Source organism: Melospiza georgiana, chromosome 19 (assembly GCF_028018845.1).
Source record: "Melospiza georgiana isolate bMelGeo1 chromosome 19, bMelGeo1.pri, whole genome shotgun sequence".
In the NCBI taxonomy this organism is placed as follows: domain Eukaryota; kingdom Metazoa; phylum Chordata; class Aves; order Passeriformes; family Passerellidae; genus Melospiza; species Melospiza georgiana.
Genome location: NC_080448.1, coordinates 2,629,446 through 2,690,587, shown reverse-complemented (window position 1 = coordinate 2,690,587; position 61,142 = coordinate 2,629,446). Strand labels below are relative to the sequence as shown.

Genomic DNA, 61,142 nt, shown 5'->3' with positions numbered 1-61,142 from the left:
CAGAGAGAATCAGGAGCCACAGAGCTATGGGGGACTTTGTGATGTCTACAAATGTGCTTTGATGGTCAGTACATGAGGGTTCCGTGCCTCTGTCTGCAGAGGGTGTTTGCAATTTTTTAGGGACTGACTGCACTGGGCAGCCCCTCTTGAAGCAGAGGAAAAACTCGGTCCCTGGAAAGTGACAGGGAGGGAAGGTCACAGGTACAGCAGGGTGGCACACCTGTGCCCCCGCAGGAATATGTCAGTGCTGAAAGCCCCCACGAGATAAAGGGGTTAAGAGGTCGTGGAAAATCCTTTAGAGGACCAGCAGGACAAGGATTCAGAGAGCAACATCTGTCGTGTGAAATGCAACTGCTTTTCTCGCAGCAGTGGCGCAAGGGCTGGAAATAAACAGCTCCTCCTTGGAGCCCCGGCAGATCCCCTGAGGTGCCAGGGCTGGCACTGAGCTCCAGCGGCTGTCCTTGGGGCACAGTCCCCTGCGGAGCAGCGGCCACCCAGCACCCATCCCTGGGGCAGGGACACACCCGAGTGCCGCCGTCGCCTCCCCGGAGAGCGACCGGGACCGAGCCGGGTGCCCCTGGGCAGCGGTGAGCGCTCCCGGAGGTGCCGCGGGGATTAGCAGCGCATTCCAGCCCGGAGCGAGGCCAGGTCAGCCCGGCGGGGATCAGCGAGGCTTTGCCGGCTGCCCCTCGGGGATTATCGGGCTCGGGGACACGCTGGCAGCAATCAGGATTGCCCCGGCAGGAGCAGCGGGCCGGGCCGGGCCGTGCCCCGGAGCGCCGGTCGGGCAGGGTCCGGAGGGATGTGCAGCTCCCTGGCAGGGGAAAGCCCCCTCGGGGACATGCAGAGCCATGGTGGCACTGTCCCCGCCGCTGGTGGCACTGTCCCGGGGTGGCCGGAGGGATGTGCAGCTCCCTGGCAGGGGAAAGCCCCCTCGGGGACAGGCAGAGCCATGGTGGCACTGTCCCGGGGTGGCCGGAGGGATGTGCAGCTCCCTGGCAGGGAAAGCCCCCTCGGGGACAGGCAGAGCCATGGTGGCACTGTCCCGGGGTGGCCGGAGGGATGTGCAGCTCCCTGGCAGGGAAAGCCCCCCGGGGACATGCAGAGCCATGGTGGCACTGTCCCCGCGGCTCCTCGGGGTGGCCGGAGGGATGTGCAGCTCCCTGAGCAGGGAAAGCCCCCTCGGGGACATGCAGAGCCATGGTGGCACTGTCCTCGCCGCTCCCCGGGGTGGCCGCGCTGCCAGCGGGAAGCAGACGTGCGTGTGCGGGGAGGAATGCTGAATGTTTGCTCGGGCAGGTCCAGCCCCGGCGCTATTTCTGGTCCCAAGAGGCCCCGAGGGAGGGCTGTTTATCAAGGATAGACTGTACCAGATGGGCTTGGCATCTCTTAAAAAAAAACAAAGCTCGTTTTGGGGGTTGGGGGGGGAGGTTGGACAAGGCAGCTGCGAGGAAGACTGAAGGAGAAGGAGGTGACACGGGACCATTTGGGCTGTAAGGACAGGACAGGGGGTGCTGGAGGGCCAGCATTGCAGGACTCCCTGAAACACATTTTTGAAGCCAGGTCATCAGCATCCCTAAAGAACAAGAGGCACAACAAGGAATACAGTGGATCAAGAGGCCACAGGGGAGCCAGGCATGGGTGACACAGAGAGCTGGAGTCAGGAAACAGGCCCAGTGTGATGCTGCAACAAAAAGATTTTGCACTTAAAGAGGCCCATGGGGCTGTGCAGGAAGAGGGGACTTTGGTAGAAGCCTCTGAGGCAAAGACAGGCTGCAGGTGTCACCCTGAAGCCAGCAATGAGATATGGCTCTGTCAGAGGGTCAAGAGGAGGCTGGGGTGACCAGGGCTAGGCTCCTGGATCCTGGAGAATGGGATTTGCCACCTCTGTGCTGCTGCTTGTCCACCATGCGCCTTTGTCCTCTCCCTCTCCTGGGAAGCACAGGGTGGAGATGTCCACAGGCCTCCATGAAATCCCTCGAGGTCCTGGAGGCTGCCCACTGTCTCATCCTCTGTCCAGCTATGCACTGGAGTGGCTGCTGATGTTGGGTGGGAGGATCTGGAGCGCTCAGAGGAGGGGACAGAAGTTCTTGGATCGCTAGAGGGACTCGATGATGGGGATTTATCACAGTTTCCAAAGGAACAAGACTTTGGCCGCTGCCATGGGAGGTCTCAGGTGGGGAGTAGGTGCCTTTTAAGTGCCCTTGTGGAACTGGGGATGTCTCTGGCCCATGGGATGGGTTCCTGGAGGATTCACACTGGGCATCCCAAGCATGTGGCATGGCTGAGACGAGCTGGACTGCTCCCAAGTCATGGGGAGGCTGAAACAGGAGAGACCTACTTTTATCCCACTGGGAAGGAAGGGTGTGAGACCCCACCTTGCTGCTGCAAGGCCAGGAGGTCACAGGGCATGAGAAGGAGCTACAGGGCTCCAAGCTATGTGAATTATCAGCCGTGGGATGTCCTGGCTGGCAGGTACCCGAGCCTGCGCCTGGGACGGGCTCCCAGGCAGGGAACGGGGCCAGAGAGGCACTGGGACAGTGATAAGGGAGGTTCTGGGCCACACATCTGCAATAGCAAAGCCTGGGCGAGAGCTGGGTCTCCTCTGGGAGCTGAGCTCGTGGCAGGGATCATGGGAGCAAGCAGGGGACGTGCAGGGACAGCAGCCACCCCAGGACAGCCCATGGCAGGGCAAGAGCTGGCACAAGGCGGCTCCTTTCAGGAAGGTTCACCCGTGCAGCTCTCCAAGACTTGTTCTCTGGCACCCGGAGCCAACTTCCAGGAACTCCTGGCTGCCTGCATGTCCAGCCTTTTAAGGATTTTGTCCTCCCCAGCTGAACTCCCTCTGCCCTCCCCAAGCACCCTGGATGGTGAGGGCACAGCCAGCAGTGCTCCAGCACAGCTCGGGCACAGGCTGCCTGCTCTGCTGGCACTGCTGGCACTGCTGGCACTGCTGGCACAGGCAGGGTGAGCCTTCGGCACCTGGGCATCGGAGGGAGCAGAGGGGAAGGGTTTGGGCAGGGATTTCCTGCTTTTCAGGCTCCCAGTCCTGAGCACACAGAGCAGGAGTTGAGGTGCAGTGAGGTGACACTTAGAACACCATGGAGAGCTGGGGCTCACATCAGGAGGCACCTGTGCATGTGTGTGACCACCTTCTCTGCATACCTGGGTGGACCTGGTCCCTCTGGTGCATGTCTGGGTGCTGCCATGCCCAGCCCTGGGCTGTGTCTGTGTCCTGAAGCAGGGCAGCACTCACACCTGCCCTAACCTTGTGCCTCTGGGCCTTTGTGTGCTGCCTGGCAGCCAGTGCTGGGCAGGTGTGTGTGAGCAGGGACATGCTGCTCCCCTCCCTCGTGGGGCTCTGCCATGGTCACACTCCTGTGGGATGCTGGCCAGGGTCACCTGCACTCTGCAGTGTGCCCAGCTCCCTACCATACCTGAACCCTCCAGTAGCAGCTGGGTTGGATGCAGAGGGCACAGACCTCTTGTGCTGCCTGAGACCCTACCAGTCCCCATGTGTGGCCTCATCCCTGCCAGCCCTCCCAGCAGCTGTCACTTCCAGCAGAAATCTCAGGGTTTGCTGTGGGACACGGCTTCCTCCAATTGTTCCCGAGCCACAGGGCTGGGCACGGGGCAGCCTTGGCACCGGGCACACCAGAGCCAGCACTGAGCGAGGTGGGGCAGAGAGATAAGGGGCCCAGACACAAAAACCAGCAAAGCCAAGGCTGCCAAGGCACACAGGAGCATTCAAGACATGCACCTTCCAAAGGGACGCTTTGTCCTCACAGGGAGGTCAGGGCCAGAGAAGATCCTCGCCGTGCCCTGGTGCTGTTGAAGACAAAGGGACAGTGGCCCCGTGCCCTGCTGGGCTGTAGGGCTGCACAGCGGGGTTGGGGTGGCACAAGATGGGGGAGCTGAGAAGGAGGGAGAAGCCATTCATGGAATCACAGGATCACTGAGGTAGGAACTGCCCTTTAGGACCATTAAATCCATCTTTCCCCAGCACTGCCAAGGCCACCACTATGCCAAGTGCCCAAGTGCCACGTTACACAGGGCTGTTAAATCACTCCAGGGATGGTGACTGCACCACTGCCCTGGGCAGCTGTGTCAGGGCCTGACCACCTTTTCATGAAGAAATTTTCTCTAATACTCAACCTAAACTTCCCCTGGCACAACTTGAAGTTTTTTTCCTTTTACTTCTTTTTCCCTGGGAGCAGAGGCAGACTCCCCTAGCTGTCCTCTCCTGTCAGGAGCTGTGCAGAGCCACAAGGTCCCCCCTGAGCCTCCTCTGCTCCAGGCTGAGCCCCTGCCCAGCCCCCTCAGCTGCTCCTGGGGCTCCAGACCCTTCCTCAGCTTCATTCCTTTACCTAGACACCTCCAGCCCCTTAATATCCTTTCTGCAGTGGGGGGACCAAAACTGCCTCTGCAGTGCCAGCACAGGGGACAGTCACTGCCCTGGGCCTGCTGGTCTCTGGCTCCCAGCTTGTGGTTCAGATCCCAAGGATTGGCCACCTCTCCTGGCTCCTTGTAGAAATGACCTGGAGTCGTCTGGCATTTGAGCAGCTGGATGGGAGGATCCTGTGCCATGAGGCTGCCTGGACCTCAGACCCTGGCAGGAGTCACCACCCCATCCCAGGGGGAGGAGGACACCAGGTGAAAGGCTGTAGGGCAGCCCCAGCACCACTGGATGGGCTGAGACCCCTCCAGCCATGGAGGACCAGAGCCATGGGCACAACACAGGCGCAGCCAGCAGAGACCACATCCCCTGTGTTCAGAGGTACAGCTCATGGGAAAAGTGACCTGGGGGCTTCAGGTTTGTTTTCTCATTGCATCTTGTGCATTTTCTGATGTTACGTTGGATTTTGCTCAGCAATTATGGAAAAAAAAGTTACAAAAACCATTTCATTGAAAACTGCTTATTTTGCATGACTCGTTATAACTGAGCATGTGGGTCCTCAGCCCGTGTGTGACTCGATCCGTGTGACAAGATTTCAGTAGAAGTCACTCTGGGTCTCCCACTGGGATTTTCTCTGACCTTGAGCAGAAACCCAAGGTCAGCAGCAGCTCTCCAGCTTCCCAAAGGGCTTTCCAGCCCTGGCTCAGCCTCCCAGGGTGGTGGTGGAGTCACCATCCCTGGAGGGGATTAACAGCCCTGTGGATGTGGCCCTTGGGGACATGGGTCAGTGGTGGCCTTGGTTCCAGTGCTGGGGATGGTTGGGCTCAATGATCTTAGAGGGCTTTTCCAAACTAAATGATTTTGTGACTCTGCTGCCCCACAAAACAAATTTGGCATTGAATCCAGACTCTCTGAGAGATCCAAACCCTGTGGTGCCCCATCCCCAGAGAGCTGGGACCAGACACTTCCCCCAGAGCCTTCCCCAAATATTTTCTGGCATTCCCATCTACTCCTTCCCCTCATTCCTGTTCAGCATCAGGATGTGTCCTTTAGCACCTGCTCTTGTCTCAGCCCAACCTTTCCATGCTGCCAGAAGCTTCTTAGAGGGTGGAGATGGCCCAGCAGTGCTTGGTCCTTCTGGCACAATTTGGACATCCCATCCCATCCCATCCCATCCCATCCCATCCCATCCCATCCCATCCCATCCCATCCCATCCCATCCCATCCCATCCCATCCCATCATCTTCCCTTCCTCTGAACACTGCCCATCCTGTCCCATCCACTGCTGGACAGTTTCTCATCCACAAGCAGCTCCTGATAGCTGAGGTGACTCCTGGGCAGAGAGAGCTTCCTGCAGAGCCAGCCATGGGCCACAGGGAGGTGGGAAGTCTGAAAAGCTCTGTCCTCTTCCAGGCAGTTGTGTTTCCAAGGCTGCTGGGCCTGAAGGTCCCCTCGTGCAGGTAGTGGCCTCCTCACCCTATGTCCCAACCCTGCTGCCCCAAAAGGCCCAGAAGCTTGTTGGGAGGGTTGGGGTCCTGATGCTGCGTGTCAGAGCTCTCCAGGAGCAGCCCGGGTGTCCCCAGGGTGGGATCAGCCCCCAGAACCTGCAGCGCCTCCATCCCGGCCCCAGCTGGCAGAGAGCCCGGGCAGGCAGGGGGGAAGGCTGCAGGAACTCGATAACGATGGGTGGGGACACGGGGCTGGCCCTGGCAGCCCGAGGACAGCCCTGCTCACATCGGGGTCCCAGGGCTGGCAGCAGCTGAGGGTGCTGGGCTGGGGGGTGAAGGCTGGGAATGGGCACAGGCCTGGCTCTGGCACAGAGGGACCATGGTGCCCTTGCCAAGCAGAGAGAGGGTCCCTGCAGCCTGGGCTGGCTCAGGTGCCCCTGCACCACTGCCCAGCGAGCAGCCCGTGCTCCAGAGACGGGGAAGAGCCAGAGCAGGGGGCACCACCTGCAGGTTTCCATGTCCTGCTCACAGGACCCCACAGCTGGAAGCTATGAGGGACTTTCACTGGAGCCTGAGGGTCCCTGAGCTGTCTCAGACACCAGAGCTTCTTCCTGAGCCCCTCAGAATGTGTCCCCAAGATTATCCCCACCCTGGTGCCACACTGCCCACGGGCAATAGTTGGCCAAGCCGTCCAGCAGCAGCTGGGAGTGCTTAGCCCTTCACGGATGAGGGGATGGACTGACACCAGAGAATTGTGGAATCATGATATGGTTTGTGTTAGAGCAGAACTCATCCAGTTCTGTGTCCTGCCATGGCAGGGACGCCTCCCACTGTCCCAGGCTGCTCCAAGGCCCATCCAGCCCAGCCTTGGACACTTCCAGGGATCCAGGGGCAGCCCCAGCTGCTCTGGGCACCCTGTGCCAGGGCCTCAGCACCCTCACAGGATTTCTTCCCGACATCCAATCCCAACCTCTCCTCTTTGTCCTGTTTCTCTCTACCTGTGTTCAAGTCCCCCTCCCTCTATTGCGCTCTCCAGGCTCCACCCCCGCTCGGGCAGGTGTGTTCCCGCCGCTCCCCAGCACATCCCGGAGCGATGCCCGGTCCCTGGGGCCGGCAGCGGCCGCCTGGCACCGCCGGGCAGCGTCCGTGGCTGCACTCACCGCCTCTCACCCGCTTCTGCAGCCGCCACAGCCGCAGCTTCAGAGCCTGCCCGCTCCTTCTGTGACCCAGACAGGCCCTGCTGCGAGGGAACAGGGGGTCAGGGGCCACGGCAACATCTGCAGGGAGGCGCAGCCCGTCCCGCACCCGAGGGGCTCCCCGCAGACCAGCAGCGCTTGGGGGTCAGGGGTGCCAGGGCCGTGCCCCGGCCCCACGCCGAGCCGGCCCCGAGCGCTCCCGGCAGCAGCGCGCAGCTGGACACCGGCACCGGCACATCTGGAGCCGCTCCGGGGGGTCCAGGAGCTGCCCCCGCAGCGCACGGCAGCACAGGCAGGGCTGTCACTCTGCCAGGACAGGCTGGAGGCAGTGCGGGTGTCACTGCACCCCGCTAGAGCCACCCCAGGACATGCTGTGCCCACCCACTCCCTCAGAGAGAAGGCACACGAGGAGTGCCTGAGGTCACTTGGAATGTTCAGCTGGAGAAGAGGAGATTGAAGTCAGACCTCACCGGGTGCTGGAGCTTCCTCCCAGGGTGCAGCTCCAACCCCTGCTCCCTGTGAGCAGTGACAGCACCCAGAGAATGGCTGGAGCTGTGTCAGGGCTGGGTATCAGGTAAAAGTTCTTCCCCCAGAGGGTGCTGGCACTGTCCAGGCTCCCCAGGGAATGGGCACGGCCCCGAGGCTGGCAGAGCTCCAGGAGTGTTTGGACAGCGCTCCCAGGGATGCCTAGGGTGAGATTGTTGGGGTGTCAGTGCAGGACCAGGAGCTGGACTGGATGATCCTTGGGGGTCCTTTCCCACTCGGGATAGTCTGTGATTCTCTGAAGCTTTGGTTCTATGACTCTTGCTCCAGACCCACAGGATCTCATCCCTTTTCCCCAGGGCTGCAGAGCCTGGCTGAGCAGCAGAGCAGGGCAGGGTGCCACAGGGATGTCATGGCAGCCCCCCAGGACAGAGGGAACAGGCTGCCAGCACCCCCTCAGTGCCCACAGGTGTCCTGGAGGAACAGATGGAAAGGGTGGGCAGGAACAAGGGGCACAGGCAGAATGAGCAGGGAGGAAGCAAGGCATGGGCACAGCTGGCTGGGAAAGGTCAGCCTGAGCAGCCCAGCTCTTGCTGGACCTCAGTGTTTGTTTCAGCCATCCCTCTGGACCTCAGGATGCTCCTCTCCTGCAGCCAGTGCACTTTTCATGAGATTCCTGCATAGTCCAAAGCAAGAAGCCAGGAAGATCCCAGGCAGGCTTTGGAGCATCTCCTGGAGATGGTGACCACAGGATGAGGGGCACCAGAGGAAGGAAGACAAGCCCCAGCCCCACTCCTGCCCAACAAATCCACCAGCAGCCCAGTGGAGAGTCTCAGCACAGCCCTTGTCTCCACCACCCCTCTTCAGGCACCCTGGCCTTTCCCCTTGCCAAGACCCCCGGCCAGGCAGGGTCTGCCCACTGCAGTCTCCACCAGAGGATGGAGCAGGTGGCACCTGGATGCTCTCCTGGAGCCTGGAGGGTCCGTCAGCAGCTGTTGTCAGTGCCACATGCAGCACTTCTGTGTTAGACAGGCAAAGGCACCAGGTACACTGGAACAGGGCACAGACCCCAAGGTGAAACCAGCCCCTCCCCTGCCCCTGAATTTTTCTCTCCAAGGAATGTCTGTCTGCTTTAAAGCAAAGGTTCTCCATCCAGGTGCTTTCCCCACGCCACTTTGGGCAATTTCCATCCAGCTCCAGCCCAGGGAGGCTCCTGCCTGTGCACGTGTTGGAGTTTGTGCTGTTCACAGCTGGAGCATCTCCAGAGCATCTGCTGAGCACCAACCCCTCCCCAGCCAGGGGCGACCACCACTGCCCACCAACACTCTGGAGAGGGAAGGGGACAGAGGGAGTGGTGTCCCAGGGCTGGAGTCAAAAACATCACTAATGAAGCATCAGTAGCTCATCAGGGGAAAACGAGGCTGTTCCCAATTAGTTCAGATCTAGATTAGGCAAGAGAGGTGAGTAACAGCGTGGGCTGGACCCATGTAAAGTTGTTGGCTCAACTAAACTAAAAAATAAACTGGAAAAAGGAAGAAAAAAAAAAAAGAAAGAGAAGAAATACCACATTCAGGTCTGGTTTGTTTATTCAGAAATAGAGAAAATTAAAACATAAGTACTAGGACAAAATACGCCAGCTCTAAATTCTGCCTGAGATGATGATTTTATTAGCAAAGAATCTGGATCTCAAGTTATGTCTCAAAACAACACAAAACCAGATGCAGAGGTCAATACTCTCCTGCCTAATAACAATGCTTTCTGTGACATCCTTAAGAAAGAGATGGACTCATCAGCATTGTAAGAGACTTGTAAAACAAATTTGGAGAGCAAAACAACAGGATTTCACTCTTAGAATCTGCAGTTCCAGTTGAGACAGATCATAATGGAAGCTCCATTCCAAACACAATCCCATGACATCACGAAGACTCAACAATTAACATCAGCTCCTTCCCAAGCAGTTTGAAAAACGGAGGTGAAGTCATAACTCATCAGCTAAAGCCATCCCCTAAAGAAACCAGCAGTATTCTGAAAAAAGGGGGCTTGAAATCTCAAACTAAAGCCATTTCCAAGGGGAATAATAGCAAAACTAGTAGGAAATAAAGTAGGTAGAGATAAGAGAAATGTCAAAAAAAATAAAACTCTTGCAACAAAATCAAGTCCTGCGGAGAAAACACTCTTGCTACCCACCAAGGAAAAGATATCCCAAAGGTCAGCAGGAGCAGAGCTCAACTTTCCAGGTCTGGAAGAGATTACCCAGCTCCAGAGAATAATGTGCACATGGCAATATGACAACAGCAACTGACAAAACCCTGGGAAAGTGGTGGAGTTACCATCCCCGGAAATGTTCCAAAAACCATGGGGATGTGGCACTGGGAGTGGTTAGTGGTGGCTTTGTCAGTGCTGGGGGAAAGGTTGGACTCAGTGATCTCAGAGAGCTTTCCCAACCTTAGCAACTCTATGATTGTATGATTAAAAGGAGACACTCAAACAATAAAGCACAAAGACTGTCACAGAAAAGGTTAAGAAATCCTGCAAAATACCCCAAGTCTGGGAGCACTGGGACCAGCTGGCATCTGTTATTTGTCTGAAAGTCTTCACTGCCCTCGTTTGTGCGCAAATCTCGAGTGTTTTGCATTTAATTGCAAAACATTCCAGGAAATCGTACAAGGGGGTTGCAAAGTAACACCCAGGAATAAAAAATGGGGACAGGGACGTGAGACTGTGTGTCCATGGAGAGCAGTGGCTCTGTACAGGATGTACAACTGGACAACTCCATCAGGGACCTGACGGGTGCGAGCGGCCCGTGAGCACTGTCAGCGGTGCTGCAGCTTGCTTTAACCCAAAACAGCAATTCCAACCCAAAACCACACTCAGGACACAGCTCATGGCCGACAGAACATCTCCCAGGAGGACTCCTTGGCTTTGTGAGCTGTTGTCTGTCCTGGAGGAAAAGTTGATGAGATTCCACCACAAAAAAATGCCATTATCAGTTCCTGGCATTTGAGATCCCAGAGCAACACGCCACATACCAAGATACCAAGACCTTTTGGAGTTTGGAACAGACAAATATGGCACTAAAACCATGATAAAGGCTCCCAGAGGGAGTGGGAACAGAGTATCCAATGCCATGGGAAACCCTCTCTTATCTTTAAAGAAAGCTACAAGTACATGGCATTTGGCATTTTGGAGAGTGTTTATCAGCAATGCTGATGGCAGATAGAAGTTCTTTTAATTACTGAAAGACAAAAGTTAAAAAAATCCCTGATTTGGACACTTTGTACTTCCAGTCATGTTTTGCATGCTCAGCTCTTCCACTCCAGCCCCTGTCCCAGGGGCCTGGCTTTGACAATGTCCTCTCTAATAGGAACACAAAACCCACAGAAACCTTTTCCCACCTTAAAAATCCCCCCACTTTGCCTGGGGAGGGAAGGAGAGCCCAGAAGATGGGAGGTGACCCCTGTTCTGGAGGTACCAGGCAGCTGCAGGGCACTGATCCGTGCTTGGCACCTTTCAGATGCACCAAATTCAGGCCATGAGACCTGAACATGACTTGGACATCAGGGCCTGAGAGTGCTGTCCTTTGACCATCGAGCCAGGAATGATCTCTTGGCATAAGCCCCTCTGTGCAAAGGCAGCCAGGCTTCCTACGGAGCAGAATCCAACCTCTGCTCTCTGCAATTAGTTCCAGTCATGGTCAGTGTTGAAATATGTGCTAATCCACACTTGAGCAGGCCTTGCTTTAACTCCCAGCCTGTGGGTCTCGTTATTTTAATTCCTCTGCTAAATAAAAGAGCTCCCAAGTACTTACTTGGTGTTTGGATTTTGCGAGGCTGATGCAATCTCGTGTCTGTCCCTCATCCATTCCTGATGTGTGAAGCAGGGAAATTTGAATGACAGCTAGTGGCTTTCTGAGGGAGCTTGTAAGGATTTGGGACAGGTCAGAAAGGGCTTGGAGCAATCTGGGCTAGTGGAAGGCGTCCCTGCCCATGGCAGGGGGTTGTAACAAGTTCATCTTGTTCAGGCACCAGCTGTGGGTGAGGGTCCATAGTGACACAAAGGGGTTTCATTGCAAAAACAGGCTTTTTATCAGTTAGCTGGTTATCAGTTACATAGCTTTAAATCATAACAAATGTAATTCAACCAACCACCATACACCACAATGTGAACATGTAATGGTTATATAACTTGTTTTTCTACCCCTAATTCAATTTGCTCCTTCCCATAGTCCTTTTCTACTTAGCCAAAGTAACAAGCCTGAGTCAGGATTTTACAAGGGCTTCCCTTGGTAAGGTTGTACCTATATGCAATACATCTTTAAGGTTCCTTCCAACCCAAACCATTCTGTGCTTCTGTAGTTTTTAATTTTTTTTAATTGGGCAAATATGTGTCAGGAAATAAGCTCTACTTGTTTCTCTTCCTATCCATAAAATTACTTCAGGGAAGGATGCGAAAAAAGCTTTCATTGGTGCCCACAGCTTTATAGAAGAGATGATCCTGGAGGGAATCCATTACTCAGACCTGCATTATCCCAGTTAAAATACTGACCCAGCAGGAGACATCCCCTTGGAGCTTTGTGCATGGAACAGGACAGCCCTGTGAGTTCCCTATCACCTCTGATGCACCATCCTGCTTCTTCCACCCAGCCCAGCCTCCTGGATCCAGCTGCTGCCTCCTGCTCCTCCGTGCGTGGTCCCTCGTGCCTTTTCCATCACAGGAGCCACTTGTACCCCGGGGATGGTCACAGCTCTCGGGGCCAGGCTCTCTCTCTTCCCAGGACTCTGGTGCCAGTCTCCACTCCAGATCTGTGCATGCATCACTGCTTTTGCAGAGGGGGTTTCCAGGATAAACAGTTGGGATGAGCTCATGGAAATCTGGGGCTTGTTCACCCTGGTTAACGAGCCCTGGCACGAGCCGGGCACTGGGACCCCCTCAGGGACAGGGTGGGCTGGGGGAGGCTGGGGGGCACAGGGGCTGTGCAGGTGACCGGGCAGAGGGGCTGGCAGGGCTGCACGTCCTGTTCTCCAGCCCAATTAACAGCACCTCGGAGAATGAGGTCATTGGAGTGGCCAGACAGTCTGGGAAAACACTTTCACAGCTCCAGGAGGATTTCCTTTTTCCTCTTTTCAATTGTTCCTCTGTGCTGCCTCCCTCTGCTCCCCCCTCTCCATCCATGTCCTCAGGCCTCCTTTGCACTCGGGCAGAGGCGGCTGCTGGATGCTGCTCCCGCTGCTGCCCTGGGCAGGCAGGAGGGGAAGGGCCCTGCACAAGGGCCACCAGGCTGCTGGGGGACCCTGGCTGCTGCAGGGGGCTCTGCTCTGCCTTTGCTGGCACGTGGCTGTGGGAAGGAGGGGGCCACAGAGCTGCTCCTGGAAGCCTCTGGCCAGCCCCAAGCCTGTCCCACCCCATGGTGGGTGACAGGGATTGCAGCTCTGTCCTTTCCCTCCTCTTGGTCACCTTTGGGACAGTGAAGTCTGCTCAGCATGGCAGGCAGGAGAACCTCTATTTTTGTCACCAAAAATATGGAAGTCTTTGAAGATGGAAGTCTTCAGAGTAAGTCTTTATCCAGAAACATCTCTTGCACCAGCTTTTGCCAGGACTGCAATGAGGTTCCCTTTGCTTCCCCACTGTAGCTCTAGATTTGTCTCTGCAGGTCCACCCGTGGGTCCCTCCTGAAGTCACCTCAGGAATCCTGTGACCACAGTTGCTGTTGTCCCCTCGGAGCACACTCATCCTCCAGGCTCTCCACACACAGTGATGCTCCCACTCCTCTGCCATCTCCCCAGCCCCAGCCCAGCCCTGAGTCCTCCCTGCTTCACCAAAAGCTCCTGGCAGAGTTACTGTCCCGTGTGACAGTGGCCACCACGTCCCCCATCACACAGGGCACATCCCTGCCCCGGGCAGGCGATGGGCAATGCAGGACCAGCCGGGAAGGGAAGTCCCTGGAGGACGTAAATTTATCTCCCTCCCAGGAGAGAAATGGGCTGCTGGGAAGGAGGGAGGAAGGGTCAGGGTGTGAGAGATGGACTGGGTTGCAGAGCAGTACAGCAAGGCTGCCCACATCCCAAAGAAAGTTCCCTTTGCCCCAGCAGACCTGGACTGGGCACTTGGAAAGAAACCCTACCTGATCCATCACAAACTTGTCCCTCAGGTTTGGGGCATGACACAGCACCCACAAAGAGTGGGCTGGCTGGTTTTGGGCACGGGAAGGACAATGTTTGCAGAGGCTGTGTGCCTGTGGCTTTCTCATGGATCAGTCTGGCTTTGGGGCACATCTTCCTTCAGACATTTAAGGGGAACATTGGTTGAGCAAGACACCAAATGAGAGGCAAGCTCAGGACTTGGTGTCTGACCCTGACCCTGGGCAGAGAATGCTCTGACGCTCCTGGGCCAGGCTGCCCCTGGAGGGGGTTTGGGCCTGCAGGAAAATCCACTCCCCACAGTCACCAACTGATGCTCCACGAGCCATCCAGGGCAGCAAGGTCTCCAAGTACACTTTTCCAGAGGAGCTGCCAGACTCGTCCGTGGCTCCACCATGGCCCCAGGCTGTTGCACTCCCCAGCCACCGCTGCCTTATCCTTTCAGTGCTGCAGTGTTTATTCCTGTCAGCACCCACCATCCCTCCTGGCTTTGCAAACTGCTCCCATGTGCAGCATCACCCTCCCTGGCCTTCTCCACGCTCAGAGCAAGAATTCCAGAGGGACTTTGCCAGGCTGCCGTAGACATGACCTCAGGCCAATGTGCAACTTGCTCCAGAGGTGCCTGTTTTCCTCTGTGGGGAATCCACAGACCAGGGATACACAAACCCATCTGATATGTTCAAAGAATTACTGAGCATCTGCAAGGAGAGGGAAAGAAAAACAAACACATGGATAAAAGGATTCCTAGCACATGACAAAGAGGAAAGAAAAGGAGACAGGGATGAATAAGGCCACCCAGACAGGTCCCAGGCATTTCTGGGAGCCCACCATTTCCTTGATGAGAGGGACCTCAGCTCAAACCGTCCCTGCCTGCTTGTCCCCTCTGTTCCTCCTGCTGGGAACATGCAGTCAGATGGGACACATGGTGCAACTTCACAGAATCATGGAATGGTTTTGGTTGGAAGAACCACAAAGGTCAACCTATTTTACCCCCTGCCATGGGCAGGGACACTTTCTACTCTCCCAGGTTGCTCCAAGCCCTGTTAAACCTGGCCTTGGATGCTTCCAGGGATGAGGCATCACCAGTGAAGAGCTCCTTTCTGGAAAGCATGGACATGGCTCCTTAACTCCCAACCTCTGCCCTGACCACTTGGAGCAGCTCATGGATCTGCAGTTCTAAAATGTGCCCCTTCTGCATCCACCCTGAGCAATTCCACTTTGTTTTCTTTGCATGAAACACGGCCCAGGGCAGGCTTTTCCTGCTCTCCTTGGCATCAATTACATCAGTCCTCCAGGGCTCACTCCAGAATTCAGACATTCAGAAGTCTTCTACATCATGTTAGTCAGCTCCTTTTCCCTGCCCCAATATCAAGCACATGGTTTCATCCATCAAAAAACCAATGTGGGCAACCTGTGATCTTCCAGAATAACCAGAGGAGCTGCAGCTTTCACTCTGCCCAAGGGGAGGATGCTGAGACCAGCTCAGATCCCGCAGGAGATGTTCAGAGCTGGTTACACACTCCACGCTGCAATGCTGAGTGGCCAGGCAGGGATGACACCCAGTTCCTGGGCTGTGGTCCCCAGGAAGAAGCAGGGAAGGGCCTGCTGGTCTCCAGGAAAGCCGTGTTTGGCAGCCTGAGGTGCTGCTTGCCCTGGTGGATCTCCCGCTGCAGCTCTGTCTTTCCAGGGAGCACAAACCCTGCTGAGGGAGGGATGGCTTGAGGGGCATCACCTGCCCTCAGGTGTCCTTATCCCTGGGGTCTGAAGCCACTGCAGTTTGCTGCTGTGAGGTCAGGCCAGCAGAGAGATGTCTGGCTCACAGGAGAGAGGGATGAGGGAGGATGATCTGCTCGGGGCCCAAGACTGAGCCAGCAGGAAGCTCTCAGGACTGGTTTTCACTCTGGGTGTGATGAGACAAGGAGGTGCAGTTGGGATGGATGGGAAGCAGCAGGGAAATGGAGCTCTCCAGGGAAGAGAGAGCAGACCTTTCCATGGCTTCAGCCTCTGGACAAACCACAACAGGCCTGAGAAGTGTCTGCTTGGGATCCTGCTTGGACAGATGGGATTACAGGACCAGCACAGGAATTAAATTAGGAATTAAATTACAGGACCAGTGCAGGCATTAAAACAGGAAGGGAGCAGCACCAGAGACTCTGGGACATGTGGAGAGCTCAGATGCCCATGTGCCATCCCAGGCTAATGCCCTGATCCAGATCCAGGCTCATGTCCATGCAAAGTTCCCCACACCCAGTTCCCTAGGTCCAGGTCTCTGCCCAGGTCCAGATCCGTGCCCAGTTCCCTATGTCCAGATCTGTGCCCATGTCCAGATCCATGCCCAGATCCATGACCAGTTCCCTATGCCCAGGTCCATGCCCATGTCCAGCTACTTCGACCTCACAAAGGTGAGGCCACCCAGGGCCCTCTCCTGGGAGGGAGAGCAGGAGGAGGAATCCTGCCCTGAAGTGCCAGCACAGGGCGCCCCAAGCACCCAGCCCTGGCTGGAATCAGGGCACAGCTGGCACAGGACAGGGAGTGAAGCTCAGGGGCTCTTGCTGGGCTCCACAAACATTCTTGCTGCTGAGTCCCAGGCTGAGCTCTGGGGTCAGCAAGTGCCAGGACCATTAATAGTGCAGTGACAGTGTTTAAATTGGAGCTGCCACCAGTGCAGACACAATAACTCCTGGTGCCTGAGGAACTGATTAGCAACGGCCCCGGGCTGCATTTTCCATCACCCTCTGCAGAGTTGGGGGGAGAAAGGGTGACAAGTGGACCCCTGGGACTTTGGTCCACACTGCCATCACCAGGCTCTTCCCTGAGGCTGTGCCCTGTCCCATCTCCCTCATGTCCAGCTGCTGGAGCCCCTTGTGCAGAGCTCCAGGGCTGCACTGACACTTATTGTCGAGTGTTTACTGTCATTGCCGGGGAGACATTAGTTCAGATTATGTCAAAACAAAGTTATTCCAAGCTCAATCCTAGAGAAAAATATTATTGTAAGCACTGATTGGCGAGGGGCAGCATGTCCACCGCCAGCAGTCCCAAAGCCCAGGGGGTGGGGGGAGATAGGATCTTTGTTTTCCAGCCAGGCTCCCAGCCAAGAGCAGCCAAAGCCGAGGTAGAAGAGAGATGTTGTGAGGCAGCCAGGAATTCAGGTCAAAGCTTCATTTTCTCCAGAAAAAAAAATAAAAAAATCCTTTAAACTGTAAGGAGAAAGTCTTGTTCCAGCCCCAGCCTTGGCCAGAGAGTGTATGTGCCATATTGTCCAGGAATTGAATGTAAGGAATCCAGATATGCCATGTTATCCAAGAATCACATGTAGGAAATCCAGGAGTGACTTGTTATCTAGGAATCACATGCTGGGAAGCCAGACACAGCCTGTTAGACAGTGATTGTATGCAAGGAATCCAGATGTGGCACATCAGCTGGGGCTGGATGCAAGGAATCCAGATGTGCTGTGTTATCCCAGAGCTGCAGGGAGGGGTGAGAAACAGGCAAACACACAGAGGCTGCACCCACTTTGGGAGTGCAGGTACCCAGCAGAGCCTGGCTTTAGCTCAGGAACAGAAGAAAACCCAAAAGCAGGCTCAAAACCAAGGGCTGCAGTTGGGGACAGGTCAGGGACAAGCCCACAAGGTGGGGGACCTGGTGGCCAGCGAGGAGCAGGGCAGGGAGGACCTGGCTGGAGGTGGAGGTGGGCCAGGGATCAGCTCTGGGGACAGGGGTCAGCAGGGACAGGGTCATGGCGTGGGTGGCCTTTGTCACCCGTGCTGGACAATGGCCCCAGGGCCACCAAGAGAGGGCCAGGAGGCACCCTGAGCACAGCTGGCAGAGGGAAGGGGATGCACCAAGGGGAAGAGGAGAAGATGTAAGGGTATAAATGAGCCCAAAGAGGTGCAAATAAGGACAGCAAAATGCAAACAAAGTCTCAGGAGAAATTCCCAGACCGTGAGATAGAGTGGGCAGTGGACGCCTCTCCCGAGGCTGGAAGGGGATGGATGGGATCTGTGGAGCAGCTCCCTGGGGAGCTGCAGGGGACGGAGCTGGGAGCCCCAGCTGGGCAGGGGCCCAGGGCTGCAGCCTGAACCCCGGGGAGCTCAGCCTCAGAGGATGTCACCGAGGCCACCCGGGGGCCTGAACCAAGCACAGCTCCCTCATCCAGGGACAAGGGCAGGTGGGAAGCTGCCTCCATGGGTGAGCCAGCACGGGTGCCACCACCCCCAGGAACCCTTCACAAACCTGGGACGTGCTGGGAGGAAAGGAATCTTCCCCAACACTTGTCCCCTGGGATGCTCCTGCTTTGGAACTCTTCAGAGACACAGTCCCTTCCAATGCCACCAGGACATCTCCCCACGAGCTGGGCAGAGCTCAGGGCAGCTGCTACCATCTCCTGGCACTTGAGGCTCCTCTGGTCCCATCCCCAAGGGATAGAGGGAATGGGGAATGGGGAATGGGGAATGGGGAATGGGGAATGGGTCCATGACCCAACGCTGGGGCGATTCAGTGCCAGCCTGAGATCCAGTGCTGTAGATCCAATGCCCATGATCCAAAGCTTCCCATAAAGTGTGCCCTGGGGCTCAGGTGCACTGTTCTGACACATCTCCTCCCCTCCAGGATGTGGTTTCTCATCTGGTCTCCTCTCAGGGTCTATTTTCATCCTGCCCATTGAAGGAGTGCCACGGAAACAAAGCTCTGGAGGGTTCTGGGGACCGGCCAAAGCATGAGCTGTGCAAATGGCACCAGGCAGAATGCCCGGCATTATTCCAGCATGGAAATGGCCTCTTCAGAGCCCCCACCACGTCCCCAGAGCCCCTGCAGGAAGAGGCACCCAGAGGGTGGCAGTGGGACATGCCCCAGCCACAGGGGTGTACAGAATCAGCGTGTCCTCCCTTGGGTTTGGAGAGGATGGAGCAGAGGAGCAGGGAGTGGGCAGTGGTGGGACTGCAAGGGTGCCCCCAGGCAGAAGGGCAGCAAACATCCAACTTCATCCTGGATGTCCTGGGAAAAGATCCTGATCCTGCCCATGCCATCCCCTGGGTGACTCCGGGCAGGTGGGAGAACATTTCTCACACACAAAGTGAGCTCCTTCTGCAGACACACAGGCGGTGTCAGTGCCACCAGCTCTACCCTCATCCCCTGCATCGTCCACCCCCCGTCTGCATGGTCACCCTTGGTGGCTGAGATCGCTATCCCAACCTCCATCCCCCTGCATCACCTTGTCCATCTCCTGCACCATATCCAGTGCTCACCCCCGTGCTGGTTTCATGGTCCTCTGTGGGTGACCTGTGGTCTGAGCAGCTCTTTGCTGCTGGACAGGGAACTGGACCCACTTTCCTGTGAGGACTCTGCTCTTTCCTCAGTTTGGTGCCCCCAAACTACCAAAGGGGAAAGCCCTGACAGAAGGGGGCAGTCCAGGGGTGGGGATCAGGCTCTGCTCACAGGGAACAGGGACAGGAAAAGAGGAAATGGCCTCAGGCTGTGCCGGGTGAGGGTCAGGCTGGATGCTGGGGAAAACTTCTTCACAGAAACAGTGATTGAACATTGGAACTGCCCAGGGCAGTGGGGGAGTCACCACCCCTGAACGGGTTTGACAGATGTGTCAGTGTGACACTTGGGGACATGGGTTATGGTGGCCTTAGCAGCGCTTGGGGAATGATTGGACTTGTGATCTCAGAAGGCTTTTCCAACCTGAGTGATTCAGTGATTCTGAGATTTTAAGCAGCCATACACGCACCTGCTGGTTCTCCACAAGGACCACAAAGGAATGGGAAGAACACTTTGATTTGGTCTTTGCCAGCAAAGCTTACCTGGGGAATTTCTCCTACAAACTTGGCCCAGAGCCTGACTCACAGAAAAACCTTGTGCAGCAGAGCTCCAGGCAGTGGTGAATCCTCCGAGGATCCAGAATCTCCTCCAGTGCCTGGTGACCCTCAAAGAATGGGGAACTGCAGCTTGTTTCGAGGCTGAGTCTGTCTAAATTAGATTTGCAGCCAGTGGGCCGTGTGTGCATTTGTCAACACTCCCCAAAGTGTCCCACACCAGGAAATATCTTTATGTGCAAGTACCTATAAAAACAGTGACATCACCACCTCAGAGCAATGGGGACCAACCACGCCCTGCATGCTGCAGCCCATTGCCAGCCCCTGGGAGCAGGGTCTGGGATGAGTGGCCAGCCCTGTCCGGCTGCACAGCCCCCTGGGCCACCCCTGCCCCTCCTGGGCCATCGAGCCCTGGCTCATGGCAGGTGTCCCAGCCCTCAGCACTGTCCTGTCTTTCCAGGACTTGTTCAATGTCAGCATGTCAGGGACTCTTCCAGCAGCTCATTCCCAGCTCCAGGGTATCAGTGAACCGGGCCTGTTGGTCTGTGGTTGCACAGCCTCCCTTGTTACAGATGTAATTGCTTTACCCTGGTCTCCCTCATTACAGATTTAATTACTTTACCCTGCCAGGATTGAACGTGTCTGCTTTGACCCAGCACAGGGTGGAGTCGTTTGTTGAACACTGCTAGGATTAGGCCCCATTTGTTTTACGCAAAACTGGGATTTGGGGTTGGCTTCACTTGGGTGTCCTAAATGTATGTTCTCAAAGGCCATCAGCCAGTGACGGCTCACTGATTTCTCTCCCCTCCTACCACCAGCAGTTCTGTACATTGCTGGAGGCCTCCCTGTTCCTCATGTTCCTCATCTCCCTGGCGTGCTCCTCCTTCTCCAGCCCATGCTCAGGACCCTTGGGTTTTGACACCTACCAGGCTTCAGCAGAAACCTTCTCTCTGTTGGAGTTGTCTCCTCCAGGACAGATGGAAGTGTCCCATGGGCCAGATGGACTCTGCTTGACTTGCCAGCCCTGGGTTTTCCATCACCACTCCTGCAGCCTTTTCCTGCCTCTGTCCACAATCTGCTGCAGCCGCTCCCAGCTGGACAGAGCAGCCCAGCCAGGGCTCTGGGGGCTCTGCTGGGTCTGAGGCAGATCCCTCCCCAGGCCTTCACCAGCTGCCATCGTCCTGCTGTCCCAGGATATGCCACCAACATCTCCATCCGATGGCCGCTGAGCTCCACACCACATCCTCCTCACCATGTGACACTGCCTGTCAGCATGAGTCACCCTCCAGAAATCGTGGCAGAGGCAGAAGGATGAGGAAGAGGGGAAGGCACGCTGCCCTCTCCAAGGCAGCAAAACAAAGCCAACACTTTGGCCTTCGTTCAGTTCCTTGCTTCTTCCCCAGATGCTGGCCAGGCCCCCGCCTGGTTCCCACCTGCTGCAGCCCTTGGGCAGCCTGGTCCTCCCGCTGCAGCTGCAGCCACCACACTGACATGTCCAAACCGCCTCTGACAGCTTCCTCTCTGGGAAAATTATTTTGGACTATGAAATCATGGCTTTTGGGGCACTGTTGAGATGTCCTTGAACGAGTCCCAGTGTTTGCTAACACCTCCCACTCTAAATTTACAGTCCCAGTCAGTCACGCCAGCAATTGTTTCGAATTTTAGCAAATTGACCTTTCAGATGTCCAAATAAACACTCTGTTCATTGATGGCCGAGACGGGCACAGCCGTGGTGCTCCCTGGTGCCTACAGATTCCCCCATCCTGAGCCCAGGAATTCACGTGTCACCAGCAGAGCCCCTCACTCCCTACCCTGACACTGCCCAGAGCTCTGTGCAAGGCCAGTTCTTGTCTGATTTGTAGAGACTTTGGGGAAGTTGTGTTGCTGACTGCACATCACAGCCCTAAAAGCCTCTACCCAGCATCTCAAGGGAATGACTTTCCCTCCTAGAGCCTTTCCTGCAAGCTGCAACCATGTTTCACCTAAGCTGCCCTGTCTAATGAGGGCTGCAGCCTGCAGGGCTGTCTGTGGGATCCAGGACCTTCAGCGATGTGTCAGCTCCTGTCCTGCCCCTGGGCTGAGCCCCTGCACCTCCCTGGGCCGCTGCTGCCCGGGGTCACAGTGCTCACCCAGCCTCTCTTTGGGCTGTTCTGTTCTTAAACAGCCCCTCCTGGCAACAGCATTTCATTCATTCTTCATCCCATTCTCCCTCCTTGTGAGGCACTTAAAAACTTTACCTTTGAGGCTGGGCTTTTTTATTCATTATTCATCTCAGAACCCTTCACCACATTTTTGGCAGCCTTGTGGCCCCAGTCCCTCCCAGCCACCTTCATTCCTGAAGCTGATTTGTTTGCCGAAACTCACGCTGTTTCTGGCCATAGTTTCACTGGACTCAGCTGCTGCTACATTTGCAACAAGCGTTGGGCAACAGCTCGAGCAGACTTCATGTTTCTAAACCCAGCTATTTTTGGGACTCGTGCATGGCGCTGCCGTGGCTGAGGTCACCATTTACCTCATGCACACACTGGACACACCTCTGCTCCTTCCTATGTAGAGGAGCACCTTCAGGTGCCCCAAACCTGTGCCAAGGGGCTCAGCTCATCAGCACAGGTCACTCACAGCAGGCACCACCCAGCCTGGGGTCAGCCCTCTGCCCACACCACGCTCCAGGGCCTCCGTGGTCCTCCACAGTGGGATCACTTGTGGGAGGACCATTGACAAGGTTTGGGTGACACACTGGAGCTGGGCACACTTTGGAAGTCGTGTGGGGCATCCCTGCTCGTTGGCCACACCAAGATCTGCTGCTCTGGGAGGTGCCAGTCAGGCACTGCTGTGTCCCACGCCGAGGTGACCCAGCTGGTGCATCAGCAGCGTGTGACCCGGGCTCCAAGCACGTTCCACTGACCATTCCCTCTCAACACACCTCCCACAGCAATGGGAGGCCTCCATGGGGATCAGCCAGGTCAGGGCTGCGGGCACCTCCTCCCCACATCTCCAGAATGAGGGTCAACACCAGGCCAAGCTTCCTGCACCTGTGGAAGGGGGCCAGATCCCATCACTCCAGATGGGTGCTGCTGACTGATGTTCCCACAGGTGGAAGGACAGAGGCCATAGCATCCCTTGGATCTCCTTCCCCCCGAGGTTGAGGGGATGGGAATGGCCGCTGGCCCCAGCCGGTCTCCTCCCGGAGAGCCCTTGTCCCGTGGGACAGCCCTGCCCGCGGGAGATGCTGTGGGACCCAGGCCCTTGCAGGCAGAGCCAGGTCCAGGGGACGAGGTCACCAGGGCTGTCCAGGCTGCAGAGGTGTCCGGGGGGCTCGTGGATCCCGGCAGACGCCGGTGCCAACCCGAGCCCCCCATGGATGCTCTGCTCCAGGTGCCCACGGTACCCCCGGCAAGGAGCAGCCCCGGGCACCGCACGGGATCTCGGCGGTGCCGCCAGGGCCGGTGACTCACGGAGCGGGAACAGGCAGCTCCGCGGGACCGGGGAGCCCGGGGAGACAACAACAGTCTGAGATTAATTCCACCGAGCGGCCAGGGAGAAAACAAACCCGAGGAATGTTTATTCTTTTTCCTTTGTGGCAGGGAAATAAAGCCTGATTGTCTCTCGCCTGGAAACGCTGGCACCCCGGCTCCTCCGCGGAGATGGCTGCGCAGCTGGGCCCGCCCAGCCCTGAGTCAGGGACGGGATTTATGGAGCGCCCGAAGCCCTGGGCCGGAGCCCGCGGGGAGAGGCCACAGCGAGCTGGGGACACCTGCACAGCCCGGGACACCTGGGCTCCCCCTGCGGGCAGCACAGCCCGGGCTGCGAGCGAGGCACACACACACACACAGCACAGAGACACAGACACACACACACAGACACAGAGACACACAGACACAGACACACACAGACACACAGACACAGACACACACAGACACACACACAGACACACAGATACACAGACACACACACACACACACACAGACACACACAGACACACACAGACACACACAGATACACACAGACACACACACACACAGACACACACACACACACAGACACACACACACAGAGACACACAGACACACAGACACACACACAGACACAGACACACACACACACACAGACACAGACACACACAGACACACACAGACACACACACAGACACAGACACAGACACACACACCCACCCACCCACACACACACACACACCCCCCCCCCCACACACACACACAGACACACAGACACAGACACACACACACACTCACACACAGAGACACACACACATACACCCACACACACACAGACACACACACAGACACACACACACACAGACACACCCCCCCTACACACACAGACACACACACACCCACACCCACACCCACACACACACACCCACACACACACACACATACACCCACACACCCCCCCCCACACACACACACCCCCCCCACACACACACACACACACAGACACACACACACACCCACACACACACACACACACACACAAACACACACCCCCACACGCACACACACACACACACACACGCGCACACACACACACACACACACACGCACACACACACACACACACTCACACAGACACACACACACACACACACACACACACACACACACACACACACACACACATACACACACACACACCCCGGAGGGAGCCGCCACCCCTCCCCAGAGCTGTGTGTCCCCTCCCCGTGCGGGTGCATCGGTGGCAGCGCAGGGCTGGGGCCTGCTCTGAGGCCTCTCGCGTTGGGCCCACACCTTGCACAGCGGCTCTGCTCTCCCCTGACATTCTCCCCCAGAACCCCACCCTGCCCTCCCCGGCATCTCCAAACCCCCTCCTGGCTCCAGAGAGGCCAGGCCAGGTAACACTTGGGGTCTCATTGGTCAGAGAACACCCAGGGCAGCTCAGACCCTCCGTAAGAGCAGCCAGCAGTGCAGGAGTCGCTGGGTGAGATGTCAGAGACCATGAGGACCAGGACACACCCAGCACTGTGCCGGTCACCCCACAGAGAGCACAACCCCGAAACCCAACACACAGCCCATCCAGATGCTCTCTTGTTCCTCCAACACTCCGCTCCCGAGAGCTGCCAGCAGCGTGGGGACCACGCTCCCCAGCCTCCCTGGGAGCTGCTCCCGACAGAACCAGCACTGAACCATTCCCAGGGCTGCTCCCTCTGCGGGGAGCCGGAGCACCAGCCCTGAGCCTGGCGATGGGGCACGGCAAGGGCAGCAGTGGAGGAGCAGCTCCTCGGCACTGCAGCACATCCCGAGCAGCCTGAGCCGAGCCAGGCTGGGAGAGCCGGGATGGGCTCCCCCGGAGGAGGAGCTGCAGCCACTAAAAGTGGGTGGCAGGAAGGGGGAGCCACAAAGCTCCCAGGTGAGGGGACAAGGGACCGTGAGCCCCCCAGCAGCCTGAGGGCTCCCAGGGGTGGGCAGGGGAGAGGGGGCACTGTGGGCAGTGCCAGCCATGCCCCCACTGCAGCCACCCCCAGCTCATGCTTCCCACATGTCTGGCGGGGGCCCTGCTCTTTGATCCCGCCTTGCAAGATTTTCCAGCTTTGACCTCAGTCCCACTGCAGAACACGCAGCCTCTGCAGGCTCGGGAGGGCTGGAGCCCATCCCGCTCCCTGCCCTGTCTCACAGGGCCCAGCCCTCTACAAATCAAGAATGTTTATTTAATTTTATTTTTTTTTTAATGAAACAAAAACCCCCTCACATGCAGTTAGGGAAGCCCTGAGACAACAAACAAACATGAGTGTGATACTGAGCTTCAAAAGGGCAGGAAGAACCAGTCTGTGCCTCATAAAATAATGAGTATTAGGAAAAGATCCTTAAATACCACAGATAAAAAAAGCAAAAGCATCTGGCACAGACCATTTGCAAAGAACATCTCTTGCCTGAGAAACTTAATTGTTTTGTCAGGAAGAATTACTGGAAGAGGCCAATTAGAGCTGGATTTCAGTTCAGTGCCTGGCCTGATGGCCCCAAAGATTAGCACCCACACGCATCCCAGTGTCCCAAGCAGTGTCCCACCAGCTCTGGAGCAATGCCTGGGAACTGCCAGGGACACAGGGATGTGTCCTGGTTTGTGTAACCAGCAGCCATCCTAGGAGGGGTCAGGGTCCATTCCCAAACCCTGGGGACCCTGGAGCCAGAGGGGCTGGGCTGCTGCTGCTGAGCAGGGAGATGTGAGAGCAGCCAAGTGAATCCCTGCAATCCTGGGATCCCAAGGCTGCTCTGTGGGGAGCATCCTCTGAAGGGTCTGAGAAATCAGACTGAGGGGATTGACCCTGAGACCAGGAGAGGACAGTGAGGGAAGAGGAGTCCTCACCACGGTGGGCAGTGGGACCATCCCAGGGGCACCGGGCACCGTGTCTGGGTCAGTCCTGGCGCTGGGGAGAGGATGTGCAGCTCCATCAGCTCCAGGAGCCAGGACCATCCTGGTGCCAGGCAGGGTGCCAGACCAGACCAGGGTTACATTCCAGGGAAATGTCCCAGCTCCAACCAGAGCCTGCAGTGAGCAGCTCAGAGCTCAGGGAGGTCAAGGTCCCAGGGTAAAGCCATTCTTCATCTTGTGCCCTCCTCTTCTGCAAACCTCCTTCATGATTTGGACCTTCTTTTACAGCCCTGCTTGGTGCCATCTCCCAGAGCCTCCAGCCCCTCAGGGACTGCCACAAACACGGCTGTGCTCCATCAGAACATTCCAGAATGCCTGAGGTGGGCCAGGCCCTGCAGAGGTGTCTGGCCCAGCCCCGCTCCCCCAGCACAGCAGCTCCAAGGTGATGATGACAATGATGATGATGATGATGATGATGATGATGATGATGATGATGATGATGATGATGATCCCTGGGGCCAGTCAAGTTCTGAACATACCCAAGAGCAAAGCCCCACCAACTTCTCCATCCCCACATTTTGTGACTGTCATGGGGGGAAAAATTCCATCAGGAGAAATTGAGGGGTTCCCTGTGCTGCCAGCCACAGCTGTCACACTGGCGGCTGGGACACTCAGGTTCAGGACTGCAGGTGCTTCCAGAACCTCTGCCCTGCAGTGCCTGGGGCTCAGGGCCAAGGGGAGTGCAGAGGTCAGCAAGGGCAGCATGGAAGGTGGGAGAGGGCAGAGGCAGGGAATGCTTTGGAACAGCCCTAATGGAGACATCCATTCACTCACAGGGACCCCAAGCATGAGTGAAACCAGGCCCTGGGGGAGAGATAACAGCACAATTACAGCCAAACTGGAATCCAGACCGTGGCTTGCCTGCTCTTGCTGGGGAAAAAAAGATGAAAAAATGACAAAGTACCTTTCACAAGCACCAGGTCCTGCCTGCTGCACACAGCCCTGGGGAGCTGGTCCGTGGCAGCAGCCAGGGGCACGGGGCTGTGCCCACAATTGCATGGGGCTGGAGGCACTCAGGGTGGTTTGTGGGGTCCTTATGGCTCCTGCCAGCCTGGGGTGGATCCCACAGACTGGGGAGACAGGCCCTGGGGTCCCACACATCCCAGCACAGCCTGGGACAGGATGAGATGCTATTGCAGCCACGGAGCCCTGGCCAGATCCATCCCTGGTGCTTCCCAGCTCTGGCCACTGGAGGGGAGCTGAGGCAATTCCCTCTCTTGGGCTGTGTCCCACCAGTGCAGAGATCCCTGCCTGAGCAGGAGGCTGAAGGCCCAGCCAGGAGGGAGCAGGACACCAAGCCCCTGTCACTGGGTGCTGGCAGGAGGGATCTGGAGGCATGGGGAGAAACCCCGTGTCCCACACCCCATCCTCAGCCTCACAGCCCCCAGGGACACAGTCCTGCCTCCAGCCTGGCCTGGCCTTCCCATGGGATGTCTGGGCATGAGGAAACCACTGCTCCCACCAACACCAGACCAAAATACCAGCAAACCCAGTGGCCATCATGTCTCCAGTGCTTGCCTTGCCCCCACTGCTGTGTCCATTCCACACCTGCTGAGGGCAGCAGGGACGGGCCCAGGGATGGCAAATCCCCCCAGGAACCGTGGAACAGGAGAGGAGCAGAGCAGCTGCTGGGCTGTGCTGCCCTCAGCTGCACATCTGGGGGTTCAGGCTCTCAGGACCTGCTCTGGGCCCTGCAGCACCAGCTCAGCCCATGCAGCACAGCCCAGCACAGCCCAGCACAGCCCGGCACAGCCTGGCACTGCCTGACACAGCCTGGCACAGCCCGGCACAGCCCGGCACTGCCTGGCACAGCCTGGCACAGCCTGACACAGCCTGGCACTGCCTGGCAGCCCCTCCGCAGGGCAGGACCCACCACACCAGCCTGGGAACAGGGCAGCAGGGGCTGCCAGTTTGGGATTATGGAGTGTAATCCTGGGATGTTGGACCCCGGCACTCTCATCGTGAGACAGAAAACAGAACAAATCCCTGGGAACGAGGGGTCCCTCCTGAGCCCAGACCCCGCTGGCAGCACTGGTGGGAGCTGCCCCTCTCTGCCAAGGCCAGGGCAGCTCCAGGGGGCACGGGCAGCCCCAGAGAGCCCCAGTGCCTCTCTCCAGGAGCACAGCATCCCAGGATGTGCCTGTCAGCAGCAGGAATGCAGGCCATAAATCACGGGGGCTGTGATGGGAGCTGGCTGCAGGCCAGGGCCGTGGCAGCCCCTCGTGCTCCCCTTGCCAAAGGGAACAGGCAGGGCATGGGGTGCTGGCGGCGCTGCCACCACACGCAATCCGTCTGCAATGCTGCAGCCTGGATCTGGATCAGAAAGGGCCAAAGGTTGGATGATTTAATTTTTTCATTTTTCCTTGCAGTACAGCAGGAAATAGCTGGGATAGTTACATACCTGGCGAGATGGCCGAGGAGCCAGGGGCCAAGAAACACAGAGGATCTGGCATGGCCCAGAGCATCTGTGCTGCACACAGAGCCTGCAGGCACCTGGGGCTGGGGGGTCTGCACACCTGGGAGGTCACAGCAAGGACCCCCAAGGCTCCAGGAACTGGTAGAGAGTGACACCAGCATGACCTGGGTGGCTGAGAAGCACAGAATCATGGAATGGTTTGGGTTGGAAGGGACATCAGAGCCCATCCAGGGACACCTCCCATTGTCCCAGGCTGCTCCCAGCCCTGTCCAGCCTGGCCTTGGGCACTGCCAGGGATCCAGGGGCAGCCACAGCTGCTCTGGGCACCCTGTGCCAGGGCCTGCCCACCCTCACAGGGAATAATTCCTAATTCCCAATATCCCATCCAGCCCTGGCCTCTGAGTCATTCCCTGTGTCCTGGCATAGAAATCTTCTCTGACACTGGTAATTTGTGCCATCTTGACTCCGAAATCCTTGTTCTACCAGCAGAGCAATTGTCCTTCCCTTGCTGAGGCTGATCAGACCAGTTCCTCCTGATCCTGGTCCTGATCCTGGTCCTGATCCTGATCCTGATCCTGATCCTGCTCCTCCTTTCCAGCCTCTGTGGGGCTCCTCCAGCCCCTGCTCTCCACCAGGATCAGCCTGATTTTCCTCTTAAGGCATCTCCCTTAATGAGGTGGGTTGTGGGGGTGACTTTTAAAAAATATCATTTCTTCAACAAGTCAGGCCCACTTTGAGTTGGTCCTTCAAGGCTTCTCACATGGCTGTGGATTCCAGGGTGTTGAGGATTGTGGGAACCACACTTGCACACACATTATAACAGCCCCAGGAAAGTCATGGTCCTGTGAAACAGCACCAAACCCCTTCCTGCAGTCAAGGGTCAGACCCATGTCCTTCCCAGCTGCCTTTCCAAGTGCTGGAGGAGGAGGTTCCCTGCCTTGCCCTGCTCTGAGAGAGTGGGGGAGCAGTGCCCAGAGCTCCCCTGCACTTCACCCCCAACAGCAGAAACCCAGCACCCACACAGGGTGACACAGCCTCAAATACTTTCCCAGCTTAGAGCAATTTTCATGGGCATCCTGAGCCAGAGCTGAGCCTTTGGCTGTGATAATCCTTGAGGTATTTTTCTTCCATGAACTCGAGCTGAACCCACCCTCTGAACACACGTGAGCTCCTAGTTTAATTGTTACTTGAGATAATCCACAGATGAGATTTCTTCAGATAGTGTTCAAAGTGCCATAAGACAGAAGTCCATCACCAGGCTTTTGGAAATGTGGGACTTACACAGGCTCCCTGTGCCTCCAGCCCAGTCTAGGCTGAGCTCAGCCCTGTGAGAGAGAGGACTTTACCTGCACTCCCCACTCAGCGTAGAAAAGGAAGGTGACCAAGCAGCCACCCCAGACCTAGGCATGGCCACACCTCCCCAGAACCACAGGGACCGCCCTGGGTCAGCAGGATCACCCTGGGTCACCTTCCCTTCCCTCTGGACCCTGGGAAGTCCATCAGCCACCCCAGCAGGCCGTGCTGCCTGTGCTCACACACTCCTGTTACCCTGTCTCGAATGATTTAAAGTTGTTTCCGCTGTCTGGGCTCCTCCTCCTTGTTCTTGAGATAATTCCCAAGATTTCCATTTTGCCGGATTCCTGGCCTCTCCCTGAACTTACTCCCTTGACTCTATTTCTGCAGGAGCAGGACCCTCCCTGACCCAGGAGCTCCAGCGCCGCCTTTGCTGCTCTGCCTCCTCCAAGAGCCCCTGCACAGCCCCTGCAGCTGCACTGTCCCTGCACAGCCCCTGCACTGTCCCTGCACTGTCCCTGCACAGCCCCTGCACTGTCCCTGCACAGCCCCTGCACTGTCCCTGCACAGCCCCTGCACTGTCCCTGCACAGCCCCTGCACTGTCCCTGCACAGCCCCTGCACAGCCCCTGCAGCTGCACTGTCCCTGCACTGTCCCTGCACTGTCCCTGCACTGTCCCTGCACAGCCCCTGCACAGCCCCTGCAGCTGCACTGTCCCTGCACTGTCCCTGCACTGTCCCTGCACAGCCCCTGCAGCTGCACAGCCCCTGCACTGTCCCTGCACTGTCCCTGCACTGTCCCTGCACAGCCCCTGCACTGTCCCTGCACAGCCCCTGCACTGTCCCTGCACAGCCCCTGCACTGTCCCTGCAGCTGCACTGTCCCTGCACAGCCCCTGCAGCTGCACTGTCCCTGCACTGTCCCTGCAGCTGCACTGTCCCTGCACAGCCCCTGCAGCTGCACTGTCCCTTCAGAGACACCCAGCACCAGCCTGCCCAGCCAGGCATCAGCACAGGCTGGGGAGCGTTCAGAGCAGCAGCTCCAGCCACCAAACCCAAGGATGCAATCCTCCAGCAAAGCGGAAATGCTCAGCACAGGGAGGGCAAGCCTCAACAGCCAGCAGCAATTGGCTGGCATCACTTCCAAAACCAGCACAGATGCCATCAGGCTCTAGGATGGATGAACTCAGGGGTGGAGTGCAAGTTGGTCTTTAGGGTCACTTCCAACCCAAACCTTTCTGGGATTCTAGGAACACTCAGTCCATGGTCATCATCACCCAGCCCACTGACACCTTCCCACTCCATTCACTCCAAATTCCTTGTGTGACTTCTCAGCTTGCTTTCCCTGCCTGGGTGACACGGTCCAAGTCTGGTGATTTGGTTCCAGCTGGAATTGGCAAAGCTCTGCTCAGGTTCAGCTTAGCTCAAGAAGGTGAAAATGGTTTTGACCTCTTTGGCTTCACTCCCACAGGGGCTCCCCCTCAACTCCTCATTTGGGCAGGAAGGATGGGCAGGGGATGAAGCAGCCTAGGGATTCTCCATCTCTCCTGCCAATGGCAATCTGTTGGGCCCACATCACAGCTGGGGTTCAGGGATGTCCCTGAGAAAGGAAAGACTGGTCTCCAGGAAATACTACCAGAGCCTGAGGATAAAACAAATAGCAGCAATTGGGCACAGCAGCCCATCCTCCTTCCTGAATATCTATAGCGTTGGAAGTTGGTGGAGGAAGTTACAAACTGCTTTTTAGGATTCAGATACCCAAACACCACCTCAGCCCTTGTGCAGACAGAGGTGAGGTGGCTTGACATCACCAAAGGTCCAGAAGTGCTTTGGGATCATCAGGATGAGCCCAACAGGTAAGGTCCAGACTGCCCTGGGATCACCAACGTCCCTTGCAGAGCAGCCAGCTTTCCCGAAACCACTGAGTCATCTTTTACAAGTCACAAGAAATCCTTTGTTTATTTCTAGCCACTAATCCATCCACTCATTAATTCCTGCTCCAGTGAAAGTCTGTACCTTATTGCTGGGCTGGGCTTCACCGCAACTTCCACCTCTGCCACCTCACCCGCCCTGTCCCTCGTTCTTCCCAGGAGGTGGCAGTCACTGCCCACGGTGCAGGGACCAAAGAGGGGAGTCCCGGGGAGGAGATCCGGAGCGGGGCCCAGGAGTGCTCTGGGCAGCCAGGCTGGTGGCAGGGCAGGTGGCCGGGGGTATCTGGGGACATGGTGGGGTGGGCTTGCATCGAGCCAGGGACTGTGGGGCAGCCACGCCTGGAATGGCAGGAGTGGCAGGGATGTGACCAGTGAGTCACGTTGTGTCCCAGGGTGGGAACGGGGAGCTCCTGGGGTGGACCTGAGGACCCTGAGTCACAAGGGTGCTATTCCACGAAGGACTCTGAGTTAGGAGGGTGCTGTTCCACGAAGGTGATGAGTTCCAGAGGTGCTGTCCCAGGAGGGACACTGAGTCACTGGCCTGAGGTGTGCCAAGGTGTCGGTGATGTCATTCCCACTGCCTGTGGGAATGGGAACGGGGAGGCAGCACCCAGGGAAACTCAGCTGGCTGCAGGAAGGGCTGTGAGGGACAGGAGGTGATGGGGTGTGACAGAGAAACGGGGGACGTGGGGCGGGTGGAACCTGAGGTCTCTGGGTGTCTTGGGTATGGTCAGGATGGGAAGTCCCCAGTCAGGGGAAAGGAGCAGGTGACAATGGAGACAAGAGGGAACAAGGGGGAAGGGGAACAAGGAGTGAAGTCCATGGGCTGGGGGTGTGGATGTGGTTTGTGGGGCTGCTCAGAGGTGAGGAAGAGGCTGAGCTCAGCTATGAACTGCAGCCAGAGCACACAACTGTGAATGAAGCCACTGGCATTTGGGATGGGGATGAGGAGAAATGGGAATGTCAGCAGTGTGGGAGCACCTTGCCCCTATGAACGTGTGGAGCCGAGGGGCAGAGGGGGTGTGGAGCTCTGTGCAGCACGAGCACAAAGGGAGGGTGGAGTCCATACGCTGGGAGTTCGGGGGAAAGGAGCATGAAGGATTTGGGACGCAAGAAGGATGAAAGCACCACGCACTGGGGCGCGGGAGGGAGGGAGGATGTGATGCAGGCGACACACGTGCAGGGGCTGGCACTGATGCAGGAGCACAGCGGCCAGGGAGCGCTCCCAGCATGGCACGGATGGCCTCTGCTGCTGGCCCCGGGCACCGGCCATGGCCAGGGCCCTGCGGGTGACAGCCACACTCGGGGAATGGCCAGGACAGCCACACTCAGGGAATGCCCAGGTCACTCAGGGAATGGCCGGGACAGCCACACTCGGGGAACGGCCAGGACAGCCACACTCAGGGAATGGTGGGGACAGCCACACTCAGGGAATGGTGGGGACAGCCACACTCGGGGAATGGCCGGGACAGCCACACTCGGGGAATGGTGGGGACAGCCACACTCAGGGAATGGTGGGGACAGCCACACTCAGGGAATGGTGGGGACAGCCACACTCGGGGAACGGCCAGGACAGCCACACTCAGGGAATGGTGGGGACAGCCACACTCAGGGAATGGCCGGGACAGCCACACTCAGGGAATGGCCGGGACAGCCACACTCGGGGAATGGCCAGGACAGCCACACTCGGGGAATGGCCAGGTCACTCAGGGAATGGCCGGGACAGCCACACTCGGGGAATGGCCGGGTCACTCAGGGAATGGCCGGGTCACTCAGGGAATACCCGGGACAGCCACACTCGGGGAATGGCCGGGTCACTCAGGGAATGGCCGGGTCACTCAGGGAATGGCCGGGTCCCCGCGGGTCGGGGACAGCGTGGCCCACTGGAGGCAGCGCAGCCCTTCCAGCTCCTAGAATGAGTTCCGTGAGCCGCTCCTGCCGCGCCACCCACCCCGATCGCCACCCAGCTCTGCTGTTTGTCACCTCCTTGTCACCTGCCCGGAGCGGTGCGGGCCGTGGGACCAGGGCAGGAGGGTTGGTGACAGCAGCCCCGGGCACCAGCAGTGCCAGCCACGCCGAGATTGCAGACTCAGAAGTCGGGCAGGAGCCCGGGGACCCAGGCGAGCTCATGTGTCTGAGTGGGGCCCTGGAACACCGGGGGGATGGGGGTGAGGGGAGGAGCGGGCAGATTGCAGTCGCGTTTGGATGCTGGGAAAGGAAAATGCTCCTTCCTCTAAGGATGTGAGTGCAGAGCAATCCCACCCAGGGTGTGTGAAGCCCCACCAGCTACCCTGGCCCTGTCCTGCTGTCTGTCACCCCCTCGGCCACGGGGAGATCACAGAATCACTAAGGCTGGAAAAAGCCCTCCGAGACCATCGAGTCCAACCATCCTCCCAGCACTGCCAAGGCCACCACTGCCCCATGTCCCCAAGTGCCACATGCACAGGGCTGTTAAACCCCTCCAGGGCTGGGGACTCCACCCTGCCCTGCACAGCTGTGCCAGGGCCTGACTGCCCTTTCTGTGAAGAAATCTTTCCTAATTTCCAACCTGATCCTCCCTCCTCCCTCTGTCTCCCCATGGGGGCTCTCCAGATCCCACCTGGCTGTCACTCCACAGGGTTTTCCTTCCCTGCTCTGCCCAATTCTGCACCCAGCAGAGCATTCCACCTCCACCTTGTGTGGCTCAAGTGCCCCATGGGATGGTTGTCCATGCTTTCCCAGCTCAGGAAATGCAGACAGCTCAGAGGACCATGAAGGGCCCTTTCCCAGAGCTGGAAATGTCTTGGGATGCCCTGAAGCCATTCCCTGGCGCTGGTAGGCTCCTGCACCACCAAGAAACTGCAGTCAGGACCGATGCACAGAGATGCAGCTCATGACCGTGACAGCCTCCAGTGACAGTTACCATGACTGTCCCCAAAGTCCTCTGAGCCAGAAGCTGCCAAGTCCATGGTTGTCCCCCTGCAAGCATCTGTCCCTTGCCCCAGGGACACCCACACCACAGCTGGACCCAGGAGCTGTGTGGGCTACCCAGGAAGTCTCTGAGGCACACAAGGCCACGGGGCTGAGCATTCTGTCACTCCAGCCTGATGAAGAAGCTTAGGGATATTCCAACATTATTGGGATGTCCAGGGGGACAGCATCAGTCCCACCCCAAGGGCCAAGGATGTGCCAGGGCTGCCCTGCACAGGCCATGGGCCATGCAAGCCCACCTGCCCAGGGTACCAATGCCACCACACTTCACCTGGGCATCCAGGAAGCCTCAGAGGGGGGACCTACAGGCAGGTTTGGTGCCAGGTGACATTGCCCACCCTGGAGATGCCTGGCCCAAACGCAGCACAGGCCTGGCCTTTGCCAACTCCTGTCCCAGCTCAGTGGCAGCTTCGGAGGCGAGGGCCCCACCTAAGCTACACTTCCACCCCTACAGCAACTCCTTGGGGAGGGAGGGCAGGCGAGGCCCCAGCAGAGATCTGTGCGCTCGGGGGGCTCAGCCCCTGCCTTGGGGGCACACGTTCCCCCAGGTGCCTTCGAGGGGCGGTGGGGACACTCCATCAGGGCAGCTGAGCTGAGCTCCAGTGTCCCAGCACCCCATCAGGGCACAGAGAGAGCCGTGTCCCCTGGCAGGGGACAAGGACAGCGCCCCAAGGAACTGCACCATCAGAGAGGAACGTCCTGTGACCCAGTGGGAGCCCGCCAGCACCAGGCCACATGTCAGGACAAAGTCCAGCCTCACACCGGCACCGGCCGTGGGACGCTCCAGCCTGCCAACACCTGCTGCCACCTCTGTCCCCTGCCCAAGCAGGGATGGCCCAGGCCATCCCACGCTGGCAACAGGCCCTGTGCAGAACCCAGCAGGGCCATGCTGGGCCCCAGCCAGCCCAGCGTTGTGGGGGTGGCACGGGGTGCAGGTGTTTGCACAGCTGTGCTGTGACAGAGCCAGCCAGCCACGGCAAGGGGATGGAGAAAGCACCGGCAGATTCGGGGCTGATCTGTACAGGTCAAGGCTGCAGAAGGCGAGGCCCGGTGGGCCCTGGGGCCAGCAGAGCAGGGACAGGGGGTGCTGGAGGTGCATCCTGGCACTGCTTCCTCGAGGGAAGTTCACTTAGTGGTGGCAACCATGGCGAGACTGAGAGAGTCCTTGCTGGAGGCCACAGCCCTCCTAAGGACGCCAAGCACGAGGGACAGGACCGGGCCCACGCTGGTGGCAGCAGGGGGGACAAAATGCCCATGGACAGTGGCAGGAGCTGTCACAGCACCGCAGCCCCAGCCCGGGAGCCATCCCTGTGCCTGGGGTGGGTGGCACGGTCGCTGCTGTCCCTGGGCGCCCCCAGCCCCGCGCTGTGCTCTGCGGCTCCGAGCGCGGCCGTGCCGGTCCGTCCCGCGGGCGGAGGGCTCCCTCTCGAGGGTCCCGGCCAGCACTGACCGACCGGCCGCGGGCTGAGCCTGTGACACCGACAGGGCCCCAGGGAGGGACACAGGAGGTGACGAGGCCACCGGCTCCATCAGGGCACCGCATTTTCTTCCCGTCATTAATTAGCAGCTGAATCCGTCACTAATTAGCGGTTGGATCCGTCTGTTTCGCTCTGGGAACAGCCGGAGGCGATGGGCACAGCTGTGGCTTGTCCCAGAGCTTGTCCCTCGGCCTCGCTGCGACACCAAAGGTTAACGGGGACTCCCGCAGTGACCTCGCCCTTGGAGGGATAACGCAGCTGGGTACGGAACCTCACAAACGTTGGGCACCTGCATCAGGCACTCCGGAGAGCTGTGACCTGGAGGTGACATCCTGCCCCCGCCGTGCATCGCGCAGGGTCTCAGGGCTGTTCTTGCTCTGAGCCGAACCCCAACCTCACCCAGGTCACACACTGATGGCACCCCGCGAGCTGCAAGGAGCCGGCCGCCATCATCGACCCAGCTCCCCGCTCCTCGCAGGAGCCAGCCCGCGCCTCTCCCTCCCCGCCACGGCCCGCTCCTGGCCCCTGGCCCCTGGCCCCTGGCCCCTGGCCCCACGGGGCAGCGCACCGTGACCCCCGGCCCGAGGGGCGGCACGGACAAGCAGCAGCTGCCCGATAGTGCGTGGCCTCCTCCCCGGGGGCAGTCCCGGGTTGTCACTGCCGCACACGGTGCGACACGGCGGGCGCGGGGTCCGCCACGCTGGGTGACGGTCGGAGTGGAGGAAGGAGATGCGGGGGCAGGATGGAGAAGAGCGCAGCGCTGGGGCCGTGTGGGGCTGGGGCCAGGGCCCGGGCAGGAGCTGACCTGTCCAGGACACTGTCCCCGCGCCTGGGACAGGAGTGACGCAATGGGCACTGACCCCTGCAGGTGACAGCAGCAGGAACAGGGGACACTGCTGGAGACAGGCGCCCTGGGGCCCCCGGTGCCGCTCCCCGGGGGATTCGGTGTCACGGCCCTGAGGTATTTGAGGTCACCATTGCTGGACTTGGCCAGCCCCCCGGGATATCTGACGCTTCCCTGGGCCATTGGTCACCACTCGGACATTTGGTCAGGTCTCAGGACACCGGGTCCTTCCCCCCCCCCGCTGCCCAGCGCTCTTGGTCGCTCCCAACGCCCCGAGGGGCAGCTCCGGCAGCCAATGGAGCGCGGGGGCGTGGCCGGGGCGGGCGCCCCCAACCAATTGGCCGGGGCGGGGTCGCGTGTTCTGGGGGCTGTCCTGGGCGGGGTCATTGTGGAACCTCGCTTGGGGGCGTGTCCTCGGCGAGCAGAGAAGCCAATGAGGCTCTGGGGGCGCGTCGCGAGCGGGGGGCGGGGCCAAGTGCTTTAGGGGCGTGTCCGGGGCGGAGCCTCCGGCTCAATGGCGGCGGGGGCGGGCCCGGCGCGGGTCAGTCGGCCCGGACGGTACCGGGCGGTACCGGGATGGGGCTGCCGAAGGCCGTGCGGGACCGCGTGGCTGCGGTGCACCGGGACTCGGCGCTGCCCGAACGGCTGCGGCTCTACGACGGCTGGGCCGCCCTCTACGAGCAGGTACCGGGGACACAGAGGGAACGGGAACGGGGCCGTGGGTGTCCCCGCTGACCGCCGTGTCCCCGCAGGATGTGGCGGCTCTGGAGTACCGGGCACCGTATCTCGCCGCCGCCTCGCTCGCCTTCGCCTTCCCCGCGCCGCGTGCGGAGGCGCGGCTGCTCGACGTGGCCTGTGGCACCGGGCTCGTAGCGCGAGAGGTACCGGCGGGACGGGCCGGGGCTAACGGGACGGGACGGGGCGGGACGGGCTGGGGGTAACGGGACGGGACGGGGCGGGGCGGGGGTGACGGTGCCTGTGTCCCCGCAGCTCCACCGGCGCGGGTTCCGCTGCGTGGACGGCGTGGACGGCAGCGCGGGGATGCTGGAGCGGGCGCGGAGCACCGGGCTCTACCAGGAGCTGCGGCTCTGCGTCCTGGGCCGGGAGCCGCTGCCCGCGCCCGCAGGTAACGGGAGGGGGCGGGCCCCGGGACCCCTCGGTGGCACCCACGGGGGACGGGCCGGCACCGGGCGGGGGAGCCCCGGAGGGTCCCCCCGGTGATGCCCCGTGTCCTCGCAGAGCACTACGACGCCGTGACGGTGGTGGGGGCCCTGGGCGAGGGCCAGGTGCCGAGCACGGTGCTGCCGGAGCTGCTGCGGGTCACCAAGCCGGGTAACGGGGGGCCGCTTCCCCTCCGCGCCGGGACCCCCGGCGTGCTGGGATGGGACACCGAGCCCCGGTGGATGCGGGACCCCCGGCGGGCTGGGATGGGACACCGAGCCCCGGTGGATGTGGGTCCCTTGCTGACCGCTGGGCCCGTGGCACAGCTGGAACACGGCCTTGTCCCTGCTGCCATGCACGGGCGATTCACGGGGTCTCTGACCCCGCCCGCTGCCAGGGCTGGGCAGCGGGACAGGTGGCAGTGAAGGTGCTGGTGTGTGACAGCTGTGCTCAGGCGGGACATCCTGCCCATGCCCTGCCGGCCCCTGTGCTGCCCATCTCTGCCTGCTGTCCTGCCTGTCCCCCGTCCGTGCCCCGTCCGTGCCCGCTGACTCCGGGCAGGCTCTCGGTGCCTCCCCGTGTCCCTGCTCTGTGTCAGTGTTACCTGTCTCCTGTCCCGCAGGCGGCTTCCTGTGCCTGACGACGAGGAGCAACCCCTCGAACCTGCGGTACAAGGCGGAGCTGGAGGCAGCGCTGGGGCAGCTGGAGCAGAGAGGAGCCTGGCAGAAGCTGCAGGCCCAGGAAGTGGAGTACTGGGAGAGGGCCACCTCCGAGGAGGAGAGCACCCAGGGCACTGGCTACATCTCTGGGGTGGTCTACATCTACCAGAAGTGCCCTGTTCCCAACCCCGAGGAGGGCTGAGAGCTAGCATGGCTCTGGAGGGGGGGTGAGCACTTGACCCTTTGTAAAACAGAGCCCAGTGGCCCCCTCCTGCAGCACGGCAGCTGCTGGGGGCGACGATATCCTGGGGGAATTTCCCCATTCCCTTCCTTGGTTCCTTCTCACCGAGGTCTGGGCTTGGTTGGGGCCCTTGTCTGCTGCACAGCATGGGGAGGGTCTCTGGATTCACCAGCGTCTCCTGGGTGCCTGGAGCACCTTTAGCTCTGACATTTAGGTATTGACCCCAACACCTCACCGTTCACCATGACATCTCACAGACCCACATGGCCGTTCTGAGGCATGTCCAGTCTGGGATTTCTTCCCACTTTCCCCATCTCAGCACTCATGGTCAAACCTGGATCCTTCTCCATCTCCTACCCCCAGAGTCTTTAGCTGGGGACTGCTGGAGGAGGGTCCCCACTGCTGTGTCCTGTGGCCTCTCCTCCTCCCTAGGGACCAAGCCAGCCCTGAGGTGCAGGAGCCTCCATGTCCAGAGTCAAAGCAGCAACACCAAGGTGACTCCCAGCTGGAGAGGCTTTCCAAGTGCCACATCTGCATTGCATCCCACAACAGCTGCTCGAATCTCATTTTCCCACAGCTTTGTAGTTAATGTTCAGGGAGGGGAAATGAGTCTGGAAGGGATTTGGGGAGCTGGCAGCTGCTCCCCACCCAGGAGCCATCCAGCACTGCCTGCCCAGCCTGTTCCCCCAGCCCCTTGCTGGGCTGCCTTCACAATTCCTCCTCCACTGCTCCCTTGGGAAGTTTTTTACCCAAATCTCTTCCTGGAATATTTGTTTGTTTTTGTTTTTTTTTTTCATTTTTCCCTTCCCTCAGACCTGTTCCTGCTTATCCTGTTCCCATGTTCCTGGAGAAGAGGTTGCATCCTTCCCCTCAGGAGCTGTTCTCAGTGTGAGGCAATGGCTGTGTCTGTCCCCGTTCCTCACCCAGGGCATCCCACATCTTCCACACTCATCCTCTCCATGGCTCTTGTCACCCTTCTGCTTTGTCCCCCATGTTTTGGGGTCCCTGTGCCCATCAGTCCTGCTGCTCCCTCCCCATTTGTCTCCAGCACTGTTCCCTGGGCAGCTGGGGGTTGTGGCTGTGCCCAGCCCTACACTTGCCTGTTCAATAAAGCTCTGTCCCTGCTGTCTGTCGGCCGTGTGTTGTTCCCAGAGCAGTGGGAATGTGCCCCCTCCAGGGTGGGTGGCCAGGAGCTTGGGAGGGGGGATTCAGCCTTTCTCTGGGGTCCCCTCCCAGTCCATGGGGCCTCAGAGCACCTGGTGTCCCCCTGTGCCTCTCTCAGCTCAGCATCCTCTCCCTGCCCCTGTTTCCTGCTGCAAGGAATGCCAGGAGCTGGCTGACTGCTGCTGATCCCCTTGGGAAGATGGGGATGTTGTAGGTGCTGGAGCACAGCAGCTGGCAGGGCACAGCACCCCCAGGACGCGTCGCCATCCTCCCCACACCGCGCTGTTCAAAATGAGCCCAGGCAGCCTTGGTGGCACCAGGATGTTTATAGTCCCTGCCCTGGGGAAGGGCACATGTGGGGACCGTGCTGGGGGTGAGCCAGCGTGGGGATGGGCAGGGGGAGGCAGTGCAGGGGCAGGGTGTGGCACGGGGATGCAGGACAGGGACAGCGGTGCTCTGCCTTGGGCTGGCACCTGGGCACAGTGGCTCACACATAGTCCTTCATGGCATAGCCCATTGGGCCGCAGGTTTTCACCGCCCTGTACTTCTTGGGGTAGGGGTCCTGCTGGGACTGGGATCCTGAGCAGCACAGGACGCCTCCACCGAAGAGCTGCAGGGCGCTGGAGGCCCAGCCGATGTAGAGGGCAGCCCCCAGCTCTCTCTTGAGGGCCTCAGGCACCATGGGGTTGTAGAAGTTGCTGACGATGCTGTTGGCAGACCAGGAGACAGGGATGAGCAGCATGATGCTGGCCATGATGAAGATGACGCCTGCCACCGCAGAGATCCTGCTCTTGGTGCCGCTGTCGTCCACGCAGCGGGTGCAGTCGGCTCCCGAGAGGGCGATGAAGAAGGCAAGGCAGGCCACGAAGATGGAGGTGACCACCAGGGCACGAGCAGCTTGCAGGTCAGAGGTGAGCTCCAGCAGGGAGTCGTAGGCCTTGCACTGCATCTGCCCCGTGCTCTCGTAGACGCAGTTCATCCACAGCCCTTCCCAGAACACCTGGGCCACCACGATGTTGGAGCCGATGAAGGCCGTCACCTTCCACATGGGCAGGGCACAGGTGAGGATGGAGCCCAGCCAGCCCAGGGCGGCCATCATCAGTCCTCCCGTCTGCATCGTCATCATCGCCATCAACAGCTCCTGCGGGGACAGGCACGGGTGTCACAGGCACGGCCCACAGCCAGGGACAGCGTGGGCTTCGTCTGGTCTGCCCTGCTCCCGCCCAGGATGGGAATGGCTGCAGGACAGCATGGGGGACACGGGGACACGAGTGGCATGGGGCGGTGCTGCAGGACAGGATGGGGACACATGTGGCACTGAGGAGCCAGGCCCCAAGCAGGAGCCCCCGTGTGTCACACTGGTCCCTACACTGTCCCCACAGTGCAGCACAGCCTCTGTCATCCCCCCTTTCCTGGCCATGGCAAGAGTCAGGGAAGGCATGGCTTATGGGGGGCTAGGTGGGCCCATCCCCCAGTGCTGCAGAGTGCAAACCCCCACCTCACACCCATCCCATGGCCTGCCCTGGTGCCCACCCCCCAGTGCCCACCCCCTGGTGCCCACCCCATGTCCCCCTCCAGCACGGGTGCTCAGCTTCCCCGGCCACAAGCCTCGTGACAGGGGCACAGGGAAGGGCACAGGGCACGGCAGGGAAGGCAGCCCCCCACAGCACTCAGCACTGCCTGCTCCCGTTCTGGCTTTGCCCTCACAGCCATCCCACAGTGCCCTTTGGACCCAGGATCTCCTCTCCAGGAGAAAAGGGAAATGGATCAGAGCTGAGCTCTGCCCCGATCCCTGCCCTGGGGCTCAGACCTTCTGTGATACCATCCCAGAGAAGCCCCAGGAGCAGCCCCAAGAGGGCAAACCCTGGTGAGGAGCTATGGGGTCACCACAGATGGCATCCCTGGCAGAGGGGTGGCTGGTGTAGGGACGCATGCTGGGCACACTGGCAGCTCCACCATGACCACGTGTGGCTGCTGTGGCCCTGGCTCAGCCCACATCCAGCTCAGCCCCTCGCGGAGCAGAGTTCACTCTGGGTGCCCGTGCCGTGCTTGGCACCTGGGACCAGCCGGGGTTTTATGGCCCCGAGCTCAGCGGGTATCGGTTGTGCCTGGCACACCCTGCGGCTCCTGCCAGAGGTTTCACCATCATTTCCCCTGTCTCGGTTTTGGTTTCTCCAGCCTCTCCTCTCCCGCTGTATCCGCACTCCTTACCCCAGCACCTTTTATCCCTCAGGAGCCTGATGGAGACCCAACACTGGCCTTGGCATCCCCCGGGCCATGAAAGACCCTTTGGGCCAAAATCACGGCCCCTTCCCCCGTGCTGCAGGCGGGCAGGGGCCGGGGTGGTGGGCAGCATCCCAGGCACCTTCCCCAGCCAGCGGGACCTGGCCACACGAGACATCCCAAACAGGGCCCACGAGCGCCTGCAGGGGGACAAGTGGTGCCTCCACGGACCCCCGGGGATGCTCGGCAGAGCCTTGAGCTCACATTCCCACCTGCCCACTGGCACCACAGGGTCACAGGCATGTTTTCCACCATTCCTGCGCACCGTGAAGCGACTGAGGAGCTGGGAGCCTTCTAGCTCTCAGATCCAGAAGAGATACCCAGAGCTAGGCGGGGTCACCCCCGTCCCCCAAACAGGAAGGAAGGAAGGAAGGAAGGAAGGAAGGAAGGAAGGAAGGAAGGAAGGAAGGAAGGAAGGAAGGAAGGAAGGAAGGAAGGAAGGAAGGAAGGAAGGAAGGAAGGAAGGAAGGAAGGAAGGAAGGAAGGAAGGAAGGAAGGAAGGAAGGAAGGAAGGAAGGAAGGAAGGAAGGAAGGAAGGAAGGAAGGAAGGAAGGAAGGAAGGAAGGAAGGAAGGAAGGAAGGAAGGAAGGAAGGAAGGAAGGAAGGAAGGAAGGAAGGAAATGGGAAGGAAATGGGAAGGAAATGGGAAGGAAATGGGAAGGAAATGGGAAGGAAATGGGAAGGAAATGGGAAGGAAATGGGAAGGAAATGGGAAGGAAATGGAAAGGATGTTCCCAAGGCAGGGAAGGAAGGATGGATGTTCCCAAGGCAGAGCAGAGCAGCGCTTGCCGTGCAGGAAGCGAGATAGGCAAAGCAGCGGGCGCTGCCCACGCCGGCCCGGGGCGCTCCCGGGGCCGGGGCTCGGGGATGGCACCGGGGCCAGCGCACCCGGACCCGCCCCAGCCGGCGCCCGCCGCCTTCTGCCGGCTCGGGTGGGGAGATGGCGGCGGGACAGGCGTGGGACAGCCCTGCGCCCCGTCCGGCGCCGCCAAGGCTCTGTGCCGCTGTCACCCCCGGGAGGGGAACGGGGAGGGGACGCCAGGGCTGGAACGGACGGCGGGGATCTCAGGAGACTCCGAAGAACAGATCTGGGTGATCTCTCGGGAGAGCCCAGGGCACAGGAGCAGCGGGCTGTCCCACCACCGAGGCGGGTGTTGAGAGCGCAAAGAACACGAGGCACAGCGGGGTGAGAGCAGCTGCCGTTTAATGCGGGAAGGCCGAACGCGGGCAGGGGTACCGTGACACTGCGCTCCCGCCCCGGGCGCCCCACGCTGGGGCCATGCATGGGGTCGGGTCCGGGGGACGCCCCCCACCATGCGGGGGCACAGCCCCGCTCCCGCCCCGCCTCCCCGACCGGTTTTCCCAGCCCGGCTGCTGCCGTCCCACTCCCAGGATAATGATGCCCCCGCCCTGGGGAGCTGCCGCGAGAAATCACACTCTGTACGGCCGCTCCGAGCCCCGAAAGTAGGTCAAAGTCATAATTTAGAGAGCAGGCAGGTGACAGCCCCTGTCACCCCTCAAGACCCTGCCGGGGTTTGCAGAACCACTACGTCCCTGTGACCACGCGGGACAGGTTCGCGGTCCCTATCAGCACCGACACCGCCACCCACCCCGAGGGACAGACACGTCCCGGGGAGCTTCACGCGGGGAAAGAGAGCCCCGTGCCACCCGTGGGACGGGCTCCTGGGAGCTGTGTCACCACACGGCACACCCCGATACCGGGAGCCAGCTAATGCTCGAGGAGGAGATCAGGTGATGTCTCGGAGAAGATGCCTCAGCTGGGCGCTCCGGGGGGAGCAGAGCCCCCACCGCGGACAGCCAGGACAGGATCTCCTTGTCCCCTGTCTCAACCGAGATTAGAGAATCGGCTGCAACCCCGGTGGAACAAAGGCGGCTCTGTCTGCCTCCCCTCGCACCGCCCCGGCGCCCGGCCAGCCCCAGCCCGGCCGGGGAGGTTTTGCGTGTCCTGGGAGGTCCCTGCGCCCTGCAGCGGCCGGGGCTCCAGGCAGGCGCGGCGGCTCCTACACGTAGTTGCTGGCTGGCAAGGAGCGAGCAGCCGTGAACTTGGCGGAGTAGGGCTTCTCCCCGCGGGGGGGGCAGGTGCAGCACAGGATCCCCCCCCCGAGCAGCAGCAGCGCCGAGGCCGCCCAGCCCACGTAGAGGGACGAGCCCAGGTCCCGCTTCTGCGAGTCAGAGACCAGCGGGTTGTAGAAGTCCTGGATGATGCTGTTGGCTGACCACGAGATGGGGATGAGGATGAGGATACCGGCGACGATGAAGATGATGCCGGAGAAGATCATGACCTTGGCTTTGGCGGTGTCATCCTCCACGCAATTGGTGCATTTGCCGCCGGTGACGGCCAGCAGGGTGCCCAGGATGGCCAGGACGATGGCCACCACCACCATGGCACGGGCGGCTTGCAGGTCCTGCGGCAGGGCCAGCATGGAGTCGTAGACCTTGCACTGCATCTGCCCCGTGCTCTGCACCACGCAGCTCATCCACAGCCCTTCCCAGATGATCTGCGCCACCACGATGTTGTTCCCCACGAAGGCCGTCTCCCGCCACATGGGCAGCGCGCAGCACAGGATGGAGGCCAGCCAGCCGATGACAGAGAGGGCGATGCCCAGCACCTGCATCCCCATGGAGGCCATCGCTCGCCGCCCGCTCCCCGCCCGCCTCCCGCCGCGCAGTGCCGGCTGCCGGGACCATGGCAGGCATTTTATGCCTTTGCCGAGGGAGGAGCGCCGCCGCAGCCGCCGGCCTGCCGCCGGCACCGGACGGAGGGGTAGAACCAGTTTCCCGGGATTCTTCCACTTGTATTTCTCCCTGCAGTGATGACACTTAATATCCCGGTTGCTCCCACGGAGGAGGATGCAGGGGATTGGAACCAGGCCACCCAGGTGCAGGAGTGCATCCCCTTGCTGTGGGCAGGCAGGACATCATGCCCAGGGCAGCGCTGGGATGCTAAAGGGGAAGAGCCAGTGTCTAGGCACCAGGGTATCTCTGCCATCTCTGCCAGAACCCTCTGCTCCTTCACTTGGATGGGGTCCCTTCACGTCTTCATGCCTCAACTTCCCTCCAGCTCATCGGCCAGCCTCTGGCCCCCCATGGCCCCAGGCCGGGGGAGGAGCACATTGTTCCCTCTGGCTGCTGGGCTCCATGCCCGGCAGGACACAAGCAGCTCTTGTTTGCTCCTTGGCATCCACACCAGCGCTTGCAGCCCTCCATTAGGCCTCGGGCAGGAGGTTCCACCGCCCACACCCACAAACCGGTTGGAGCGGCTGCCATTTCCCCACAAAGGAGAGACGGCACTGCCTGGGGCTACAGGGGGGCAGACCCCAAACCCAGCTCACCTGTGCCCCAGCGCCAAGCCAGGGTTCACACAGCCACCCTCAGCCCCAGCTCTGCCCGTGTCCCACTGCCTGCATGGTGGGGTTGGGGCTACAAGGGGCAAATGCAGCCTCGAGCTGTCCCAGAGCCGCACCCACTGATCCCAGTGCTGATGCCAGTACCAATACCAATACTGATGCCATGCTGGTGCCAATACCAATGCCAACACTGATGCCATGCTGATGCTGACCTGTCCTCTTTAAATGCATGACTCCCACACGGGCTCCCTCCCTACTCCCTGCAAGCCCCTGCGCAGGCACAGCACAACACCAGACAGATGGCACAGACAGACAGATGGACATTGCACTGTTTCATCACCCTAGCTTAATCCTGGGCCCCAGGAAAAGATAAGAGGCAGTGCAATAATCTTAGTTTTCCTGAGCACTGGGTTACCATCACGATTCAATCATTTGTTCTTATTGCTTGGTGTGACGGAGCCTGAAGCTGCTACTGCTCGTGCCAGGATGTCCCTGGGCATCATGTCCCAGTGTGGTGGGACAAGCCTGGTGGCCCATGCACTGTGGTGCCAGGAGGAAGCCTGGGGACACCCACGTCTCACAGCAGACCCCAGCCTAGGGAGATGACCATAGTCCTGCCTGCCTGACCTGTGCCAGAGGAGCTGCCCAGGCTCCGTCCCTCTGTCCTGCTGGAACGCCCGCATTGTTCACATACCAGAGGGTCTACCCTGCGGCCAGAACCTTGTGGGCAAGGGCTCCCTTTAATCTACAAGGTCCCGGAGCATCCCCGCTGGGGCCAGACTCTGCCTGAGGCTTTCACCTCCCAGCCAGCTGCTGTAACCACCGCAGTGTTTGGGCTTGGAGAGAGGCACACGCCCGCGTGTGTGTGTGTGTGTGTGTGTGTGTGTGGCTCCCAGCGGCACGGTGTCCCCGCAGGCACGTGGGGACATGTCTCTGGGCTGGGGACAAATGGCAAGGTGGGGACAGGGACTCCCCCGCGCACGGAGCATCAAAGCTTGAGCTGCTCGTGCTCCCCCTCGGAGGCAGAGCAGGCGCCAGCACGGCCTCTGACAGCCAATTACTGTAATTAATGCTGGAACGTGACATATATTCCACCTGGCAGTTGCCACGCAGGGGCAGCCCCTGTGCCCTTCCCCACATTCCCAAGTGACACACCCACCCGGACAGCACTGCTGGCCCCGTGTCCCCAGCACTGCCGGACAGACAGACACCAGCTTGGCATGGAGGAGCAGCAGCCGACCCCAGAGCCCTGAGGATGGTGGTGCAGCACAGGTGGGACCACCAAGTGCCTCAGGACATGCCATCCAGGACAACCACTCCACAGACACCAGCCCCACACGGACACCAGCCCCACAGCCCTATCCCAATGCTCATTGCCAGTGCATCCTGCAGGACCCCAGTCCCAGATTTTCCCAAGTGTCACCTGCAAGAAGCCATGGCACAGGCACACGTCCTGGTGGGACCACAGCCCACTCGCCCAGCAGGAAGCTCCTCCACCCCAAAACAGGCTGCTCAACACACTCAACCCATCCTGAGCCTTCACCACCCAGCACCTGCCCCAGCATCCAGACAGCCGTGGATGCCCTGCCCCAAATGCAGTGGGATTTGAAGGACATGCAGGAGCCTGGGTTCCCATCCCTGTTACACTGCACTAACAGGGTTTGTGAGGGCAGAGCTCCCGTTCTGGCACATCCATCAGGAAAACCTTCTGACACTTTTCCTGTATTCACCAGCATGGGGACACACTACAGCCCCTCAGCTGGGCAGTGAGGCCATTCCCAGGCAGGAAGGTGACATTAAACACAGTGTCACCACAATGCCAGGCACTGCTGGGTGCACAGCAGAGGCTGTGTCACTCTGGCCTTGCTCAATGTAGAGGATACCCTGCAGGGAGAGGGCTTGGGGCATGAATCTCCTGCCAAAAATGTCTTGGGGACACCTCCACCCAGGACATGAGTGTCAGTCCCACCTCACATAGCACACACTACTGAGCCGAGAGCCCCTCATTCCCCAGGACCCACACATGGACCCACCAACCTGGCTACCTCAAGGTCCCACAGAGGCAGGTGAGACTTGCCAGCAAATGATGATCCACCGGGATCTCTGGCTTCACATCTGCCAAGCAAGGCACGGCCAACAACCCTCCCACTCAGGCTGTGAGGAGCGGGGCAGCTTCTCCCCGCTGGAGGCTGAGGATTAGTTACCGACAGCCCAGAGACTGAATGTTCCCAAAAAACATCCTTGCCCAACATAAATCCCTCCGACCCACTCAAAAATGCACAGTCAGGTTGTTTGTCGCTGGGGGAAAGCAAAGTCTTATCGGGAGGGGAGCCGCACGCCGGACCTGTGGGGTCCCTGCAGGGAGAGAAGGGACCTTCGGCCCGAAGTCGCTCTGAAAGTCAAAACTCTGTCCAGTTTCTATGCAACAAGTGGCTCCCGACAGGGAAAACACCCCTAAGCGCTGCCAGGGTGGTTGGCGAAGGGATGGGGGAGATGATGGACCGGGAAGGGGTCACGGCGGTGCAATGGGGGTGTCCCCACGGGCGACGCTCGGAGGAAGCGGGATGTCACGGCAAAGCCCTGGGGAACACGGTGGGATCTGTCGGGGTGGGGATGCCGGGGCACGGTCCAGCATCCCGCAGCGAACCCCCCGACACATCCCGCGGGTCCGTGTCCCCGCCGCCCCCAGCCCCGAGCGCCGCAGCCGCCTCCCCGCCCCGCCGCAGACAGAGCTGCCATTGATGCTCGGAGCCGCCTCACCTGCTCCCGCCGCGCCGAAGGGGCTCCAACAATGGGCTGCCTGTGTGCCCTGGCCGGGGCAGAGCCAGCAGCCCCGCGCCTGAAATATAAGCAGCCGAGGCGGCATTTAGCGCCCCGGCCCCGCTGCCCCGGGGGAAAAGCGCCGGCATTCCCGACCGCAGCGGCGGGAACAGCCCGGCCCCGCCGCACACGTGAGCGGGACGCGGCCCCGCGGCCCCGGGGCGGTTTCTGCCGTCACCTCCCGCGCACCCCCGGGTGCTGCGGGTGCGGGGATGGGGGATGCTGCAGTGGGTGCCCCCCTGTCACCGCAGGTGTCCTTCCATTGAGGCCACCAAACCGGTGATGCTGCCGTGACCTTAGAGTCTGACATTTGTTCGGGGTCTCTGCATCACAGCGGAGAAAACCTGTCCCCGTGTCACCACAGAGTTCTTGCAGCCACCACACTTTGTCCCCATCCCGAGGGACTTGGATACTCCTCGTCCCTCCCCAGCTGTGTGGAAGTGCAGAGGGACTGCGCTGGGGAGGGAGATGCAGTGCTTGGGATGGGGGTGCTCTCAGGAATCCCCCAGGGACGCTGGTCCTGCTCAGCTCCTCAGTAAACACCAGTGAGCTGGTTTGCTCACCACAAGAATGTGCCCAGCCGGGGGTGGCCAGCACCCCGAAACCCCGGTGATTTGCCCCTTCCTCCGTCGTGAGTCAGGCGGCAGCAGCTGCCCCAGGCCGGCACAACAGCGGGCACAGCCTGTACTTTGGGCAATTTGGGATGACAAAGTGGGGACGCCGCGTGTGGGGCTCTGATTGCAGGCTCGGGGGCTGTGGTGTCCTGTCCCACCCCAGCTCTGCCCCAGTAGCTCCTATCCCATACACCTGCCTTGAGTATCCCACTCTTCCCCTGCCCCACAGCCCTACCTAGAATATCTTCCCTGCCCCACATCCCTATCCAGAGGTATCCCTCTCTCCTATCTCCCACTCCTATGTGGGTTATCTTCCCTGCCCCATGCCCTGCTATTGAGTATTCCCATTGTTCCACAGACTTGGGGGTATAGCCCTCCCCCTATTTCTGTGCCCCACAGCCCTGTCTGGGGTGCCAACCCCCCTTCCTTATACCTCAGCCCTGCCTGGGGTCCCCTCCTGGCCCAGAGCCCTGCCAGGGGAACCCTGCCCACAGCCTCATGTGCACTGGGGCAGGGTGTGTGTGAGTGCACCTGTACCACTGCCTGTTCGCCTCTGCTTCTGTGTCAGTGTCTGTCTGTGTGAGTCTGAGTCTGTCTGTGTGTGTGTCTCTGAATCTATGTGTCTGTGAGTCTGTGTGTCTGTGAATCTGTCCGTGTGTCTGTCTGTCTCCACGCGTCTGTGTGTCCGAGTCTGTCGCTGTGTGTCTGTGTCCATGGGTTTCTGTGCGCAGCTGCATGCCGGGGCGCTGCTGCCAGCAGAGGGGGTGTGTGTGTGTGTGTGTGTGTGTGTGTGTGTGTGTGTGTCTGTCTGTGTCTGTACCTGTGTGTGTGTGTGTGCCTGCACCTGTGTGTTTGTGTGTGTGTGTGTGTGTGTGTGTGTGTGCCTGAACCTGTGTGTGTGTGTGTGTCTGTGTGTGTGTGTGTGTGCCTGCACCTGTGTGTTTGTGGTGTGTGTGTGTGTGTTTGTGTGTGTGTGTGTGTGTGTGTGTGTGTGTGTGTGTGTGTGTGTGTCTGTCTGTGTCTGTACCTGTGTGTGTGTGTGTGCCTGCACCTGTGTGTTTGTGGTGTGTGTGTGTGTGTTTGTGTGTGTGTGTGTGTGTGTGTGTGCCTGCACCTGTGTGTTTGTGGTGTGTCTGTGGGTTTGTGGTGTGAGTGTGTGTGTGTGCCTGCACCTGTGTGTTTGTGGTGTGTGTGTGTGTGTGTTTGTGTGTGTGTGTCTGTCTGTGTCTGTACCTGTGTGTGTGTGCCTGCACCTGTGTGTTTGTGGTGTGTGTGTGTGTGTGTGTGTTCACCTATGCACCTGTGTTTGTGTGTCTGTGCCTGTACCTGTCTCTGCCTGCACCCGTGTCTCTGTGTGCCTGTACCTGTGTGTCTGTACCTGTCTGTGTGTCTGTGTGTGTGTCTGTGTGTGTGTGTGTGTGTCTGTACCTGTGTGTGTGTCTGTACCTGTGTGTCTGTGTGTGTGTCTGTACCTGTCTGTGTGTCTGTCTGTGTGTCTGTACCTGTCTATGTGTCTGTGTGTGTGTCTGTACCTGTGTGTCTGTGTGTCTGTACCTGTCTGTGTGTCTGTACCTGTGTGTCTGTACCTGTCTGTGTGTCTGTGTGTCTGTACCTGTCTGTACCTGTCTGTGTGTCTGTCTGTGTGTGTCCAGCTGCCCGTGTGCGCACTCCCGCCCCCCGTGGCTGCAGACCCTCCCCTGCCTGCACCCGTGGGTGGGCCCCTGGGCAGCCCGGCCCCGTGGCAGCCCCGCACCGTGCACACCCAGCCCGAGGTGCCCCCGGGGGCCGGGACCCCCAGTGCCCCCAGCAAGGGCACGGAACCCTGGGGGCCGCTTGCATGGGCTGGGTCTGCCCCGGGTACCCCCGGCTGGCTGTGGGGATTTTGGTGTCCTCGAGGGGGTGATCACAGTGCAGTGGGGTGGCACAAGCTCACCCAGCCAAGTATAAGATATTTTTGGGATGCCGTGGTTGGCAGAGGCTGGAAATGGGGGTATTGGGGTGTCACAGTGTGGTGGAGGTCAGACATGGGGTGCTGCACGGGGCTGGAGGTCAAGCTGGGTGGATATGGGGTGCTGGGGTGACATGGGGTGACAACAGCTGACCCAGACATATATTGGGTATCAGGGTGCTGCGGGGTGACCCCGCTGGCTATGGGGTTCAGGGTGCTGCAGCAATAGAAGGTGACCCACCAGATACTGTGTGAGTATCAGAGGTATCAGAGGTATCAGGGTATCAGAGCACTGTGTGGCACCCACAGACACCCCTCTGGCTATGGGGTGTTGGCATACTCTGGGGGCACACAACCCCAAGCCCTCTGGCTGTGGGACATCAGGGCACTGTGGGGCACAGCCAGGCATTGCAGGGTTCCCCCCATCCCAACTGCACGGCGCCAGCTGCCAGCATCCCACCGCGCTCTTGAGTAGTTAATAAGTTGTAGAGGAGATTTTTGGAGCAGGCAGGGAACAGGTAGGAGCAAGCCTGTGTCCAGCAACCACATTCCTGGGGGAGGGGGACTGGAAGCACTGGCACTACCCCCAGAATGCAAGGCTGGGGGGGGAAACATGCACCTCACAGCCATGGGGCTGTTGCTGCCAGGTCTGAAGGGATTGCTCATGCCTTGGGATATTTTTCCCTTTGCCGGGTGCCAGCTCAGGTTGTCAGGGTGATGCTGCTGGGCTGGTTACGTGCATTATCTGCTTCCTTCAAGGTCACAAGACTTGTGCAGGATGAGTAAAGATATTTATCAGTCAGTCAGAGGATCTCTGACTGTGCTCCTGGCCCGGCAGGGTGGGAACAGGAGGGGCCAGGCTGAAGGGGTTCCTGCAGGGCCAGGAGCACCCACAGGTTCCCTGGAATGGTGACACAAACTCACGGCATGGCGGAGGGGTTGCACTTTGCACGGTGATGCAAAGGTGCCCAACGCTCACCGAACCCCAGTTAAACGTGAGCACTGACAACGCTACAGAAATCAAACCCTGACCTGCCACATTTCCTCCAGGGGGGAAAGGTGAACCCTTGGGATTTCCAGGTTCACCAGACAGGGTTTGGTGGGAATGAGCACGGTGGTAGTGCTTCCTGATACCCATCGGCCGAAACCAGGCGATGGCCGTGGCAGGTGGCGTTTCTCCTCCTCCCGCCCTTCTCTGGTTACCCGGCGCCATCTCTGCAAACAAAGGGGAGGGTGTGGGACACAGGTGACGGTGACGGAGGAGCAGAGAGGAGCGTCCAGCAGCCAGCACCAAAACCCCACCCCGGGGCCAGCCCATATAAATAGCACTGCGCACAGGTGTAAGCCGATCCCCCGGCTGCGAGCGGCGGCGGGTGGTGGCGACGGTCTCGGTCCGTGGGTTCTTCTCCGCCATCGCCTGGAGCGCGTCACTGAACCGTCCACCATGTCGATGGGGCTGGAGATCGGCGGCGTGGCCTTGTCCGTGCTGGGTTGGTTGTGCAGCATCATCTGCTGCGCGTTGCCCATGTGGAAGGTGTCGGCCTTCATCGGCAACAACATCGTGACGGCCCAGATCATCTGGGAAGGGCTGTGGATGAACTGCGTGGTGCAGAGCACGGGGCAGATGCAGTGCAAGGTCTACGACTCCATGCTGGCGCTCCCTCAGGACCTGCAAGCCGCCCGCGCCCTGCTGGTGGTGGCCATCATCTTGGCCGTGCTGGGCTTAATGGTGGCCATCGTGGGCGCCCAGTGCACCCGCTGCGTGGAGGACGAGAGCACCAAAGCCAAGATCACCATCGTCTCCGGTGTCATTTTCCTCCTCTCTGGCGTCTTGACCCTCATCCCTGTCTGCTGGTCGGCCAACACCATCATCCGGGATTTCTACAACCCACTGGTGATCGAAGCGCAGAAGCGGGAGCTGGGCACCTCACTCTACGTGGGCTGGGCGGCCTCCGCACTCCTGCTGCTGGGGGGGGGCCTGCTCTGCTGCTCCTGCCCCCCCAAAGACGACAGGTACCCCACAAGCAAGGTGGCCTACTCCGCCCCACGCTCCGCCGTCACCAGCTACGACAAGAGGAACTATGTCTGAGCCCCCCCAGGGTCCCCCGGCCCCCCTCGATATCCCCCACCCCACCCACCCACCCTGGGACCCTCATCGCCCTCCGTGGGGCCCGGGGGCGGCAGCGCCGGGGCGGGGGGGGCGCGAAGGAGGGGACGGGGACGGCTGCGGGGTCAGGGCCGGGCTGTGTAAATAGAGACAGTTTCGGTTAAACACGAGGCAGTTTCGGGTCGGCGGGAGAAGCGGCACTCGGCGAGGTCCTGCCATGCCGGTGGGGCGGGATGAGGACGGGACGGGGACGGGGCCCTCTGCTGTGTCCCCCCATCGCTGCTGGCCCGGCACCGTCTGTCCCTGTTACGCGTGGTCTGTACCGGTTACATTTGTCAATAAACGTGTCCTGTTTTGGTACCCGAGTGTCCTTGAGGTGTGCGGCACGATCGAGGTGGGCACGGGGAGGGGGAACACGGCGGCCCAGCCCCCCAAGGCACCTGCTACGGCGGCGCTCGAGTGGCACCGGGCCGGGGACAGAGGCTCGGCCGCAGCGCGCCGGGCGTCCCCGCTCGGGGTGGAGACCCGTTGTCCCCCCGCATTCCAGGGGCAGCTCTCCGGGAACGGTCGGGGCGGGAAGCAGCGGAGGAGCCGCTGGATGCCGCAGGGACACTCCCTGCCCGCAGTCCAAAGTCTGGGGCCGCCGGGGGGGCCGCGAGGCGCTTCCCTCGCCCGGGAGCCGCGCTGGGGCGAGGCCGCCCTGCTCGGCCGCTCCCTCCCGCCCGCCGCCACGCTCCAGCGGCCAGGGACAAAGGGGCAGGAGCCGCCGCAGGAGCGCGGGGCCGGTCCTGGGGAAAGCGAGGCCGGGGGCGGTGAGTGCGGGGCCGAGCCCGCCCGTCCCGCTGTGCCTCCGGGCGACAGCGGGCGGAAGGGCCGTGCGGAAGCCCCGCCGCCCGCAGGGACCCGCCCCGCCCGGCTCACTTTCCCCGAGCCCCAACCCCCGTGCCCGCTGCCCGCTCCGGGGCCCGCGGGAGCAGCAGCGGGAGCGGCCCCGCCGTGACCCTCCCTGGGCGCGCGCTGCCGCCGTCCTGCCGCGAGGGGGCGCCCGCCGCCGGCGGGGCGGGGCGACTCGAGCACGTCGCGTCACGGCCCGCGCGCCGCCGCCGCCGCCGCCGCCGCCATGATGCTCCGCCGGCTGCTCCGCGTCCCCGCCCCGCCGCCCCTCCCGCAGCCCGCCGCCGCTGCCGCCCGCTCCGTGGCCACGTAAGGGCCCGGCTGCGCGCGGGGCGGGACGGGGGCGGCGGGAGCGGTCCCGGGAAGGGTCCCGAGGGGGGATCCCGCGAGCAGGGGCGTGGCCGCCACAAGGGAGCTGGCCACGCCTCCCTCAAACCACGCCCCTTGCACCCCCGTTCCCCACACGGGTGGTGGACGGGTTTGGCCCCTCCCCCTGGCCACGCCCCCTTCCCTGCCTGCCCTTGGCCCAGCCTGGGCCGCGCTCTCAGTCCCAGCGGGCCAGGCTGGGAGGGGCGCAGAGGGTCCCTGGTGGCACCTCCGTGCTCAGGCAGGGCCATCCCCGAGCACAGGGCACAGCATTGTGTGCACAGGGCTCTGCAGGATCCCCAGTGCTGAGGGAGACTCCAGCCCCTCCCTGGGCAGCCTGCTCAGGGCTGGGCACTGCCCAGGGCACAAGTTGTGCCTCCTGGGCAGGGGCAGTGCTGGGCTCAGGCCCTGCCCGTGGCTCTGGTGCCACTGCTGGGCCTGGAGCAGAGCCTGGGCCCTGCTCTGCCCCTCCCTGCACACAGGGACAGCCAGGCCTGAGGGCCCCTCTCAGCTGGGGCTCCTCTCCAGCCTGAGCAGCCCCAGCTCCCTCAGCCTTTGCTGGGCACAGAGATGCTCCAGGCCCTCCTCATCCTCACAGCCTGAGCTGGCCCCGCTCCAGGAGCTCTGTGTCTCCCTTTTCCTGAGGAGCCCAGGGCTCGACACAACACTCCAAATGTGCCTCACCAAGGCTGGGCAGAGGGGCAAGGCTCACTTCCCCCCTGCACCTCTGGCCGTACCCCATTCCTGTCTCACTGCAGTGCAGTGCCCCTGACCCACGTGGAGGTGGAAGGTCACAGGGATCGGCCACCCCTCGTCCTGCTCCACGGGCTCTTTGGTAGCCACAGCAACTTCCAGACGGTGGCCAAGACACTGGCGCGCCGTGGTAGCGGCAAGGTGAGACCCAGGGCGTGGGGGGAGGCACAGCACACAGGGAGGGGTCAGGGTCGTGTTGGGCAGTGCCTGGGCTGACACGCTGCTCCTGCCCAGGCAGGTGCTGACAGTGGACGCCCGGAACCACGGCAGCAGCCCCCACAGCCCCGTGATGACATATGAAGCGATGAGCCTGGACGTGCAGCACCTCCTGAGCCGCCTGGGCATCACCAAGTGCATCCTCGTGGGACACAGCATGGGGGGCAAGACAGCCATGACGCTGGCCTTGCAGCGGGTCAGCAGGCACGGGGGCTGGGAGTGGGGTCACAGGCTCAGGAAGTTCCAGGGGGGGCTGTAGGAAGGGGATAGCACCTTCTGAGACTGTTCACCGGGGCTGGCTTTGCCCCCAGCTCCACAGGGACTTGTCTGTTTTAGGTGGGTGGTGTAAGCCAGGCTGCAGGAGCAAATCTATGTCCACCAGGCCATGCTTGCCCTGTCCCTCCAGCACTGATTGTGAGGGAGCTTGGAGATCTGTGCTGAGGACAGCTCTGGGAAGGGCACATGGAGGTCTCTACTGAGACAGGAGGGAGCAAAGAGCCTCCAGGGAATCTGACTGGGAGTGGAGCCCTGTGCCCGCTCTCATTGGGGAGATCTTGGAAGATCCTGGCATCTGATCTCCCCTGCTTGTGTCTCCAGCCAGACCTGGTGGAGCGCCTCATCTCCGTAGACGTTGGTCCTGCCCCAACAGCCCCCGTGTCCGAGTTCTCTGCCTACATCTCGGCCATGAAGGAGGTGAAGGTCCCGGCGGGGCTGTCCCGCTCGGCAGCGCGCCAGCTGGCCGATGACCAGCTGCAGCCCGTGGTCAAGGTAGGACATCCCGTGGGAGATGGGGAGGATGGAGGGTGGCAGGACATCCTGTTTTGTTGCTCTTACTGAAGAGTGCATGATGCCCTTCCATGGCAGCTCCCACAGCTGAGACAGTTCCTCCTCACCAACCTGGTGGAGGTGGAGGGCTGCTACGTGTGGCGGGTGAACCTGGAGGCCATTTCCCGGCACCTGACAGATCTCATGAACTTCCCTGTGTTCCAAAAGCCATATCCTGGTCCTGCACTCTTCTTGGGAGGGTCCGACTCGCCCTATATCAGGTGAGACTGGATAGAAGCAGTTCCAGGTCTGTGGTTTGACCTTTTGTGCTCTTTGCAGCTGCCAAGAGTGGGAGGAGCCCATGGGATGAGGAAGGTTCTGAGCAAGGGCTGTTCCTCCAGCAGCCAGTGACACCGACACACTGGAGCAAGGGGGAACCTGGGGACCTCCTGGGCTTTCCCAGCAGGAAAGGAGTCATATCTGGGATCATCCTCTGCTTGGGGAGGGTGAGGGAAGACACCAGGAGGGATCTCTGGTCATGGCATGTTCCCTTGTCCTGCAGCTCCAGAGACTACCCAGAGATCGAACGTCTCTTCCCCAAGGCAGAGATCCAGTACATTAAAGGTGCAGGCCACATAGTCCATCAGGATAAATTTGAAGAATTCATCACTGCTGTCCTCAATTTCCTGCCACAGCTGTAGCACTGGGGACCAGGGTTTGTGCAAGGACCATGTGGGTCCCGAGGAGCTCTGGACAGTGATGCAGGGCTCAGGCTCTGAGGATGGGCTCAGCTGGGACTGGCTGGCCTCACTGCAGTCTGATCCTGCCTGCAAGACCTTCTCCCATCCTGATTCTCCTGCAGCCAGAGCAGAGAGACACCTGCATCCTGCTGAGATCTCCTGCCACCTCTCAGGGAGATGGGGTACCGGTGGCTCAGGACTGTCCTGCCTGCACAGGGGTGTCAGGTACACAGAGGGGCAGGAGAGCTCTCTTGTTTTCCTGCTGCCAGACCCTCCCATGGATCTGGCTGTGACTTTGCAGAATGTGCAATAAAGCTGAATCCATGCCAAGGCAGAGCAGGGGTTGGATGTGGCCATGGTGGGCAGGGCATGTGTGGGGGGCATAGGAGGGGGTTCTCAGTTGGCAGCAGGGATGCTGGTGGGAGTTGACAGCTGGACTGGGCCCTAATGGGACAAGCTGTGGGAGCAGTGCACGTGAGACACAGGTTTGAAGATCTTTCTTGGCTTCCAGGGGAAATTGCAACTTTGCTCTATGCCTGGGGGAGTGTCAAGATTGGGGAGTGAGGGAATCTGCCTCCTGAGCAAGGAGCATGTTTGCCCAGGCTGTCCCAAAGGCAGGTGTTGCTTCATCCCTGTGCTCCCGACAATTTCTCCCCTCCCACCTGCTGTGCATCCCCCTGAGGCAGCGTAACAGCCACCCACCACGGGCTGGAGGCAGAGGAGCAGGGTGTCTGCTGCAAAAATCCCTTTATTGGACAGCTGGTAAAGCCAGGGACAGGGCAGAAGTGACCATGGGGGTGACAAATTATCTCTGTCACAACTGGAGACACACTAACCATCGCTGCTTCTGCTGCTCCAGAGCCAGGTGTCTGCTGCTCCCTGGGATGAGTCTGCTTAATTTGGGCTTGTTTGGAGGCCCCAAAAGGGAGGGAGGGCAGAAGACTGAGGATGCTTTATTCCAGGTCTGGCTGTAGTTGCCTAGCAGAGCAGACACCAGGGACTGCTTTGGAGATTTGCTGTGTTTCTGCAGAGCTGTTCTTGTCCCTCTCCCTCTCCTCACCGGAGCTGGGCTGCATTGGCCTTGAGTTTTCTACTATATTACTCTCAAATTCCAACACTTTTGCTCTCTATGTATTACTTTTTTCCTGTGAAGAATGTCAGACCAATAAGCTCCAGAGTCACAAGCTACTGAAATGAGGTCCTTGGGTGCCACCAGCCAGCTGGGGGTGAGGTCTGGCCCCAGCTATCAGCACACAAGACCTTTGGACTAAGCCACAATCTCTGGAGCCCAGGATCTGTGGGGGATTTCTCCCCACTCCTTCCTGCTGGCCAGGTACCAGGTTTGGGGCACAGACAGAAGGCAGCTACAAGGTGCAAGGTGAAGAGTCCCACCATGGCAGGAGATCAGTGGCCTGAGCAGAGGTAGAGCTTTCTAGAGGTAGAGCTACATTGTAGTCCATCCTTGTGATGGCAAAAGCTGAGGGAGCATAGGGAAGCATTGTTGGACCTGGGGTGAGAGAGACAGCAGGGAGAAATGAGAGCAGCTCTGTTCTGCATGGGAAGGGCACAGGGAATTCAAGAGACATCCCAGGGGCACGTCCAGGCATCTGTCTGGTGGCACAGGGGATGCCATGGGCTGCACCAGCTCACTGGGCTCGGTGCCTGCCAAGTGTCAGGCTGCTGATGCCTCCAGAGATGCAAAACCAGAGCCCTTGCTGACAGCCTGCTCCCAAGGAGCCTGCCAAGAACAGACCTGTCCTGGCCGAGCTCTGCTCCAAGCAGGATGTCTGATCCTTGGCACAGCTGCAGTGAACCACAAACGCCACCTTTAGGATGACCTCTGTGTGGCTGTTGCAGGCATGGCTTCAAAATTGCTCTGTCAGGCATTGGGTAGAAATAGAGCCTGTTGGTGACCTGAGGGACACGGGATCTGGGCTGACAGATGTCCAGTGTGACTTCACTGGCGTCCCTCACTGCAACAGTGACTAATGCTGGGTGCCAGACCGGGACACTGGGGCACCCTCTCCAAGATCATTCTATTTGGCCCATCTGGCCAACAGCATGGAAATAGGACAGGGCATCCTAGGGAAGACACAAGTGATGTGAATATTTTCTTCAAACTTCTGCTTGCCTGTTCTCCCAGCAGCCACGATGGCCTGGAGCCGTCTGAGACCCAGCAGGAGAAGCCAGTTTGCACCGCAGTGGTTCGCGGGGGAGATGGAATTGGCAGGAGAGGGAGGGCAGCAGAGCCGGGGCGGGTGGGATGGGGTGGGAGCCCCGCCTGCAGGGAGGGCGGTCACACAGCCCTGGCCCTGGTGCTGCTGCAGGGACGTGCGGGTGTCCTGAACTGCCGTCTGCCCTGCTCGTGGGGCTCCCTGCAGGAAAGGCTGCAATCAGTGACCTCAAAGGTCTTTTCCAGTCTCATTTATTCCGTGATCTCCTGCCCTGCTCCTTGGCCGGCAGACCCCTCCTCCCCTCAGCCACGCCCGCTCCATCAGGGGGCTGGGCTGTGCTCCTGCCCTCCTCTCACCCGCTCTGCCCGCAGCGTGCGGGCTCCTTCTGTCCCTGATGCCGCAGTACTCACTCAGGGGGTGCTGCTGGATCCAGTGCTGGCCCTGGATGCCAGCGGGGGCTAAGGGGGCACCTCAGTGTTAGGAAAGGCACAGCAGAGGGCCCTGCAAGCAGAAAGCCCCTCAGTTACACTGGGAAGTGCCTGCGGCAAGCGGGGCTGATGCAGGGCAGGGCCCCTTGGGGGCTCCTGTTCAGCCCAGGGAGGACAGCCACCCCCCAGAGCTCTGTCATCACAGAGTGGCACAGGGGTCTCGGGGCTGTGATACCCAACTGCCCCTTGCCTTTGAGCCTCAGGCACTCCCCAGGGCTGCTCCCGCATCCCACTGCAGGCTCTGGCCAGGAGCAGACCACAGCCCTTCATCTCTCACCTGAGCCAGCTCACACCCAGCTGCTCCAGCATCCTGAGGCTGTCACTGAAGATCTGGCTGGCCTTGGTGCCCTTTCTGGAGCACAGTGTTTGAAGAGCCAAGCCTTATCCCCATGCATCTTGCATTGATCCTCAACCTCTTCCACCTGACCGAGGCTCAGAACCCCTTGGGTCAGCAGGTAGTCCAGCATCCCACAGATCACTGGGTTGCTCACATGCTCCACAAACTCTTTCTGCACATTCTGGAGCTGCTCCTCTTCAGGATGTCACCATCTGCCCCACACCATAGCTCCAGCTGCCCCACCACCTAGCTCCCTCCAGGTGCTGCCTCCTCCCTATCACCTCTCTACCTGCTCCACCGGCCCTATTGCCAACCCAGGGTGCTGCTCCCTTCTTCATTTTCCAGCCCAGAGGCTTTTCCTGCCATCACTCACCTCCCCCTTTTCCCACACAGTTTTCCCGGGGAAATTGCCCAAAGCAATGCATTTGCAAAGATTCAACATCTGCACGACAAGGAGGCAGAGGTGCTTTTGCACCTCCCAGAGGCAGGCCCGGGACAGCCCCACTCACAGCTGGCACCAGGCAGGGATGGTTGTTCTCTGTCGAGGACCAACATCCCTTTGTCTACATCCCCAAACCCTCCAGATCCGTCTGAGGCTCATCTTTTCCAGAGGCTGCAGAGACACCGCCTCCGGCAGCAGCTCCCGGTGCTGGGAGCTGGGAGCGCTGGAACAGTGCCCAGAGAGCCCGTGGGGTCTCCCTCTCTGGAGACATTCCAAAGGCACCCAGACGCGTTCCTGTCACCGCTCTGGGTGACTCTGCGTGGGCAGCGGGGTCGGGCTGGGTGATCTCCACAGGGCCCTTCCCGTTTCAGCTACTCTGTGATGCTGCCCGCGGGTCCTGGAAGGTAAAACCCGTGCTGTGAGGAAGCCTGAGATTGCTCCCTGACCGCAGGCAGGCTGGGGGTGTGAACGGCACAAGTAACGACACAGATCGGGAAACGCAGGGATGAGGCGAGGGGCAGAGGCCACCCAGCCCCGGGGGAGGCACAGCCAGGCAGAGAAGCAGCAGCTGCCCGAGGCTGAGTGGGGCCATAGAGCGGGGAGGCCTCACGATCTCCTGACTATTCGGGGGCTTCCACAGAACGCGAGGCCTAGCCCGGAGGCAGCGACCCCGCGCCGCCCTGCCCCGGCCGAGGCACCGATGCTGTTCCTGGGCGCTGCAGGCACCGAGGGGCTGAGGGCTCCGCCAGGCGCCGGGAGCCCGCGGGGGCTGAGGGGGACCCGGGCAGCGGGCG

General features: G+C 60.1%; 5 protein-coding genes across 5 annotated transcripts; 3 read left to right on the top strand and 2 right to left on the bottom strand.

The window, feature by feature from the left end:
* The first annotated feature begins 37,338 nt into the window (after positions 1 to 37,338).
* Positions 37,339 to 39,994, top strand: METTL27 (methyltransferase like 27). The gene is made up of 5 exons (XM_058037611.1): positions 37,339 to 37,492; positions 37,561 to 37,689; positions 37,799 to 37,934; positions 38,048 to 38,140; positions 38,592 to 39,994. Exons 1-5 carry the CDS (start codon positions 37,385 to 37,387, stop codon positions 38,828 to 38,830), a joined length of 705 nt encoding a protein of 234 aa, XP_057893594.1. The 5' UTR covers positions 37,339 to 37,384; the 3' UTR covers positions 38,831 to 39,994.
* A 526-nt stretch (positions 39,995 to 40,520) lies between these two features.
* Positions 40,521 to 48,490, bottom strand: LOC131091473 (claudin-4-like). The gene is made up of 2 exons (XM_058037568.1): positions 48,445 to 48,490; positions 40,521 to 41,174 (listed from the first exon to the last, which is right to left on the bottom strand). The coding sequence occupies exon 2, from the start codon at positions 41,163 to 41,165 to the stop codon at positions 40,521 to 40,523; it is 645 nt and encodes a 214-aa protein (XP_057893551.1). The 5' UTR covers positions 41,166 to 41,174; positions 48,445 to 48,490.
* Positions 44,338 to 44,967, bottom strand: LOC131091474 (claudin-4-like). Its single transcript, XM_058037569.1, has one exon. It carries the CDS (start codon positions 44,965 to 44,967, stop codon positions 44,338 to 44,340), a length of 630 nt encoding a protein of 209 aa, XP_057893552.1.
* A 4,020-nt stretch (positions 48,491 to 52,510) lies between the features above and the next one.
* CLDN3 (claudin 3) lies at positions 52,511 to 53,155 on the top strand. The gene has a single exon (XM_058037651.1). The coding sequence runs from the start codon at positions 52,511 to 52,513 to the stop codon at positions 53,153 to 53,155; it is 645 nt and encodes a 214-aa protein (XP_057893634.1).
* A 2,067-nt stretch (positions 53,156 to 55,222) lies between these two features.
* ABHD11 (abhydrolase domain containing 11) lies at positions 55,223 to 57,233 on the top strand. The gene is made up of 5 exons (XM_058037646.1): positions 55,223 to 55,327; positions 55,421 to 55,598; positions 56,000 to 56,170; positions 56,267 to 56,448; positions 56,730 to 57,233. Exons 2-5 carry the CDS (start codon positions 55,476 to 55,478, stop codon positions 56,866 to 56,868), a joined length of 615 nt encoding a protein of 204 aa, XP_057893629.1. The 5' UTR covers positions 55,223 to 55,327; positions 55,421 to 55,475; the 3' UTR covers positions 56,869 to 57,233.
* Positions 57,234 to 61,142: the final 3,909 nt, after the last annotated feature.

Coding starts and splice junctions, on each gene's coding strand:
- METTL27 (XM_058037611.1), top strand. CDS start 37,385: ATGGGGCTGCCGAAGGCCGTGCGGGACCGCGTGGCTGCGGTGCACCGG. Junction 37,690..37,798: donor CCGGGCTCGTAGCGCGAGAG/GTACCGGCGGGA, acceptor GTGTCCCCGCAG/CTCCACCGGCGCGGGTTCCG. Junction 37,935..38,047: donor GCCGCTGCCCGCGCCCGCAG/GTAACGGGAGGG, acceptor GTGTCCTCGCAG/AGCACTACGACGCCGTGACG.
- LOC131091473 (XM_058037568.1), bottom strand. CDS start 41,165: ATGGCGATGATGACGATGCAGACGGGAGGACTGATGATGGCCGCCCTG.
- LOC131091474 (XM_058037569.1), bottom strand. CDS start 44,967: ATGGCCTCCATGGGGATGCAGGTGCTGGGCATCGCCCTCTCTGTCATC.
- CLDN3 (XM_058037651.1), top strand. CDS start 52,511: ATGTCGATGGGGCTGGAGATCGGCGGCGTGGCCTTGTCCGTGCTGGGT.
- ABHD11 (XM_058037646.1), top strand. CDS start 55,476: ATGACATATGAAGCGATGAGCCTGGACGTGCAGCACCTCCTGAGCCGC. Junction 55,599..55,999: donor TGACGCTGGCCTTGCAGCGG/GTCAGCAGGCAC, acceptor TTGTGTCTCCAG/CCAGACCTGGTGGAGCGCCT. Junction 56,449..56,729: donor TCCGACTCGCCCTATATCAG/GTGAGACTGGAT, acceptor CTTGTCCTGCAG/CTCCAGAGACTACCCAGAGA.